This window comes from Equus caballus, chromosome 16 (genome assembly GCF_041296265.1).
Source record: "Equus caballus isolate H_3958 breed thoroughbred chromosome 16, TB-T2T, whole genome shotgun sequence".
Classification (NCBI taxonomy): Eukaryota; Metazoa; Chordata; class Mammalia; order Perissodactyla; family Equidae; genus Equus; species Equus caballus.
In genome coordinates, this window is record NC_091699.1 from 83,423,316 (window position 1) to 83,494,493 (window position 71,178).

Consider the following 71,178-nt stretch of genomic DNA (forward strand, 5'->3'; position numbering starts at 1 on the left):
TCCTAAACACACTATTGTTGTGTGTTGTAACTGGCTGATATTTTTTCAGTGTTTAATACTCAACCCAAAATTCACCTCCTCCAGGAAGCCTTCTCTGATCCCCCAGACTGGGTTAGATGTTTTTCCGTAATGCTCCTATATTCCCTTGTGAATATTTCTGTCACTTTATTTTCAATGTTCATTTATGATTATTCCCATGTCCATTTGCTCCTCTTTTGGGAAGTTCTTGGTTGAGGGCAGGAACGATTGAATTCCCAGGATCTAGCACATAATAGGTCCTTAGCAAATGTTTGTTGAATGAATTATTAAGTGACTAACTTTCCAAGATTATATTGCAAATAAGTTCTGAAACTGGAACCAAAATCTGTTACACTCTAAAATCCATGTTCTTTTCACCAATTCATTTGCACATGTTGAGTGTTTAGGGTCCTTAAAAAGCTGACATTTCAAGGGGGCAACCCTTTCATAAGGTTTTCCTTCCAATTTTTAAAATTGTTTTTAATTTGTCAATAATGCATTCACATAGTTCAGTCATCAAACAGTATAAAAAGATATACAGCACCCAAAAGAATTGAAAGCAGGGTCTTGAAGAGAGATTTGTATATCAGGTTCATTAGGAGCATTATTCACAACAGCTTAAACGTAGAAGCAATCAAGTGTCTATGGATGGGTGAATGGATAAGCAAGATGTGGTATACACGTAGAATGGAATATTGTTCAGCCTTAAGAAGGAAGGAAATTCTGCAATGTGCTACAACATGGGTGAACCTTGAGGACATTATGCTAAGTGAAATAAGCCAGTCACAGAAAGACAAATACTGCGTGATTCCACCTACATGAAGTACTCAGGATAGTCAAAATCATAAAGACAGAAAGTAATAGTGGTTGCTACTGGTTTGGGGGAGGGGAGAATTGGAGTCATTGATTAATGGTATAGAGTTTCAGTTTAACAAGATGAAAAGAATTATGGGGATGATGGTGGTGATGGTTTCACAAGGATTTGAATGTATTTAACTTCATAGAACTGTATACTTAAAAATGGTTAAGATGGTAAATTTTATGTTATGTGAATTTTGCCTCAATAAAAATTTTTTTTAAACCCAAAACCAAACTAACAAAAAGACCACAAAGAGTCTCTTTCTCATTTTTCTCCTCCGTCTTCCCAATCCCGCTCTCTCTGCTCAGGGTAACCAATCTTGTTAGTTTCTATATCTCCTTCCAGGTTTTCTTTTTGCAAGTGCACGCAAATATTCTTCTTGACCTCTACTTTTTTTAAAGGTACTACATTTTTTTTTAACTTCTGTGCTTTTTCTGAAGTGGGTGTATAGCAAAAAGAGCTAATGAGTACCCAGCTTGAAGGAACTCAGGAGATGGAGGCTTGGAAGAGGACAGCTGTTTGATGAGAGAGTGAGATAATCTTGCCGGCTCACTGCCAGTGGGGCCTGTAGGGACAGCCAAGATCCCCCAGGGCAGAGCCTACGGTCCAGGGTTCTCTCCCATGCCGATTCTCAAGCTCCCCAGAGTTACCTTACCTTGGGAACTCTCCTAGGCCACTCCCCCTGATGCAATACCTGCGTTTGGGCGGCAAGGAGGGTGCTGCACGGCCCGCCCCTTCTGAGCTGTCTGGGCCAGCTCCTCTTTCCGGAACAATTCAGGCTTCACAGCAGCTCAAACCTCATTTGTAACATCTGTGTTCTGAAGCAAGGATGGCAGAGATGGACAGAATGCTTCATTCTGGAAGGAAACAATGTTCCAGGTCAAGCTGAGTCTGCCAAACACAGACCCTGCCATGGTTCTAGACGTCTTGACAAGTTGTATCATGTGGTTTTTCTACGCCTTGATTCCATGTTTGCTCATAGGTAAGTATGAATTAGAATACAGCCAATAGTCTGGGACTTGAATATAGGTTAAGAAGGTGAAAAATACTTTCCCAAGGTTTGGGGTTGCAATTTTGCTTAGAACATCTTATTTCTGTTTTAAAAAAGGTTTCTCATCTCCTAAACCTCCATCCCCACACCCCAAAGAAAAGAAAAAGGCCCACATTCTGTTTGGAAATCTCTCTGCTAATGTCCACAGAAAATTCTAGAAAGATAAGTCCTCAAAACCATGAGTCTAAAGGTTAGCAGAGCTCCATGCCTTTTGTTATTTATTTCATTATCTAGTTTTAAAAGGTGCAATACGGTTATCTCAGTCTTTCTGTGTGCCTCAGAGATGTTAACCGTAAGGACAGGTTAAAGTAAAATAAAGATTCTAACAAAGCACACATGAATAAAAAGACAATTTGAAAACTTAATGTTGGGTACAAGGCTTATAAAAATTGGATTTCTCTCCTGGTCACTGCAGAAAAGGTAGCAGTCAGGTACTCCATAGCATTTAAAAAAATATTTGGTTTGGGGCATTTTCCCTGCCAATAAGATTACATAATTTTCTCTGCTCTACTCCTGGCTGCTTGTACCTACATGCTTTATTATTCCAAAATCACAGCTCCTTAGCCTTTGATGTTTCTTTATGTCAAATAACATTTAAGAGAAATTTCTAATTTTAATACTCCAAGGTACTAGACATTTTGCAATGTTGGTGGGAGACTTGAGTACTTCTGTCTTTTTTTTAACAATGAGAACTCATTATTCTAATTGGTTTAAATCAGGCAACGAATCAATGCTAAGCGATTTGCAATGTTTAGAACTGGCCTAAACGTCAAATTTATGGTGTCCCTGCCTAGCTCAAAACCCTTCACATGGGGCCAGCCCGGTGGTGCAGTGGTTAAGTTCGCACGTTCCGCTTCGGCAGACTGGGGTTCGCCGGTGCGGACATGGCACCGCTTGGCCAGCCATGCTGTGGTAGGCGTCCCACATATAAAGTAGAGGAAGATGGGCACGGATGTTAGCTCAGGGCTGGCCTTCCTCAGCAAAAAGAGGAGGATTGGCAGCGGTTGGCTCAGGGCTAATCTTCCTCAAAAAAAACCTTCACAGCTCCCGACTGGTCAGCACTTGATGTTCAGATCTGCTGTTTGTTTCATGACCCAGTGTACTCAGGCCCCCATCCTATTTCTTACTACTCCTTGAAAACAAATATGGACCATGGGTGGCTTCTGTCTTCACAGTTGGCATATGACACCCTCATTTCCTCCTCCTGCTTTTACTGTTGTGATTTCCCACCAGAAGCACCATCTCCGGTTCCTTTCTCCATCCAAAGCCCATCCTCCCATCATCATTCCAGATGGGTCCCTCCCCCTACAAACCCTTCCCAGACTTCTCTCTCCTTTGACCCATGACCCCATGTACTCTGCTTTCGTGGGTTACTTCTATTCCCTGCACCGGCCTGCGGCAGGGGTGCCTCGGCATCTTTCCTAGTTTCCCCACAGCCCTCAGCATAGGCTAAGCATGTTAGTTGATTGCTTAGTTAGTTGACTGATTGATTAGTTGGTCTGACAAACAAGTTGCCAGGGAATCACTCTTCCACTAAGCCAAAGGGAGAAGACGAGGAGGCTAAATGAGAAGCAGAAAGACCAGCATTTGTTTTTCCTGTTTTTTTTTTTTTTTATTGAGGTATAATCAACATATACCTTATGTTAGTTTCAGGTGTACAACATAATGATTCAGTATTTGTATATATTGCAAAATGGTCACCATAATAAGCTCAGTTAACATCTATTACCATACATAGTTACAAAATTTTTTTTCTTGTGATGAGGACTTTCAAGATCTACTCTCTTAGCAACTTCCAAATATGCCATACAGTATTATTAACTACAGCCACCTGCTGTACCTTACATCCCCACGACTTATTTAGTGTATATTAGTTTGTACCTTTTGACCCCCTTAGCCCATTTTTTAATTTGACATTTTCTTCAACGAGGCAGTTCAGTCTCTTAAGTCTTTTCCTGAAAACTCCTGTTTCAAACAGACCTGGAGGTGAGTGTGCTCTTCTGACACCTATAAACTTGCACAGAAGAAAAGAAATCCCGTGGTGGAAACCACAAGGATGTCAGAGCCCGGAAGACTTGCATGTGAATTTTGACTCTATCACTTGCTAGTCCAGTAACATTATCACAGAACTTCGGTTTCCTTATCTGTAAAATGGTCAAATAGCCACCTTGAGGTTAGAGGGGTTAAATGAGATGAGTCAAACAAAACCACTCTAAAGATGTCACTGTGTTCCTCCCCCATGTTAGTTATTATTATCTGTTGGTTATGCAAACAGATGGTGTCAGCAGATAATTGCTTTAGCTGAGGTTGGCTTTATGCAATTTTGGCCATTTCCTCTGAATTATGTAGGTGCCTGCAATGAATTCTGAAAATTCTAAGTGAACTTCTACCAGTTACTCTAGACCCTGGGCAGATGGGTAGAGGTCTTGCTCTCTTTTATTGAATTCATTTTATAGAATTCATTTGCCTTGCCCTGCCCCCTCCAAAGAATAGTGTGTGATTCAGGAATCTGATCCCCACTGCCGATAATAATAACAACGACAGTCACAGCTGCCGTTTCTGAGCACACGCTGTGCTCTAGATTAGCGAAAATGCTCTCTTCGTTTCTCATGTCAATCCTGCCAGGGTGGATTATCCCCACTTTGCACCCTAGGAAACAGAGACTCAGGGAGGCTCAGTTACTTGCCCAAGTACACACATCTAGTGAGTGGGAGAATTGGGGCTGGACTCGAGTTTGGCTGGCTCCAGAGCCTGTGCTTTTTCTACTTCTCCGCAGAAGAAGCTGCAGAGACGTCGAAGCATGCTAGAAAAAGGGAGGAGGGACAAAGCAGAGGAAATAAAGGAGATGGTGCTACCTTTTTTGATGCATTTACCATGAGGGCTCTTGGAGGTAAAGGTGGCAGAAGAGGACCCAAATGAGGGGAGTTGACAGCAGATCCAATGGGGGACAAAAAAGTACAGAAGGGTAAAAACTGGTGAAATTCAGGGGCCCATCCGGTGGCACAGCGGTTAAGAGCGCATGTTTCTCAGCGGCCCAGGGTTTGCTGGTTCGGATCCAGGGTATGGACATGGCACCGCTTGGCAAGCCATGCTGTGGTAGGCATCCCACATGTAAAGTGGAGGAAGATGGGCATGGATGTTAGCTCAGTCTTCCTCAGCAAAAAGAGGAGGATTGGCAGTAGTTAGCTCAGGGCTAATCTTCCTCAAAAACAAGCAAACAAACAAAAAGAACTGGTGAAATTTAAATAAAGACTGAAACTTAATGATATTGTGCCAATGTTAATATCTTAATTTTCCCAATTGCACGATGGCTATGCACACATGGGAGGCTGAGTGAGGGTATATGGGAGCTTCTGTACTCATTTTGCAGCTCTTTTGTAAGCTTGAAACTGTTTCCAAATAAAACTTAAAGAAAACCCAACCACCCACCTCCACAGTGATTCTAATGGGCAGCCGAGGTTGAGACCCACCATCACTACCTCTCGATCAGTGTTCCTCCAACCTTAATGTGGGTATGAATTACCTGGGGATCTTGTTAAAAATGCAGATTCTGGTTCGATAGGGTGTGAGGTGGAGCCTGGAGTCTGTATTTCTAATAAGCTTTCGGGAAATGTGATGCTGCTGATCCAAAGACCGGACTTTAAGATCATGAGGTAGTTTATCACTTTTCTGAGGCAGGAATTTGGCTGCGTACCTTTTTGAAGCTGGGGTGTAGGTACTAGTTGCTTAGGCAGTGAGTGATGCCAGCAACTGCTTGGCAAACATGCCCTGGGCTCAGCCTGTCTCTTTTCTTCTTCTGGTCCTACACAAGGTCATACTCTTGAAGTAATCTACTGCATTTGAGGGAGAAATTTTAGGGCATAGTGTTGGGTTCATAGTGCCAATATTCCCTGCAGTGTGAGCCCCATGTGGTGGGCAGAAGAAGGGTCCCTTAAAGACGTACACACTTTAATTCCTGGAACCTTCCATGGAAAATACTTTACCATTACCTTCCATGGAAAAAGGGATTTTAGAGATGTGATTAATGTTGTGAGACTTTGAGATTGGGAGGTTATCCTGGATTATCAGGGTGGGCCCAATCTAATCACATGACTCCTTAAAAACTGAGAACCTTCCTTGGTGCAGCGAGAGATGGGAGAAGGGAAGAGGCAGAAGAAATTTGAAGCAAGAGAGGATCTCAACCAGCCATTGTAGTCTTTGAAGATGGAAGAAGGGGGCCATGAACACAGAAGGGAGGTGGCCACTAGAAGCTGGGAATAACAAGGAAATAGATTCTTCTCTAGAGCCTCTAGAAGGAATGCAGTCCTGCCAACACCTTGATTTTAGCCCAGTGAGACCTGTGTCAGACTTCTGACGTACAGAACTGTAAAATAATAAATCTGTGTGGTTTTAAGATGTTAAGTTTCTGGCGATTTGTTACCACAGAAATATAACAGTAATAGGCCACGAGAGAGAGAGAGAGAGATCAGTGTTGGGAATGCAGCTCTATGCAAAAAATGTTGTTTAGCTAGTTTTGCCCATGCTGAGCACTAGAATCTTAATAGTCAGATCAGGGTCACCCGGCTTAAGTCTCTATTGGAAACACTACCAAAGAGGCTCATCCAGTGGGCCTTCCTGAGGTACCTGAGTCAGACTGCTAGAATGAGAATAACGCAATTTTCTATAGTAAGAAAACATAAATGTTCACAAGGAACCAGAAGATTCTACAGAGGGTTCCAGTATCTCTAGCTGTGGTGAGAAGGCTCATCCCAGGTGGCTGAGGAAAGAATTCTTCCATATTTCTCACCCTCCTCACAATTTGTCTTTCCTGTCCACACTTCAGGCTTACTCTCCTCTTCCCCTGTGACTTTATTCTTTGTTTTTCATTTGCACATGTACATCAAGTAGAGTCCTTATTAATTGGTTTCTTCGGAGACTTGACTTCAGTACACATTGCTCCTGGTGGACTGATGACACTTCTCGTTAATGAGAAGGCCGTATGGGTAACTAAGTTTTCTTTTTCTCCCTTTAATTGTGTTTTCAAGACCACAGTCAGCCTTCTTTAACAATTGGAGGGGATTTTTAAACCCTTTGCACGTGGAAAGAGTTACTTTCAGCTTGGAATCTGAGCTGAAAATATATTTCCCAGCTTGTAGAGTCATTTCCTATTTAGTGTCCTGTCACTAAATGTACACACAGTGTAGTGTCAAATGATCCTTCCTCATGCAGTGCCATGACACTTTCTATGCAGCCCCGTTAAACGTCCCCTGACATCCACAGTTCATGGACATTACCATTTTTCCATCTCACACCCATCGTGTGTGCCACACAAACATGGACAAAGCAAAGATGAAATTTGGAATATACTATACAAATGGCATAAGCACTGAAGATTTTGCCTTTAGGGCTCAGAAAGAAGCAGCAGTTTTCATTTTAATACAGAAATGAGACTGAGTACTTTGCCCATAATGGAGTTAGATCTGAACTTCACAGGTAGGAGGACAGGGTCACACAAGTGCCAATTATCGCATTAACATAATAGAGCCACCTAAATGTTGGGACATGCCTCGCTGTCTTCCTGCCTGGGCACCCCCTCAAGAAGAAAGACATACCTGGAATTCAGCCTCAGAGTGTGTTGCTTAAAGCCTTGAGTGCCCTAATCATCAGGTCTCCCTCCTAAAACGGGTCTCCTTCGCTGGCTTAATTGGCTGGACCTCATCGTGGAACTTTACATTTTTCCCAGGTGCATTTCATCCTGTTTGAGTTACCCCATCATGAGCTTTTAAATTGTATCCTGTCATTCAGATAAGTAGAATTAAGGCTATTTTTTTTAGGTGTGACGACATTATGGTTGTATTTTTTTAACTCAAATTTTATTGAGGTAATTCTAGATTCACATATTGTAAGAAATAATACAGAGAGCCCAGTGTCCCTAATGGTATTTTGCAAAACTATAGTATAATATCACGGCCAGGATATTGACATCGTTGGTACAATCCACCCTTCTTATTCAGATTTTCCCAGTTTTACCGGTACTCATTTGTGTGTGTGTGTGTGTGTGTGTGTGTGTGTGCGTGCAACTGTGTGTATAGGTTTGTGCATTTACCACCACAGTGAAGATGCTGAACAATTCCAACATCACAACAATACCTCCTCTTGCCTTTTTATAACTACGCTCTCCTCCCTTCTACCTGCCCTTCCCCCCGTTCCTAACACCTGGCAACCACTAATCTGTTCTCCATTTCTAAAATTTTGTCATTTCAAAATGTTATATAAGTAGAATCATACAGTATGTAACTTCTTGAGATTGGCTTTTTTCATGCAGCATAATTCCCTGGAGATTCGTGCACGTTGTTGTGTGTATCAATACTTTGTTCCTTTTTACTGCTGAACAGTATTCCATGGATGGATGTACCACAGTTTGTTTGATCGTTTGCCTGTCCCTTTAGGACATCTGGGCTGATTCTAGTTAGTCTATGGACATTTGTGTGCAGATCTTGTGTGATATAAGTTTTCATTTCTTTAGGATAAATGCCCAGGAATGCAATTGCTGGGTTGTGTGGTAATTACAAGTTTAGTTTTACAAGAAACTGCCAAACTATTTTCCAGAGTGGCTGTACCATTTTACCTTCCCATCAGCAATGTATGAGTGATCCACTTTCTCTGCATCCTCACCAGGATTTCGTTTTGTCACTTTTAAAAATTTTAGCCATTCTGATAGCTGTGGTGCTACCTCACTGTGGTTTTAATTTGCATTTCCCTAACAGCTAATGATGTCAAACACCTTTTCAGGTGCTTATTTGCCATCTGTGTGTGCTCTTCAGTGAAATGGCTCTTCATGTCTTTTGCTCATTTTCTAATTGAATTGCTTGCTTTTCTACTGTTGAATTTTCAAAGTTCTTTATATATCTTAGATCTGAGTTCTTTGTGAGATACGTAATTTGCAAATATTTTCTCCCATTCTGTAGCTCATCTTCTCATCATCTTAACAAGAGTCTTTTGTACAGCAAAAAAGATTTTAATTTTGAGATATCTAGTAATACATTTTTTCTTTTATGGATCTTGCTTTTGGTGTCAAGTCTAAGAACTCTCTGCCTAACCCTGAAGATCTTCTCTCATGTTTTTCTCTAAAAGTTTTCGAGTTTTACATGTTACATTAAGTCTATGATCCATTTTGAGTTAAGTTTTGGATAAGATGTGAGGTTTATGTTGAGGTTCATTTTTTTTTTTGCCTGCAGATGTCCGATTGCTCTAGTATTATTTGTTAAAAAGGCTGTACTTCCTCCATTTAATAGCTTTTGTGCCTTTGCCAAAAATCACTTGAGCATATTTGTGTGGGTCTATTTCTGGACTCTCTATTCTGTTCTATCGAGCTATGTGTCTATTCCTTTGCCAACACCACACATTCTTAATTACTGTGAGTCTTGAAATTGGGTAGATTGATTCCTCCCCTGTATTCTTTTTCAAAATTGTCTTAGTTACTCTAGTTCCTTTACCTTTTCTTATGCATTTTAGAAAAAGCTTGTCTATATCTGTAAAAAACCTGCTGGGCTTTTGATAAAGATTGTGTTCAACCTGTATATCAATTTGGGAAGAATTACCATTTTAACTATGTTGAATTGTCCAATCCATGCACAGTATGTCTCTCCATTTATTTAGATTTTATTTGTAAAGCTTTCACCAGCATTGTGGAGTTTTTCCCACAGAAATCCTACATAACGTTTTACTAGATTTATGCCTAAGTATTTAACTTTTGGGGAGTGATTTGAAATAGTATTTTTAATTTTGGTGTATAAGTGTTCATTGCTAGTATATAGAAGTACAATTAACTTTTTGTGTGTGTGTGAGGACGATTGGCCCTGAGCTAACACCTGTTACCAATCTTCCTCTTTTTGATTGAGGAAGATTGTTGCTGAACTAACATCTGTGCCAATCTTCCTCTATTTTTGTATGTGGGACACTGCCACAGCACAACTTGAGGGACAGTGTGTAGGTCTGCGCCCAGGATCTGAACCTGCAAACCCCAGGCCGCTGAAGCAGAGCACGCGAACTTAACCACTATGCCACTTGGCTGGCCCATACAATTAATTTTTATGTTTATTTTGTACCCTATGGACTTGCTGAACTCCCTTATTAGTTTTAGAAAGTTTCTTTTTATAGATTCTGTGGGATTTTCTACATAGCCTATCATGTCACCTGCAAACGGGGGAGTTTTACTTTTTCCTTTCCAATCTGTAAAGCCTTTTACTTCTTTTGTTTTCCTTATTGCAGTTGCTAGCCTTCCAGTACCATGTTGAATAAAAGCTGTAAGAGCAGACATCCTTGCCTCGTTCCCGATTTTAGGGGGAAAGCATTCAGTCTTTCACCATTAAGTAAGATGTTAGCTGTAAGTTTTTTGTAGACGGTCTTTATCAAATTGAGAAAACTCTCTGCTGTTCTTAACTTGAAGAGAATTTTTCTTTCTTTCTTTCTTTCTTTTTTTTTTTTTTTATCACAAATAGGTGTTGGATGTTTTTTCTGTGTCAATTGATAATGATTGTACAAATTTTCTTCTTTAACTTGTTGACATAGTGGATTACATTAACTGTTTTTCAAATGTTGAACCAACCTTGCATACCTGGAATAAATCCCACTTGGTCATGAGGTATAATCCTTTTAATCCATTATTGAATTTGGATAGCTAATTATGTTGTTGAAGATTTTTGCATCTAAGTGTGTGAGACATTGGTCTGTAGGTTTTTTGTTTTTGATTTTTAAAATATATACCATCTTTGTCTGATTTTGGTATCAGGGTAATACTGGCCTCATAAAACAAGTTGAAAGGTATTCTTTACTCTTGTATTTTTCGGAAAAGAGTGCATAAATTGGTGTTAATTTTTCTTTAATATTTGGTAGCATTCTTTAGTGACACCATCTGAGCCTGGAGATTTCATTTTTGAGAGTTTTAAAATCATGAATTATACCTTTATATTTAACATAGGCTTATATTCCCCACATATCTGACTAGAGAAAGGTTTTGTATACTTTACCAGAGGAAGGATGTCAGAGAGGACCATGCCCCGCCCTCCTGTGCACTGCAGCTGGCCCTTTCCTTTTCATCCCTTGGGTAACTGCAAGGTTAAGGGTGGGGTGGGCAGGAAGCTTCCTGCCCTCCCCACCCCAGCTGTTTCCTCACAGGGCAGGCAGGGGATGCTGAGCATGAGGTGAAGGTGCATTGCCAGAGTTCTACATTAGAGAAGAAGAAGTAAGGGCACCAGGAGGGGTGTCCCCATCAACTCCCCATCCTCTCGTGGTCACAGGGCTTGATAACGAACAGCAGGTGCCAATCTGGAGACGGCAAAGAGATGAAAAGTCCAGGGCAAGGGCCCCAGCCCCCTATATGCTGTGCTGTGGATAAGATGTTATCACGGCCACTGTAACAGCAAAGGGAGGCAGGTGTTGGGTATTCGAAGAGGAGCATGTGAAAGTGGGGGGAGAAGGACCATAGCAGAAGATCCAGACTGCACCTTGGGTTATATGCAAGGATGAGCCCGGGGCTGCCCAAAGTCCTTATGAGTGCAGGTTCAGCTTCACAGGCTTCCTTGAATCTGTGTGCAAACCATAGACCCACTGTGTGCACACTCTGGGCACATCGCACACACCTGTGTGAGCAGACGCTTGTGTCCCAGGTGGCTCAGGGACCTGCAGTCTGCCTGGGGTGGAGTCTCTGAGCTGGCTTGGTGCCCTTCTGGATTGGACTCTTTCCACAGCAGACCTGAGCCTGCACTTCCCAGCTGGCAGCTGATGCCCCATTTGGCCTTGTTAGGTGACGTGAAAGGATGTGCTTTGGTACCAAGGATGGCAGTAGCAGGAGAGGGAGGTGATGAGAAGCTGGCAGGAGCCTTCATGGGTTTGCCATGTAGGGGTGAGAAGCTCAGATTATGCAACTTGCTTAAGGTCACATAGTCAGTTAGTGGCAGAGATAAGCCTGCCTCTAGGTGGATCTGACATAAGAGTTGTAAATATAATGTGCTTCAGTTTTCTCATTTGTACAATGGAGAAACTAATGATCCTTACCTCCCAGTATGGTCATGAGAATTAAATGAGATAATGGTGTAACAATCTAGCACATGGCCCAGACAGAACACGGTCAGGGCTCAATAATATTAGCTATTATTATTATTACTATTAATATGCCATTTTATCACCAAAGGCAGAATTATAATGATGATAACAAAAGTTTAGCATTAACACAAGTATGATGAAATTAGAGTTGTTTCTGGTTCATAAACGTGTGGGGTCTTTCGTTAGAAACTAATTTGAAGCGGTGGCATTCCCCCTGTGTGAGCCAACCTGTCAGCCTGTCTATCTACCTCGATCCCAGATGGAGTGGCCGTTCTGCCTGCCCCTCAGAACCTCTCTGTGCAATCAACCAACATGAAGCATCTCTTGACGTGGAGCCCAGTGGTCGTGCCTGGAGAAATAATAGACTATTCTGTCGAGTACCAGGGGTGAGTCTTTTTCTTAGTTTTTCTCCCTTAGATGGCAGTTGATTCCTGGAGGCACAGCCCTCATTTCAGAGCTCGAGGAGGCTTTGCGAGCCCAGGGATGGATTATTTCCCATGGTCTGCCTCCTTTGTCTGTATGGGCATTGGGAGGGTTGAAGAAGCAAGGGAATTGTCCTGTGGATTTGACAGTAAACTCTCTGGGAACACAAATTTGTGTAAATACATTTTGGTGGAGCTTCTTTTCAACAGTGACTCAATTGTCCGATGCTGAAGAAAATCTTAAGAAATCAGTTTGACTCTGACTTGAGGTGGATAAGTCATTGGAGACTCACATCCTTTGGGGATGGGGGAGACCTTAGTTTTCCCGACTAAGAGCTTGCCCCTGGGAGCCAAAACAAATTGTGACCCTAAAGGTCAGCTGGCCCCAGGGCCAAACAGGCTCCACTCTTCTCCATGTGTCCAGACTCTCTGAGCTGTTGGGGAGTGACAGGACACAGAAAATGCTCAATGTATTGTATGCAATTAATACAAATTGAGCACCTCCATGTGTAGACATTCTTCTAGGCTCAGGAGTACAGTTGACAAGGTTTCTGGATATAAGGAGTTTACATTTAGAGGAGGAACAGATAATGAAAAGGTAAAGAAATACACTAGGTCTTCACTGTCCAATGTGGTAGCCACTAGACACCTTTAGCTATTTAAAATTAAATTAATTAAGTTAAATTAAAATATCTGTTTCCCAGTCATGTTAGTCAAATTTCAAGTTCTTAGCCACATGTGGCTAGTGACTACCATATTGAAGGCCACTTACATAGAACATTGCCATCATCACGGAAAGTTCTATTGGGCAGCACTGCTCTAGGCAATTTCAGGTAGTAATCAGTGCTGGGAGGAAGCTAAAAGGATGACGCAATGGAGAATTGACTCCACTCCTCCTTTTTATGAGTTGGTCAGGGGAAGTCTGTCTGAGGATGGGATAATTAAGCTGATATCTGAAGGACAGGAGGAGCCAGCCAACGTGAACAGCAGGGGCAGAGCATTTGAGACACAGTGAGCAGCTAGTCAAAGGTCCTAAGGTAAAAAGAGTTCAGCATGTTGGAGGAATGGCGAGGGGGCCAGCATGGAGGGAACATCGTGATTAGGGGCAGAGTGAGAGAGGCCAGAGAGTCCTGTTGGCCGTAGGGAAGAGTTTGGATTCCATTCTAAGTGCTTTGGAAGCTGTTAAGGAGAGAAATGTCATGATCTGCTCGGTGATGAAAGGTTTGAAGAATGACAGGAATGGAAGCTGGAAGCTTAGTCAGGAGACCACAGCAAGGCAAGTGATGACAGTGGCTGAGATTGGGGTGGTGACTGTGAATGGAGAGACCAGGATAGATTGGGGTTTATGGCTAGGTTTCCCTTGTCTAGTGATAAAAAGAGTAAGAAGAATGGCTGGTTGGTGAGGGGGGAGAGTGGAGGAACTGGAGTGTGGACCAAATGTTTATTTTCCTGACCCATAAAAAGTAGGTGAATGAGATAGTTACTTGCAACCATCACTGAGCCTGGGTGGAAGGGGCTGTTGTGACGCTGTGCCCTCCTCTCCTTGGCCAGAGAGTATGAGAGCCTATACATGAGCCACATCTGGATCCCCAGCAGCTGGTGCTCACCCACTGAAAATCCTGAGTGTGACATCACTGATGACATCACTGCCACTGTGCTGTACAACCTTCGTGTCAGGGCCACTCTGGGCTCACAGACTTCAGCCTGGAGCACCCTGAAACACCCCTTTAATCGAAACTCAAGTAAGGCACTTCTCTCTTTACTCTCCCACCCTCACCAGCCTCCCCTGGTGAGTGAATATGATTCACTGAGACTTTCAGGATTCTTTTTAGCATCAAATTAATCTCGCAAAGCTAGAGTACTGTGAATACAAACAACTCTTTTAAAAAATTGCCAACTGCTTCCCACATGCCCTCTCTCTTGTTTTGAAGGAGACTGGAAGTCATTCCTAGTGGCCTCTGTCAGAGTCTGCTAGTGGGGGGGAACCTGGGAGGAAAGCTGCTCCCAGTGGGGAGATGGGGTGAGGACTGCTGTTTTCTGCCCCGATAGTGCCTCCATAACTCTTATACTGCCTCCCCTCTGGTGCCTCATCAACCCCATATTTGTTGCCTGTGTGAGCACTTTCTTTGTGCAATAGCCTCTATATGTTTCTCAGAGCCACCAGAAACAGTCATGTGGAAATAAATAACGTCTCTGTAGCAAAAGTACTTGGAAAATGATTGAGAAAAAACCAAGGGAAGAATCCAGATAGGTGGCCAGATATGGCAGAGCACAAGCAATGGCCAGGGTGTAAAAGGGTGTGTGTGTCTGGGGAACTGCAAGAGCAAGGGCTGGATGGCCAGGGGGTGAGGAAGCAGCTGGTCACATGGGGAAGGGCTGTGACATGAAGCTTGATGAAATCAGTAGAGGGGGGTCATGGAGGAAGAGAGAGTCTAGGCCAGGTCTTACAGAATGATCACTGGCTGCCTTGTGGAAAGTAAAGTGGAGTAGGACAAGCCTGCAGGGCAGGGGAAGAGGGAGGAGGGGGTTGTAAAAGTCCAGCTGAGCCAAGTGGGTCCTGATCCCAGGAGTGGGGGAGGGGATGGGAAAGAGAGGATAAATTCCAGAGACATGGCTGAATTAAAAAGGACAGAGCTTGGGGATCAGTTATTGGGAGATGGAGTGGGGAGAGACAATGATGGTGTCCTGCTTCCAGTTGGGGTTGGTGAGAAAGTCATCCAAGGTAGGGAACCCGAGAGGGGCAACTGGTCTTGAGGAATAGGACACACTCCTGGCATTAGGATCTTTAAGACTGAGATTCCTACAAGACATCATGGCACAGATGTCTGATTGACAGTTGGAAATCAGGTCCTGGGCCTCAGACAGGTCAAGGTCTGACACACAACACAAAATTAATAGCTAAAGGCTTGGGAGCAGATGAGATTGTCCAGGGACAAGATATGAGGATGAAGAGAACCCAGAACAAGATCCTGGGAAACCTCTGGGTTTAAAAAGTGGATGGAGGGGCCAGCCCTGTGGCCAAGTGGTTAAGTTCGTGCGCTCTGCTTTGGTGGCCCAGGGTTTTGCTGGTTCAAATCCTGGGTGCGGACATGGCACTGCTCATCAGGCCACACTGAGGGGGCATCCCACATACCACAACTAGAAGGACCCACAACTGAAAATACACAACTAGGTACCGGGGGCTTTGGGGAGAAAAAGGAAAAATAAAATCTTAAAAAAAAAAAACAGTGGATGGAGGGACTGGCCCCATGGCCTAGTGGTTGTTTGGCACGCTCCGCTTAGGCAGCCCAGGTTCAGTTCCCTGGCATGGACCTACACCACTCATCAGTGGCCATGCTGTGGTGGCAACCCACATACAAAATAGAGGAAGATTGGTGCAGATGTTAGCTCAGGGCAAATCTTCTTCAAGCAAAAAGAGGAAGATTGGCGACAGATGTTAGCTCAGGGTGAATTTTCCTCAGCAAAAAAAAAAAAAGAAAAAACAAAGCAGATGGAGGGAAGGGCCCCAGTACATGGCTGGGCAGGTGGAGGAACAGTGGGGATGGTGTTCAGGCTACTGGATGGAGAACTGACTGAGGTGGGAAGAAGCAAGGCAGCTCCTCCTCGGAGACAGGCGTGGGCGATAATGTGACCAGTATGCAGACGCAGGAAAGGCCTTTGGTGACTTCTGTTTTCTTGCTGTGGCAGAAGATCCTCGGCTGTGAGTGAGGACAAAGGAGGTTTTGGGGCGGCAGCTACAACAACAGGATGAGTCCAAGGTTACTGAGGAGTGTATGAGATTGATAGAAATCAGGAAGATTTAGGAGGTGGGAGAGCCCAAGCCGGAAGGGGCTGAGGAAGGTGAAGATAGATTTGAAGGGGAAGTTGGCCCTCTAGGGTCAGACAGATGTGGTTCAAATCCCAGCTTGGCCGCCTGAGAGCTGGGTCCCTGCCTCCTCATCTGTAAAAAGGGCAACAGTTTGCCTCACTGGGGAGTTGAGGGACTATAGGAGATGAAATGTGTAAATGCTCAGTGCAGTGCTGTCCTGTCACAGCACTCAGCTACTGGTGAGTATTCTCATTGTTGTTGCCCAAGGATGCCCAGAGTTGACAGCCAGTGAGCAGAGGAGGGAAGAGGTGGGGGCAGGAATGGGACCATCGGAACGGGATACCAATAAGAATTTTGGTGCAGAATGTGGGCTCCTCTGCCCAGGCCTCTTTCCCCAGGCACTGGAAGGATATGATGGAGGCACTGAGATCCCAGTACCAGGCCCTGGGGAAGGCTAAGGGGTGCTGGAGGGTGGCGCAGTTCTGCCCCTGCTGCAGTGCCCAGGCAGCCCCAGCACCACTTTCCTCTGGGTCCTGGGAGCACAGAGCTCCAGCCAAGACCACTGCTGGGAGGCAGCAGCTGTTGTTGGAAAGGAAGGCACAGGTCCGATGGAGATAAGAAAACTATGCCTACAAAACTATGTGGGCAGCAGTGTGCAGTGACAACTTGTGCTTGGGAAGGCCAATACAAACAGGGAAAGATCTTGCTGCAGGAGGAGCTGAGGAACAGGGGTCTCTGTATCTGCACAGAAGGCAGGAGATGCGGTCCTGCATGACCCCTGTGCAGGTGGAGGTAGCTACGGAGCTAGGATGGAATCGTGATTCCTAAGGGCGTTAATAAATCTGTTCTGCCTTTGAAAAAGGCTACCCTGGCTTCTCCCCAGGCAGGTGCAAAACTTGTTTGAAGGCTCTCCTGAGAAGGATCTCCTACTCTTAAAGGGAAGCCTTGTTGAGAGCAGAGGTTCTTAATCTCAAGGGCACATTCAAGTCACAGGGGAGCTTTAGAACCACTTCTGTCTGGGGCCCATCCCCAGAGAGTCTGATTTAAACGGTGTCTGTGCATCCTGTTCATTGGGAGCATTAAGAAACAGCATCTGCTCACTTAAATGAGCCAAGGTGAGGAGCAACTTCTGCCAAAAAAGTAAAGAGGGGCACACATTATAAAATTTCAAAACAGAAAGAGATCATATTTACCTGAGTATTTAGTCACCTTTCTTGAGTATATGTGCCTCCTGAAGAAGGAGCAGAGGACTTATAGTTAATGAGAGGAGCGAAAAAAGGGAATTGTGGTAAGTCCTTGTCATTTGTTTCATTTGCTCATCATTCAAAAAGCATTTACTGAGCACCTGCTGAGTACAAGAGACTATTGGTGTACATGCTTCTGCATGCTGTGAAGCTACAACCAACCCCCCACCTCCCCAGCCTTGCCCAATGAGCCTGACATGTTTCCACTGAGGAGTTGGTCACAAACTCCCAGGACAGAAATCAGTCCTGTCTGGGCCTGGCTTTGATTCTCCCCTTGTCTTGCCAACAGCCATCCTCACCCCACCTGGGCTGGAGGTCAGCAACGATGGCTTCCACCTGGTTATTAAGCTGGAAGACCTTGGGCCGCAGTTTGAGTTCCTTGTGGCCTACTGGAGGAGGGAGCCTGGTGCCAAGGTGAGACTTCCGGCCTTGGCCTTTGAGTCAGGCTTCAGGAAATGAGCCCGAGGGGTGGGTGAGGGAAGTGGGCCCTGCAGTGCTCACCGTCTGGGGGCGGCCTGGGTGAAGGGTGAGAAAGGAGAGAGGGCAGTAGGCTGACAATCCTCCTCTTCAAAGAATGGCCTTGGTCCAACCCAGGCCTTGGCTGGGAGCCTTCTCAGGCCAGATTTGCTGAAGTATGGGGGCTGCCTCCTTCCCTAAACTCTAACATGGTTGGATCCCAATACTTTTTCAATGCATTTCTTCTCCTTCATCAGCCTGTCTTCTCAGCCATTCTCCCTGGCATGTTTAGGGGCAGCAAACCAGGGTGCTCAAGATCAACTGGATGATTTCAAAAGTGTATGAAGCTGGCACAAGCCTCTTGAGGGTGTTTCTGGGCAGGGTGCAGAAGTTGGGGTGGAGAGCCAGGAGGTGACTTACAAATAAACTAATCTAATTATGAGCCAATGGGCCACCCAGAATGCCTCGATGGGGTGCCGCCCCTCCCTGTGAGGTTGCCCTAGGCTGGGATGGGCGGGAGGCCAGCTCTCCCAGAGGGAATGGCCAAACAAGCAGCAGCAGCAGAAGGGGTGGAGCTTGAGCAGGAACTAGGGGCAGTTAGACCCATGGAGGCCCAGTCCAAGGTGATATGGTGGCAAGGCCCACCCCAGTCAGCACAAGGAAAAATAGGCTTTATCCTAAGGATTAATATGGTACAAGAAGGGGATCTCACAGAATCTATGGACAGAGCTGGATCAGAGCCAGGCTGCAGCACAGCCTCACTCACCCAGGGACCCTCGCCTGTGAGCCTTGCTTCCTTCTGGTGGGTCCTGTCCCCAGCTTACTCCAGGCCTTGATCCCTCGTTGCTCCTTTCTACCCATGCCTATGGCTGTGACTCCCCAGTCCCTCTAGGCCTCTCAGGCCTAACTCCCCCTCACATGTTTTCTCCCCTTTGTCCCTGCTTCTAGCTCCAGGTACTCAGTGTCCCAAGACCAAATTCCTAGGAGAGTTGTTCTGGTTGGTCCTGCTCATTTTATCAGGCTAAGCTTAGGGGTCACTGCAGGCTGCTGGCCGGCCTCTGGTGGGCCTTTCAGACAAAGGATATCCTTGACCTCAGAGCAGTATTAGGGAAACAGGGACATGCCCTACCACCTACTCATCAGGGGCTGTGGGTTGGGTAGCTTCCCCTGGAAGGTGGGGCAGGCAATAATAATAGTTTCCAGTATTTACTCCTGCTGGGTCAAGGCTCAATGGTAGGACAAGGCATTGCCAGCCATGCAGATGGAGTGATGTGAGGGACAGATCAGGCGATGGGCAGGGGGGAGCATATAGCTCGCTCAGATTCTTTGGGAGCAAGCCCACTCCCCACGTTTGGTAATTGGTGGGGCCGGTGCTGAAAGAGGAGCCTGTACCCTGAGTCATCTGGGCTTGGCCCAGACAAGCCTCCACAGGTTCAGATGTGGAGCATGGGCCTCAGCAGGTGGGTGGGGGTGGAGGAGTGTACAGATGGATGCACAGACGGGTGGACGGATGGATGCTTGGGGAAGCACAGCCCACCTGCTCCATTGCTCCTGTGCACTGATCCCCCCTGGGAGCAGTGGCCATGCCAAGGCCCTGGCTCAGTCAGATTTCTGACCTTCAGGTCTCTGCCCAAATGTGACCTTATCAGAGAGGCCTTCCCTAACCATGCTGGTTAGTGCCTCCCCATCACTCTGCCTCCTTGCCCTGCCTCCTCTTTCTTCACAGCCCTTACCACCACCTGCCATGTATCATGTACATATCTGTCTCCCCATGTGAGCTCCATGAGAGCAGGCACTGTCTGTTTTGTTCAATGCTATGTCTCAGTGCCTACAACAGAACCTGGCACATAGTAGGTGCTTAATAAATAAAAATAAATGAATGAGTGAGAGGGAACATTTTACATGCATCCCGGAAAGGAAATATCTTCAGCTTTCCTTCCCTGGCTCTTCTTGCCCTTTCCTGTCCTGTGTCCCTTGGGATGTAACTGTTTTCTGGTCTCCTCAAGGAGCACATCAAAATGGTGAGGAACGGGGGTGTTCCAGTGCTCCTGGAAACTGCAGAGCCAGGAGCTGCCTACTGTGTGAAGGCCCAGACATTCGTGAAGGCCATCGGGAGGCACAGCGCCTTCAGCCAGGCAGAGTGTGTAAAGCTGCAGGGTAAGGATGGCCTGTGTTCCCTGGAGCCCCGCACAGATGACAGCCCTTTCTGATGGATGCTCAGCTGCCTGTCGGGTTCCTTTGGTTCTGAGTCTCCTGTTGGTTTCACTGACCTGCCCCCCAGGCTGGGTGGGTGCCTGTGGAAGGTGTGCTTCACTCTAACTCCTCTGGAGGTGAGAGTCCACCCTGGGCCGGGGCGGGGCTCACTTGAGCAGCTGTCTGGAACACTTTCCCCCTGAAAGCTCCCTAGGCCTGAGACCAGGGGCTGCAAGGCTCCTTTACCAGATGGCAACTGCCTGAGAATCACAGGGGGGTTGCCAGAGAGGCAGCCAGGGGATGCGAGTCATTCCTTGTGAGCAGGCACCCCACTGTACGTCGCAGCTGCTTTCAGCTGGAAGGGACCTCATGAAAGTCTGTAGAATCCTCTTGTTTGACTTAATTTTTTCCCTTGAATTTTTTTTGTGGTCTAAAAACCTACAATGTTTAAAAACCCTTTGAAAAGAAACAGTATAAAACCCACACATCCCATGATTCTGCCACTCAAACACCACTAGGGACATTTCTGTGTATAACTTTTTAGTCTTTAAAGAAATTATTATTTTAAATATTTAGTGCTTTCCCCTGGTTCAAAAATATGATAAAATACACATGAAACTTTCTAATTCTCTTTCCAATCCTTATAATTTCCATTCCTCCTCCATAGGTATTAGCTTCTTGTATATTCTTCTAAAGACTTTTAAATGCACATACAAATAAATGAGAATATATTTATATATATTTCCCTTCTTTTTAAAACAAATGGTACCATACTGTAGACACTGTTCTGGGTCCTGCCTTTTTCACTTTATATGTCTTGTAGATTTTTCCATATCTATAAAGAACTTCTTCATCCTTCTTTATGGCTACATAGCATTCCATTGTGTCTTTATACAAGTAATTTAACTTGTCCCCTATTGATGGGCATGTAGTTTTCCCCCAATATTTCACTATTAGAGCCAATGCTTTAATTAATTACTGTGTACACAGATCATTTTGCTGGCGTGTGTATATCTGAAGGATAAATTCCTGGAGGTTGACTTGCTTGGTCAGAGGCATACACATTTGAATTTTGACTGCTGTTCCCCAATTGCCCTCCAAAGGAGTGTTATCCTTCCATCACTGCCCACAGGGAGACACATGTTGTAAGCGGAGTGCACATACACTGTGTACCTGCTTTTTCACAAATATCATATCCATAATATTTTCTATGTAGATTCTCTGATTACCATTTTATACTACTTTTTAAAACAACGTAAATCCAGCTTATTAAAGAATTCATACAACACAGAAGTATATAAAATAAGAGGTACATGTTCTCCATTGTCCCCACACCACTCAAGAGGTTCAGGATGTTTGGCATTGAATCTTCCAGCCGGGGTGTGGTACCAGTACTCACAGGCACAAATGGGACTATATTGTGCTCGCTATTCTGTCGCTTGCCTGTCTCCACTTACTAGTATATTGTGAACACCTTTTCATGTCGGTACGTATGGATCTACCTCATTTTTAAAGAAGCTGCATAATAAGCTAATACATAGATGTGCCAAAATATATGGAACCATCCCCCTAGGAAAAGGTATATTCTGTGCTTTCCAGGCTCTTACCACTACAAACCATGCTGTAGTGAACAAGCTTGTAGGTATCCTAATTCTCATTTTAATGTCTAAATTCCTAACTGATCACGCTGATGTCCCATGATATATTAAATCATCTCCTACTTGGTGATATTTAGATCATTTCCCTGTTTTAGATCATTTCCATTTGCTTTTGAAGATGGTGCTCATTGATTGATTGATTCATTCATTCAAGGAATACCTATTGAGCATTAACTAGGTGCCAAGTGTGGCCACATCACTGGGACACACTCAGGGAAGTCCTGCTGTCATGGAACTTACCCTCTAGTTGGGGAGATAGGCTACAAACAAGTAAACGAAGGAGATAATTCCCTTGGTGGCATGTGCTATGAAGAACATATTCCAAAGCATGCCTGGAGGTGGTGGGGGTGCAGAGAGGTAGATTGGTTACAAGGCTGTTGCTCTAGTCCAGATGTTGCTATGAACTGCTTTATGCATGTAATTGTTTCCTTCCTTGGAATTATTTTTTGGAATCCAATCATAGGAGTGGATGAAAGGATATGAACCTTTGTTTATCTCTTGATGTGTACTTCCAAAAGATTCTCCAAAAGCACTGAAAGAAACATATGAAAGAAACATAAGGAAAAGCACATATGTGGCTGGGGGCCACATATGTGAGACCAGCAGCTTCTCTGCAGTCTCATTGGCTGTGCCTCCCTGAACTTTGCGGTGAGTGGCCCAGCCCAGAGGGGCTGATGAGTTGTTCGAGGTTACATAGAACAGAGAGAGGGGAAGATAACTCATCCCCCTTCCACATCTCCAGACGCTCAGACCTGGCACTTTCTGATACATTTACTTAGTAGAATGCTGGTGGGCTTTGGAGCCAGCCATATCTGAGTGACCTGGCGGTATGTCACTCAACCACAGTAGGGGCTTAGATATATCATAGTTATTTTGTGATGGCTTTCTGAACTCAGGATTTTCCCCCATAATATGAATCGAGGCCAAGAGCAAATTGTGAAACACACTTTGTTTTCAGTTACCGCCCAGCTCCCTTCTGTGCTGTTCTCTTTCAGCACCTCCCCCTCATCCTGCCTGGGGCCTGGCACTCTGCCCCCCTGGCAGCGGTGCCAAGGTATGTGAGAACACAGCTAGTGGCTTAATAGGTGATGCTCCTCCCTTCCCTTCCTGAGAAAAAGATCCTAATCTTCCCCAGGGCTTTCTGGAAACCAAGCCTTCATCTGGATTCTAGAAAAATGGTTTTAATGGTGGTAATTTTAATCCTAGGACATACATCAAATCTCAGGATGTTGGCATCTGCCATCTTGGCCAATGTGCAGAGCCAACTCCAGGAAAGTGAGGGAGGCCCAGGATTGGAGACTTCATCTTCACTGCGGTCTCCTAAGCCTGTCCTTATCTTTTCATTTCCAGGAGAAGCCCTCTCCCTGGCGCTGGCCCTGTTTGCATTTGTTGGCTTTGTGCTGATCCTTGTGGTTGTGCCGTTCTCCATCTGGAAGATGGGCCGGCTGCTCCAGTACTCCTGTTGCCCCGTGGTGGTGATCCCTGACACCTTGGTAGTTATGTTCTTTTTTCCTTTCAGCACAACACTGACCAAATGCAGTTTGGGCCTTGGTTGGGCATGGGCACATATTTTGTGGGTCTATGAGCATTTGCACAAAGAGGGGATCAGAAGGGCTGGGAGAGACCTCCCTTCGCCAGGGAGTGGTGACCTTCCTCAGCCTCCCATCAGACCAGTGTTGCTTGCCTCCAGGACCTGGCACAGCCAAGAGAGCAGGTGTGCACAGCCCAGGAAGCTGGGCATCTCAGGAGTCATGCACAGTCTTAGCCTTCCCCACGGGCCTTCTGAGCATTCTTGGCCCCTTCTCATAGGTATAACAGCAGCTACATCCAGTAACATGTTCCAACACAACATATTCACCTCATATGCCAAGAGCCTCCTTGGTTCTCAGGTGAAGTGCAGGTTTGTGCATGTGGGAGGCACAGACTGTACTTTGCCTTTGCCCAGGGGCAGGGAGGCATTCTGGACCTGCCCAGTGACTACTTAAGATTAGGGGTCTGCAGTTGCTGTCTCAGCTCCTCACAAGCCCAGTCTCCCGAGGACACTAGACCACAGATCTGAGTCTCTAGAGTAGGGATAGGCCCTGTGTGCCCATGTCAGGGTGGAGGAAAATCAAAAGCAGGCCTCCAGCAGCTATCGCATGTCCATCTGGCTACCACCTATGTGCTCCCACCCTACCCTAGACCTCAACACAAAGCAGCGCAAACAAAACAAAACAACCACAAACAAAAACAAACCCATCGCCGTCACCTCAGGGATTCCCACAGTTCTCTCCTGGGAGGAGGCGTTAGCAGTCCCCTTCTCAGAAGCAACGAGAACCTGCAACCTATCCATTCCTGTCATTCCTTAACAGCCTGGAGTCACTCTGGAAGGAGTCAGTCTTGTGACGTCTTCATGGCCCTGAGACACGGGCCACACTCTCCCTACACAGGAGGAATACTCCTCCCTGGAACCCGGGCATCAGGACACCCCTCCACCCTGCTATCCAGTCAGCTCTCCTCTTCCAGTACTTCCAGGTGGTCATAACTTGAGCTGACACTGGGACAGAGTTAGGCACCAGGCATCGTTCTAAGGCTTTACATATATGGACCCATTTCATTTCCCTTCTTCATAATGCTTACCCATGTACTTTCATCAAGTCCCCCCTCCAGCCCACCCTGAATGACCACATGGTTACCACCAAACATAGAGGCGATGTGGTGTCTCAAACATGGGGGACAGAATGGCCTCATTCTCCTTCAGCAAGAATTTGAGGGGCTCAAATTTCCCTGAAGCATAAAAGGAGGTGTATTCTGCAGTTGTTGGGGTAGCATATTATAAATATCAGTTGGGTCAAAATGTTTGATAATATTGTTCAGACTTTTTTGTATAGTTCTATTAGTTATTGAGAGTGAGACAAAATCTCCAACTATGAGCGTGGATCTGTCTGTTTCTTCTTTGATGTCAATTTTTCTTTCCTGTGTTTTGACGCCCTGTTTTAGGCGCACATATACTTATGACTGGTATGTCTTCCTGAGTAATTGAGTCTTTTATCGTCATGAAATGTCCCTTTTTATCCCTGGCAATATTCCTTACCCTGATATCAATATAGCCCTTTTTTGTTTACTGTTTGTATGGTGTAGCTTCTTTGCATATTTTTATTTTAAACTTACCTGAGTCCTCATATTTAAAGTGTGTCTCTTGTAGCAACATATAGTTGGTCTTTTTTTTTGTTTTTGTTTTGGTATAAATCCACTCCAACCATTTTTACCATTTAATTGGAATGTTTAGTCCATTAACACTTATCTCTTGTCCTCCCACTTTCTAACTTCTGTGTTTGCGCCCCTTTCTGCTTTCTGGTTCTTCAAGCCAGTAAGACTGTCACTGTTCGTGGCATCAAGAGAGACCTGCCCTCAGACAAGAACTGTAAAAACTGGGAAGCTCACCCAGTGACATTCTCTTTGGCCAGGTGTCAACTTTTGGTTGCTCTCCAGTGACTCAAGGAAATGGGTTTCACATTTTGGTCAGTTTTTGAAGTTGTCACCTGCAGGAGGATTGGTCTGACTGGTGCCCCTCTGCTATAAGTAGAAGTGGAACTCTGCAATCAAAGAGGTGTGCCTGAGCCAAGCCAAAATGATGACAATGGTGGGGGAGCATTCCCGGTTTGGGCAGGTCACTGGCTCTTCTCTTCTACACATGGTGATGATCTCAGCCTTCCTCAGCTGGACTCCATCAAGTTGTCATCCTTTGTGGTTTTCCTCTCAACTGTCACCCATGCTTACCCTCTACACACAGGCCATTTCATTCCTAACACCCTCCCCGTTTTTCCCTCTTCTGGTCCTGCATTCAGCAGCCCAGCAGAGTTTCCTCTCCACCTCAGGATCAGGGGCCCTAGGATCCTTCTAAGACCCAGTGTCTTGTGAGTGAGCAACAGAGTAAAGAGCCAGGAAGGGGGCCAGCCCTGTGGCTGAATGGTTAAGTTTGTGTGCTCCGCTTCAGTGGCTGGGGTTTCACTGGTTCAGATCCTGGGTGCGGACCTGGCACCACTCATCAGGCCATGCTGAGGTGGGGTCCCACATAGCTCAACTAGAAGAACCTACAACTAGAACATACAGCTATGCACTGGGGGGCTTTGGGAAGAGAAAGGAAAAAAAAAGATCGGCAACAGATGTTAGCTCAGGGCAAATCTTAAAAAAATAAATAAATAAAGGGCCAAGAAAAGACCACGTAAAGGGTCAATTCCTTGTAGCATTTCAGGTGCACAAGAAGAGCCCTCAAATGGCACGAACTCCTGGGAATCCTAATGCATTATGGGCCACACCCTAAAAATACCTTTGCAGAAAACCAAACAACTTAGATGAGACCAGAGACAAGCAGATTCTATGAGAGTGTGACCAGTTTCATCCATGGATGGTAGATGCCACTACCTGTGACTACCTTTTGCTTCTCTCTTCTCCTTTACCATCCTTCCCACATTGTTCCAGGATCAGCTCCTGCATTCACTCCTTTCCATAATGCTTTTAATTTTTATTCTGTTCCTCCCTAGATTTTTAGGGTGGCCCATTTCTCTGAGTATATGCATTTCTCACAGGGCTGTGTGAGAAATAGATCACTAGTGTCCATTAAATCCCAAACCAATTCTGGAGCTGTACATCACAACCGCCGTCTCCCCCTCTCAGCCTTGACTCCAGCACAGCCTCGCTGAACTTCAATATTCGTGTAGTTATAGATAATCCTCCAAACTATTAAAAAGCAACTTCCAGCCATCCTTGCAAAATCCAATTAAACCATGAAAAATTACCAAGTGGAAATCCTTGACAACTCTTCAAAAAGCCCTATTGAGTTTGTAAGTGTTTAATTTATATATTTGGATTAAACATTTCATGTCTACATCTATAATTTTACAGTTGGTGATGGTTGCACTCTGCAATATAACACTAAGAAAGCCTTTTCATTCAAGTTTATATCACCAAGTAACAGTCTAAAGCAGAAATATACATGCAAAGAAAATTATATTAAGACTGCTCAGTGTATAGACCCTCCTTTAAAATATAATTTCTTTTCCTTGTCTTTCATCCATAATTGCTTCATGGGGATGGAGGCTTAGGTGCTAACAGTCTTTCTTTCCTTTCTGTGACTCACTGTATTCTTTCTCTTCTTGCTGTCATGTTCCACTGTGGGTAGCAAGCATGACGATGACCCTACGTTAGTCATTCTTCAATGGACCATCCCAAGTATGACTTTGGTGCTTCATAGAAAGTAGAGTTTGTGAGCTCAGATGCTGCTGGGGCCCTGATAGGTACAAACGAAAAAAAAAAAGAAGAGAAAAAAGAATGTGCAGTGCAATGAACGTAATTCCACGGGTAGAGATGATGGGCTACTTCTCAGCTCCAGCAGTTACTGCCAAGAGGGAACGTGAGCCAGCGCAACCAGATCTCCAAGTTTTAAATGAGAAACCAGAAATCCATACTTTTACGAGAAATCTCCTGATTTTTAAATGTTGAAAACTAACTCAAATAAAAAAAATGTCAGCTGAGCCTTGCTTGAAAGTTTGTTCTAACCCATGGGACAACAGTTTTGCCCCTTCTGAAGTTCTGAGATTATGCTGTTTTACTCTAATGTTCTAGAACGACGCCATCCAATACAGCAGCCACTAGCCATATGTGGCTATTGGGCACTTGAAATGTGGCTAGTCGAAACTGAGAGGTGCTGTAAATATAAAATACACAATGGATTCTGAAGACTCAGTACAATAAGAGAATATAAAATATTTAAATGTTTTTATATTGATTATCTGTTGAAATATTTATTTTTTGATAAAATATATTATTAAAATTAATTTCACCTGTTTCTTTTAAAAATGTGCTACTAGAGAATTTTAAATTGCATATGTAGCTCACATTATATTTCCCTTAGACAGGGATCCCCTAGAATCTAAAAGATAGTCAGGTATCACGACTGCAGATTTAGGTAGCCAGGGTCCTGAGAACCTGAAGGGACCAGCAGCAGTGGATCGGTGGCGGGCTCCACACTGACACCCACACTCCGTGAGCCCTGCTTGCCCTTTGTTCTTTCCCAGTATTTGCCGTGGACCCTGAGAGTAAACCCCTGCCACGCCTCTTTACAAACAAGGAGCAAGGGGAACTGACTCAATGAAGCTGATGTGTCCTGGGCACTGAGGTGGAGGAACCATTGTGCCTGTTGATGTCTGCGCCCATGTCCCACCCTTTGGAGTAATGACAGGAAGGGCTGTGGGAGATGAATTGCCAAAGAACCTAGTGAATTCGGTGGAGGTGATCTGGCTAGTGACGGTTGGGAGAGTCCCTCTGAAAAGCTGATGTCTGCATTTTTACAGCCAGTTATGATCAGGTATTGGGGTTGCTGGTAGGAACATGAAATATGAGTGGGAAGGAACTCTCATTTATGGAGTGCCATCTCTGGACTGGGCACCTGCCAGGTGCTGTCTGTGGAGCACCTCAGACCAGGTCCTTATTTTCAGAGCTCTCTGGTGGAAGAAGCTCGGATGCTTTTGACTAGACAGTCTGGGCTTTTGTGGGGTAGGGGACCAGAGAGAGGAGTGCCGAGGAAGCAGGGCCCAAGAGATCTGCTGGTCAGCGCACTGGGAGATGATCTCACTAAATCTTGGAAACCCCGATCTAGGGGTTAGAATTGCCTTTGGGCTTTTTTGCTGTTCAAAAGTTAGTTAATCAGATAGTTGGGATTTTTGTGATGTTCTGTTCAATTACTACTGCATCTAATGAATATTTATGAAAATTATTTTTCAGAAAATAACCAATTCACCCCAGAAGTTAATCAGCTGCCGAAGGGAAGAGGTGGAGGCCTGTGCCACAGCCATGCTGTCTCCTGAGGAGCTTTTCAGGGCCTGGAGCTAGCAGGCCGGGAAGGGCCCCGGGAAGCTGAGAAACCTGGTCTGCGTGACACAGAGCCGTGAGGGGAAAGGCCGTGTGTCTGTTTTCCTCCCTGGACAAGGGACAAGAGACGTAAGAATACCCCGTTGTGTCCAGGTCTAGAACTCTCAGAGGCAGACAGCACTGAGTGGGGGTCAGGAGATGTGACGTCTAGAACTGGATCTATGTGCCATTCACTAGCTGAATGACCCTGGGGAAAGTGACTTAGTTTCTCTCGTCCTCAGTTTTCTCATCTGAGAAAATGGGGAGATTAATCATACAGCTGTTAAACCACATATACATATATATCTCCATACATATCTCTCTAGCACCTGCAGAGCTGTAGGGAAATTAGTGATGGCGTGATTGGTCCAGCTTTCTGAAGAGTGTGTGACAGGAATGATCAATGACTCTATACACTGATTGGCTTGGAGAACCCACTTTCCCAGCGGAAACCTTGAGGAGGAGGGAAGGATGGTTACAGTGCTGTTGATTTCACTTCAAGCCAAATGCCTGCGCAGAGGCGAATGGCTCAGCCAGCTCCACAAGACTGGCCTGGAGGGAGGCCGCAGCCCCACTGAAACAGCCCCCTCAGGAATTCACACAGGGCCCACCTCTAGAAGCCTCTCCTGCCCCCCTCCCCCACCAGGTGAGGAAGAGAGTCAGGAAAAGAGTCATTCAGAGATGGGACGGAGGGAGACAGTTTCTTGAGGGGTCAAGGGATTGATGGGCAAGGCCTGTGCTTCCCTCCTTATGCCCCAACCCCTCCAAGCTCTGGAGCCTCTGGGCTCGGTTGTCTCCACCCCCACTTCCTGGGCCCCTTCCAGCCAGCCCAGAGGTGGGGACAATCTAACTGCTTCAGTCAGGTGTTTCCCATGCAAGATAGAGGTCCACAACCCTCTCTCCACCTGGTGGGGGCTCAAGTAGACAGAAGGTGGGCTCTTTCCAGGAGGATGTTTGCTGAAGAGCTTTTCCTTTGTGCACTTCTATATTGTTTGACTCTTTCATGAAGAGTATGTGTTATACAGAATTTTATATCTGCCTCAAATAAAGACTATATTACTACACTGGTCCTCACCCTCTCTCTTCTCTCTTCCCTGAGCCTTCACCGGGGGCCACCATCCCTCTGTCATCTGTCCAGGCCCAGAACCCAGAAATGACCCCTGACTTTCTTCTGCTTGAGTCCCTCTCACAATTAGTCCCAGTGCCCATCCATTCTTGCTGGCATATATAAATACACAGAAATTTCTCTCGATTATTCTGTTGTCTTCCCATGTCCCCCACACGCATTTATTGAGGCCCAATCATGCAGGAGACATTGTGCTAGCCCCTGACAGTAGAGGGGCTGCCTCCGCCATAGCGGGTTATTCCCTCTCTCCTGGGGCACTTATATCCTGACTCCCCAAGCCTCCTCCCCTCCCCTCGGATTTACCCCCATCACCTGGCCCTTTACACCGGGACTCTCTAATGAGTGAAAAGAGGCAACAACAGGACAACAGGAAGACTGAGCATCTGTTGCAGTCCTTGCTATTGTTCAACCCAGGAGGGTACCCCCGACCTTAGAATCGAGCCCAGCTTTCTTAGTCCTGCATTCAGGGGACAACTGCCAGGGTCCAATGAATAAAAATGCTTGCTCCATGAGGCTTACATTCCGAAGAGGGAAAAAGGGAAACAGTAATAATAAAGTAATACAAAATAAAATAATAATAGTAACTATTTTATTAAGTGAATTGACTAGTATACTGGGAGTTTCTAAGTCCTGTGGACAATGAAAAGGCAGAGCAGAAAATGGGGGTGGGGCAGGTTGCAGCCTCCTCTGCAGGCACGTGAATGCAAGCACCGGAACCACAGGCTGCCAGGAAGCCGCAGCACAGCCACACAGGCTGGGGATCACGAGCGGCTCTAGGACAGAGCAATCTGGCAACAAGTCCTTAGGAGTATGCAGCCTAAAACAAAAACTTTAGTCAGTATTTGTACTGTTTGTATTGACAGTGTATATATATTTTTTGAGCTATTCTCTTGAGTTGTCAGAGGAAGTGAATAATTACGTTTATTTTGATAGAGATCTAGATTTCAGGCTTAGTGAAAGGGAAAGCCAATCATAGACTCAAAAATTTGAGTAGGAGCAGTGTACTGTTAGAACTGAATTGAACCCAACATGAAGTCATACCTTTATAAAACATTTAATTAAAAACATATTTCCTTTTTGACTTTTTTCCATCAAAACGGTCCAGTAGTAATGCTACTCCATAAAGCACCCTAATGCCCAGATTTTGGTTTCTAATGCTATTTTTCTCTCAGAAGGAGCCAGGATTTTTGGAGCAATGTCTGATTCCACATTCTGTCTGGGCTGGAAGGGCATGAAGCGATCAATCCCAGAACACCCACACCTTGCTGGGCTAGAAACAAAGCTTTAAATAATCGGGTCATTCAAAATTACACCAGCATCACTCTAAAAGGGCTCCCACCCGCCAAAGTTGGGACAATGTGAGGATCAAAAGGAGAATACTGGCTGATATCAATTGACACAATAAATTTGAAATGTCAGGAGTCCATAAGGATACACAAAAAGAGCAAAAGCTAATACAACGCATTCTCAAAGAGGAATAGAATGCATTTCTACTGAGTCTTGTTATTTAATCGTGTTGGGCTTATTGACTGCGTCAATGAAGAATACTAGGAAATGTGAACCAGGAAAGGTAAATACACCAGTCCGAAGGCATTCTCCCCCCAACCTGAGCGCCTGCAACCGCCTCCTGCCCGGGCGCTGCGCTTCCAGTCTCTCCGCACTTACCTGTCTCCGGTCCCGCGGGGATTCCGCCGCCCGTTCCTTTCTTTTTCTCTTCGGAGGTTTCTTAGATTCCGTCTGTCTGGCCACTGTGTTACTCCTTCCCATCTCTTTAAAACAAAGAAACGTTTTTGTCTTATTTTGGGTGTGCTCTATTTGATAGGGAAACTTTCTGTGCGTGCAAACCTCTCCGTTTCTCTTGAATCCGGCCTGACTCGAATTTCAGGGAATTTTCGCAGCTTCTGGAGCCCACCAGGAGGGGGACCTCATGACGTCCACGGGTGTCTGGCGCCACCTTGTGTTGAGTGCTGGAAAAATTCCTTCTTCCGTTCCCACTCCCAGCAAACACCCTGGGCTTCCTAGAGACGGAAAAAGCTCGGACAAGTTTGCCGGAACGAGAACTCAATTACGAAACTTCCACGGGGTCGGCCCCTAGCAAACCTCCGCTGTCACTGGTGGCTTTAGGGTTAGTGGCCACCATTTTCCCGCTTGTGCTCTGTCTCCAGCATTTCCTTAGGGGTTTCGCTGCCCACCCAGCTATCCCTTCCCACGGGGTCCTTGGCCTCTGCCTCACTCTCCTGTCTATCCTCTTCCCTCTGTGCTGCCCTTCCCTACCTCTTAAAATAAGAATTTTCAGGTAGTTTTTCCTCTGTGTCTTATTTCTTGCCTATCCCTGGGCTAGACTGACTTTCTGGGGGTGCTCCTCAGGACACGGTTCATGAGGGGGAATCAGTTAAACCATTGCGGCGCCTAGGCTGTGAAATCTGGAACTGGCACACTGGAGATGACCCAAGTTACAGTTTTCTCTTGCTGGCTCCTGGGACCCTCGGCTCCTCAAGCATCTAACAAAAAACCCTGGAAAAACCCATCCTTGCCAGAGGTGGGAGCACGCACAGGAGGGAGCAGCAGGCTCACACGCGGAAGAGACAGGCCTTCCTGCTTCCCCCAGTCAGAGGCTGCAAGCCCTGGAGAGGCTGTAAAACCCCCTCGGAGGAAAAACCGAGCAGCCTTCTCGAACGCCTGCAAAAACCCCAAGAGCAAAAGCACAAACGCTCCTACCGTGGAGGAGGTGCAGTCCCTGTTTCCTCTATCGGACCCCACTGGGGAAATTTTTAAAAACTACCTAAAAAACTTGGCTGCTGGAAAAACTCAGTGCCTGGACAAACCTCAGTAACTTCTGCATTTTGTTCTTGTACGTAAACCACTCATCCACGAAGTGGCCACACGCCTCCAGATTTCCGGGAGGTGTCGCAGGCCGTCTACCGCATCGCCTCAGCACGAGATTAAGCCTGCAAACCACACCTTGGTTTCTAGCCTTAGGAGATCAGACCCCAGAACTCAGGCCCCCTGATGTCATCCCACCTGCATTAACCTGGTGGAGGGCTCTCCCAGGTGAGGCCAGTTTCACTGAAGTTAACCCTCCACGGTCTCACCTGCACTTTTGAGTGCGGCAGTTGGAAATTGATCAAAATGCAACAGCCCTCAGATTAAGCCTGGATCATGAGGGCCGATGGGGTGGAAGAATTACTGTATTTTAAACGAAAGGTTTTAAGTTAGCAGACGGCAGCAAGTAGATGCTGAAATTTAAATACATGTAATGTAAGCTGCTCAGTTTTAGTTTATGAGATTTCTTTTTCAGATAAAAGAATTTGTTTCCTTCCTTCTTTCTTCCCCTCCTCCTCCTCATTCTTCTTTCTTCCTTCTCTCTCTCTTTCTTCCCTTTTAAACAAAGTTTTAAACTCTGAAGAAGTTTGGGTTGGCAGAGACAAGCCTCAAGTTGAAGACTGGTAAGAAGCTTGGGTCTGAGATGTGGTTCTAAACATGTTGCCTAAAAGCGAAAAGCTCCGGTTCTGGAGTCGTGTGTGGTGTTGGTGGTGGCAGGGTGTGCACAGGCGGTGGGGCCCACTCTTCTCTTTGGCTAATGACTCATTTTAAAAATCATTTCCCCCCTAAACCATTTATTTCAAAATTAGAGTTTTTGAATTAAATGCCATTTAAAACTTTAAAAAGGCATTAAGAATATTGATAATTGAAACCAGGTAATGTGGATCAATTTACCTTAAATTCAAGGAATGTGATTTTATGATTTGCTTGAAGATGTAAATGGAGCTTCTACAGAATGCAATGTCAGGAATTTGGGGCATGGCCTATTTGATTTGGGGGAAGAATTTGGATTTCTCTATTAACACTGAATAGCTGTATCCTAAATTCGAGGCAGTGTGCTATGGCTATAAACACTGATGTGTTTTATGAATGGGTTCTATTGGAACTCGCATAATGTGGAAATTTTATGAATTTGTAAAAAAGTTTCCACTTGAACTTTCTGAGAATGGTTTAAAGGTAAAATAATCTAATTCATTTTTTTGATCATGAAAAAATTTATTGTGATATAATTTGATATATCTGATTATGTATTTTTAATTTAAACTTCATTGAAGTATATATGGTTGTATTTTACAACATTCTTATTTGGCTTTGGGAAATTTGAATTTTGTGTAGAATTAAGGTAATTGTTAATTGTGTTTTCCAAAGACTTCTAAGAATTTGGACTTCTACACTCTGTTGATGTGTAATTAAAATAAGCAACATATATATGAAGCAAAGTCTGAATTTTGACCCATAAGTCAAAAGAAATTTCAGGGGGCAGGCCCCGTGGCTGAGTGGTTAAATTTGCGTGCTCAGCTGTGGCGGCCCAGGATTTCACCGGTTCGGATCCTGGGCGCAGACATGGCATTGCTCATGAGGCCACGCTGAGGCGGCGTCCCACATACCACAACCAGAGGCACTCACAGCTAGAACATACAACTATGTACTGGGGGGCTTTGGGGAGAGGAAGAAGAAGAAGAAGAAAAAAAGAAGGTTGGCAACAGATGTTAGCTCAGGTGCCAATCTAAAAAAGAAAAGAGAGATTTCAGACAAAATCTGAAGATGCTGCATTTCCAGATACTCTTCTTGGATAATCGTAAAGAATTTGATCCTCCTGTGAGAAAATTAAAAGCTCTGATGACTTCTGGGCTTTAAGATACTGCTAATTGAGACCACCGTTTTGACTCTTGACTGCAAACCTTTGCGGAGCAATACCTAACATGATATACAAGGTTGGTAAGGGGATGCTGGACATCAGAAGAGCTTACAGCTTATTAAATGAGCAAGACAAATTGAAAAGCTTGGAAGATTAGAACGAGACTTTAAAAGAAAAAAAACCCTGAACATGTGAAAGTAATATAGATTGATAGGTTAGACAACAGGAGGCAGAACTGGTTCATTGAGCTAGAAGTCATGTGTGCCAATCTTGGTATTATATCTGTGGACCAAGCCATTGTGGATGGCCCAGATGATGGCAAAATGCAACCGCCGTGCAGAATTTTGGCCACTGCACCGTGGAGGTTTCTCCATCACCTCCCTCTCTCTCCTAAGGTCTGCCAGTCTCCACCTCCTGAGTCAAGCTTTGGTTTGTGAGCTGCTCTAACACTAGGACCTTCAAATTGAAAATGAGGACAATTCTACACCAGATAAGGACTTACACAGCTAAATAGAGTGAGAGATTATAAGTGACTCCAGAGCAAAGAGATTTTTTGCAAATCTTTAGTGGAAAGCAGTCTAAAAACAATGAGTGTTAGAAAAATCGAACTTCATTAGATAATTGGATAATTTGCATTAATGTAAAGCTATTTTAGAGCTATTTTCTCTTCAGACAAAGAAAACAAGTAATTATATTTATTTTGTTAGGAATCTAGATTTTTTTAGCATAAGAGAAAAGGAAGTACAATTGTTGAATCAAGAATTTGAGTAGGAACCCTATATTGTTAGAACTGGACTGGAAAAATAAATGTGAAGTCATGCTTTTAAAAGAAAAAATAGCAAATTAAAAATACATACGCTTTGTCTTTCTGTGCAGTGAAGTGGCCAGGGAGCCGTGTCACCCTACAATGGACCTCGGCTCCCACAATGTGGTCTCTAACACTCTTTCCCCATGGGAAGCACCTTGGGACAAAACGCAGATTCCATAATTTGAGCTGAAAGTTCAAGGTGAACCTGAACGACTGAACAACAAGGTCAGTAAGCAGGGAATTTTATATAAATTAGTAGGTTCAAAAGGCCATGGAAGCCAGTCTGAAAGGGGCTCCTGCTGGCAACTTGAGCATCAGAAATAAAGTATCGGCTGAGATGAGTTGGCTTACAGTAAACGTGACAAGTCATGAGTCCAAAATGGTACACAAGAGGAGAAGTCTACATCAGGTAGTCTGGGAGAAGGTGAAAAAAACGTGTGTTTTGGTGAGCTGTTAATTGAATCATGTTGGTACTACTGTCTTGTCTGTTGTATAGATGAAGAAGAAAGTAGTAAACGCGAATACATCAGTCAGGAGGAATTTTTAAGACTCAAGAGGAACATACGTGGAATGACCCTGTGAGTGGTAACCTTGAGTCAGACAAGGCCACATAAAACACCAAAATTCCACTGGAGTGTCTTTGATTATACTTTTTTTTTAAAACTCCTATTTTTTTTTTAAAGATTTTTTTTTTATTTTTTCCTTTTTCTCCCCAAAGCCCCCCGGTACATAGTTGTATATTCTTCGTTGTGTGTCCTTTTTTTTTTAGTTGTGGCATGTGGGACGCTGCCTCAGCGTGGCTTGATGAGCAGTGTCATGTCTGCGCCCAGGATTCGAACCAACGAAACACTGGGCCGCCTGCAGCGGAGCGCGCGAACTTAACCGCTCGGCCACGGGGCCAGCCCCTGATTATACTCTTGTATTAAGAGGACCCATAAAATCGATGCTGTGGAGCTGAGGTGTGGTGGGTCCTGGCTTCCAGAACTTCCCGAGTCTGGCTTGTGTTTGTCTCTTCCAGCCAGCTCGTGGTACCCTCTGGGGACAAGCCAGGAAATATGAATTGTGTAATTTTGGTAATTTTCTGCAACAGCTAAATAAATGCTCTGATATTTGCATTTAAAATTGGTATTGCACAGAGCCAGCCCTGATGGCCTAGTGTGTAAAGTTCGGTGCTCACCGCGTCAGCAACCTGGGTTCACTTCCTGGCCACGGAACCACACCGCCCCTGTCAGTAGCTATGCTGTGGTGGTGGCTGACATAGGAGAACTGGAACGACCTACAACTAGGATATACAGCTATGTGGTGGGCTTTGGGGAGGGAAAAAAAAAGAGGAAGATTGGTAACAGATGTTAGCTCAGGGTGACTCTTCTCCTGCAAAACAAAACAAAACAAATGTTATTGCACAATACAAAGATGATCAGTAAAATTTGTACTAATATAAACATTTTATCTTTCTTTACTTAGAACACCATTAAACAAGTAAATAAAACACAATGCAAATAAAGCAAATAAAAAACACCATGACAAGCCTAGAAAGAGGTCACAGAAGAAAGGAAAAGCTTTCTATGTACCTTTAATGACACTTTTTCTGCTTCATGCACAAAGGTCCCCACAAACTATGTAGTTGACCCTGCTCGTTGTCAGTCTGCATAGTCGCACAGCCAGTGAAGGAGATGGGGGAGTTAAGAATTTACTCCTGAGTCCAGGGTCCAAGGAACCAGGAGAATGACAGACGGGGAAGGTGGAGTGGCCTGTGCATGGGGCAAGGATGACGAGGTTGCTTGGGGATGTGTTGGGTTTGGGGTGCTGGATGTCCAGAAGGCAGTGGGAGCAGCAGTCCTAGCACACAGGGCCCATCCAGGAGTGGCTGACTGCGTGGAGGGAGGAAGAGAGGGTGAGCAGAGAACTGAGGTCCATCAGAGTTTGTTCTCTCTACATCCTTAGAGTTTCATAGAACTTGAGGGAGCTGAACTGCAAGGAGAGGGGGGATTGTCAGCATCCTGTGCTGTGTAGGGAGGAGGCCGCTGGGTTTGGCAGGAGGGCTGTGCCAGTATTGGGGCAGAGGGTCCCACTGCAGGGAGCTCTGGGGGCTGGATTATGAGGAGTGGAAGGGGGCAGCCTACTCCTTCCGAAAGCCTGGGTGCAGGAGAAGGAATCAAGGAGAGAGTCAAGAGCACTGGAGTAGTGGACGCCAGCATGCCAGAGTTGCTTGGGGAATGTTATAAAGGACAGATGCCTGGGCCTCAGGATCTCCTGGGGTGGATTTTGCAATCTGCCGTTCAAAAAACAAAAAATGAAATAAAACAAAATAAAAAAAAGGAAAATAAAACTCCGGCTTATTCAGGAGGTGGCTAGGGTTCAGAAACACTGAGCTGGAGGCTGCTCCTGTTTAGAGAAGCGTTTTTGGTTCTCGTGTAGTTGGTTCCTTGCTGTATGACCTTGGACATGTCATTGCCCCGTCTCTCACACTCGGTTTCTGCCCCAACAAACAGAAGAGCTTGGGCCAGAGGGTCCTTGAGGGTCCTCCTGCTCTGACTCTCTGCAGGGTTGGGGGATTTCTTTGCCCTTCCATGCTACAGCCTTCCTCCCCTCCCCACCACCTAGTCTGTGGCCCAGATGAAGCCCAGGCTCTTCTTGTCCGCCCAGAAGAGTGGATACCTCTTTGTAGGAGCCAATGTTGCGTGGACAAGCTCAGCATCCTGGAGAGCTCCATTGCTGGAGGCAGTGAAGCAGATGGACCAAGAGCACTGCTTCTAGCTTGGGACTCCGTGTATTAGAGTTATGACTCTGTCCCTTAATAGCTGTGTGACCTTGGGCAAATTACTTAACCTCTCTGAGCTTTAATTCCTCATATGGAAAATGGAACTAATAACAGTACTTTTCATGTCAGGATGGGTAGCGGATTAAATGAGATAGTGTATGTAAAGTGCAGTGGCTGGTACATGGTCAATACTCAGTGATTCCAGTTGGCTGGACTTCTTGCTGATTGGCCAGTCACTCTGCTGTCAGAGAGGATGACATGTGGGTGCTGAGGCTCATGGGGTGTGGCTCTATGGGCTGCTTCTGTGCTAAGCAAATGCGGTCCCTGAGGCATCCCCGTTGCCTCTCTGGGTCTGGACACCCCTGCTGCCCCAGTGGGCAGTGCTCAAGCCCCTCTTCTTGTCCCTCTTCCCCTAATTGGTGATGGAGCTTCAAGTCTTGGGCTGATCAGCCAAGGTCCGGCTGGGCTGATGGTGCAGCCCCAGGAGAGCACAGGAGTCCAGGAGCAGCACGTTGGAGCACTTCTGAGCCTGATGGAGTAGCAGGCTGACCTAGGTGACATCAGTGTCCGTACCTTTGATTTTACCTCAAAGTCCTGAGTCCCTTCTCAGAGGGAGGGTTTGGGGACACCTGACACTGTGGCTTTCCAGGCCATTGAACTGTCTGCCTTACATCAGCTCCCATGGAGAGCGTCCACTCTTCCGGGCAGGGCAGGACAGGAGCGAGAGGGATTTCTGCTGACGCCCCTAATAAGCAAATTCTTCCCATCACTGAGGGAAAGTGTTGCCACTTTGGAAACGGGCTTGTCTGCCCTGTTGGAAGACTGAAGACTGAGCTGACTGCGCTGGGGCGTACATCTCACTTGTCTAGATCGATAGTGTCTGAGACACGACTGGAGGGCATCTGATCAAGATGGTGGAATGAGCACACATCAAAGCCTCTCTGAAACCTCCTCCAAACACAGAGGAATGATAGATGGAACACCGCCCCCCACCACACACACACACAATCTTTGTGGACCAATAATGAAGAAGAACCCTATAGACTAAGCTGAAGTGTAACCCAACGGTAGAAGGAACTGGGTACATGTAGGTTGGGCTTTGAAGCTCATGTGGAATGAGATGGATGAGCATACCCCATGCTTGGCAGGAAGGTGGACCCATGCTCACTGCGTGAAGCTGGGGATGGGGGCTGGTTGTCTTGTATCTTTGGTGAGTGGGGGCTGAAAACACTCCAGAAATGTGCTGCCTGCCCATGGTGCAGGAGGCAAAAGGGGCGTCTTTGTTAAAAATGGGAACTGGGCGGATCCTGCACAGGGTGCAGCACCAGGAGTTTTGTTGGCTGAGAGCAAACACCTGAAACTCTGTCACGCAAGACCTGGTCCAAGGTGTGCAGACCAGGAAGGACGGGGCTAAGGCAGCCGCGAAAGCACCTACCAGGGAAGGGCTGGTTGGTGGAAAACACTTCCGTGCAGAATGAGCTGTCAAAGAAAGATGACAGAGGACTCAACGAAATTCATCATGAGGCATAGTTCATAGACTCCACAAACAGAATTCATAACAGAAGAGATGGACACAATGGAAAATTTGAAAATCTGCCGACACTCGGGATGTCGCCTACCCTCCCTTAAAATGAACCTAGTGAGGAAGTGTTTTTTCCTGCCAACTGATGGCTTTTTTGGTCACTCCTGTGTAATAGAAAGCTCTCCTGTCACTTTACCTCAGAGTTTTAATTCATATTTAAAACGGTCTGTTCCCAGATAGTAACAAAAACTTTAAACTCTCATGAGAGACAAAGCTTCTGTTGTCTTTCCCAGGTGGGCTTCCTTACTTCAAGGAAGGGTGTGTCAGCTTCTACGGGGCAGGACGGACAGGAGGGGGAGGGGTTTCTGCTGACTCATGGGATGACTCACGGGATGACTCCGCATGGGAGGACTCCGCTGACTCAGTCTCTCTTTTTACCTCCCCTTCCTTCACCTGCTGCCACTGAGGACCCATCTGAGTTTGGAGTTTAAGCAGGAAAGAGGGGAAAGGGTCTAACTTGATTGGAACAGTTGAAATGGTTGAACAGTTGAAAGCTGGTTTCGGGCTCCCTGGGACTGGCTGAGGTTTAAAGCTGATTTTTTTCTCCTCTGGGCACTTTTTTGAGTTCTTTGTAAGCTTTCCTGCTGAAACCCTCAGACTGTGACTCCCATGATGTAGGCAATGAATTTTATTTTTCCAGCTTGTGATGGTTACTTTTATGTGTCAACTTGACTGGGCCAAAGGGGCGCCCAGATATTTGGATAAACATTCTTCTGGGTGTGTCTGTGAGGGTGTTTCTGGAGGAGATTAGCATTGGAACCCGTAGACTGAGTAAAGCAGACTGCCCTGCCCAATGTGTGGGGGCCTCATCCAATCCGCTGAAGGCCTGTCCTCAGGCTGGGATGTCAGTCTCTCCTGCCTCCAGTCTGGGCTTCGACTGGAACTTGTGCCATTGCTCTCCTGGGTCTCCAGTTTGCCATCTGCAGATCTTGAGACTTTGTCTCCATAATCATGTGAACCAATTCCTTATAATTTCTGTCTCTTGACATATGCGTATATAATTGGTTCTATTTCTCTGCAGAACCCAGACAGTACACAGCTGCAACTTCCCTCCTTAGCCTCTTAGGGTTCCCCAGATACTGCCGTCTACTTTTCATTCACCAGCCCTTTGACCTTCTCAAAGTGAGCCAAGCACCCGCCCTCTTTGTTCCTCAACATCAGGGAACACATGTCAGACTCTCTGCAGGGGACCCTACGGTTGGGGTTTAGAGATAAACTGCCCCCATTCCACGCTCTCGCTGGGGCGGTGAAACTCAGAGCATTCCAACCACTCTCCCCAAGGAATCCACTTCACAAAGCCTTTGAAATGTCCAACGACTCAACTCTTTTTATAGCCTCTCAATGGGTAACAGGTGCAATATTTCGAGATTACTTTTTTTTTAAAGATTGGCACCTGAGCTAACAACTGTTGCCAATCTTCTTTTTTTTTTTTTTTCTGCTTTATCTCCTCAAACCCCCCTGTACATACTTGTATATCTTAGTTGCAGGTCCTTCTAGTTGTGGCATGTGGGATGCCACCTCAACGTGGCCTGACGAGCGGTGCCATGTCTGTGCCCAGGACCTGAACCCTGGGCCGCCACAGCGGAGCGTGTGAACTTAACCACTGGGCCACAGAGCCAGCCCCATGGATATTACTTTTAAGTTTAACATCATGTTGCATATTTAAGAGGTGAGGAGGGAACAGCATCTTGGCAATGAGACCAGGAGATTATGAAACATGAACAGGTAGTTCTGAAAAATATTGCTATTGGAAATAAAAAGACTAGAATAAGTAGGATAAACAACAGACTAGAATACTTGATAATGGATGAATGAATCAAAAGATAGAAAGAAATACATATAATATAGTGCCGAAAGGTGAAGAAATGAAAAATATGAACAAGAAGTTGAGAGTCATGGATGATAGATTGAGAAATTCCAACACACATCCAAGAGGAGCTGCTGAATGAGAAGACTAGTGAGGACACAGGAGAGGAAGTGGCGGAAAAATTTCCATAACTGAAATAGAATTCCTGTTCAGAAAAGTGCACTGACTGTGGCGAGGGTAAAGTGATAAAAGCTCAAACAGTCCCTCTGAACGTGGCCACGGTCCACTGGGAACAGAAAAAGGGGATCCAGCACCAGTGAAGCTGTGAGCCAGTGTCACACTGATCGCATTCCTGTCACAGGAAACCCCTGGGTCTAGAGTGTCTCCTGCCTTGCTCGGCCCAGGGGAGGAGAGGCCACACGTGACTGGAGTCTCCACGACTTTCTATGACTTCCTTCTTTCTCCATAAACTGATGGGACAGACCTTTTTTCCCATTAAAACAAAAAAGGCTTTCTGCTGCTTCTGGTCCCCATGTAGCTTGTGATGAGCTCGAGGCAGTAGTTATTTTGGGCTCAGTCACATGGTGCAGCACACAGTAGGAGCATACTCCAGGAGATTTTTCTCAGTGTTGAAACTTGGCTCTGCGGTTGGGGCCCGGCTGAGTCCGGTCTTCTGGAGGAGGAATGGTGGGGACAGGGTTGGCAAGTGTGGGAACAGCAGTGCCTTGTCTCCTGTGACGCGTTCTAATTGCTGTTCTGTTGCGTAGCTTTCACAGGCAATGTTTTCAGAGAATGTAAAGAAGAGGAAGGGAAGTAATTTAAGATCTGACTAGTCTCTCGACTTTTAATCTTCAGACTACTTAAATTTATCTCCAAAAGGAATACATGCTCCTTGTAAAAAGTTCGAGCAATATGGCAGGACATAAAACAAAAAGCTCCTCCCTTCTTTCCTTTTCTCCTTCACCCTGGGCGTGAGCTCTGTTAATATTTGGCAAGTCTCCTTCTAGATCCTTCTCTCTCTCTGAGATGGGACAATATGTGCAGTATCACCAGTTACAGTCCTCCCATCCCACATTCCCTTTCCTCTGGGTCCCTCCTCCCCTCCTGATTTTGGAAGGTAGATGGGAGATACTCATTGCTTTAAGGAAGCTGCCACAGTGGAATCAGAGATGAAATATGCCAAGTTGTTGGGTTAAAGGCTAAAAAGTTCTCATCTCAGATATAAAATAGAAAAGATTGAGCAGAGGATGTATTGGCAGTTTTTGTCCCTCTTCCCAACCGCAGGCTAGATCAAGCTGAGGAGGAGGAAGAGAGAGGATGGGAATAAGTAATGGAAAAACAGACAGGGTCTCCCAAAGGGAGGCCCCCTGCACCCTCCCTGGGGTTGGATATAACAGGAGAGTGTTACAGACTCTCTAGGTAATGTTTGTGGAGTCAGGAGCAGAGGGGTCAGTGATAGACTTCCACTGGGAGATTTGGGGGGCAGACACTTCCCCCTTAAAATGTGATGCCAGGTAGACCCCTACCCCAAGGGCCAAGGTAAGAAAAGACAACTTCAGAATTGACTAAGTTGAAATACAGAACGTGTGAATTTATCTAGGATTGACCGTGATTACATTTTCTGCCACCAGGAGGAATGAAGACGCCAAATAAAGGTAAAAACGAATTATGTGACACTAACAAAAGTCATATCATGTACGCCTGAGTTATGCATATATATAAACTTATTAGGTTGTTTCCATTTCTCTCCTGTTCCAAATACTGCTGCAGTGACTGTCTTTGCACACTGTGTGAGTATATGCAGGCGGGATGTCCCTGGAAACTTGGATTCGCTAAACCTTCTGAGTCTATTCCTCCATTTCCGTTTCTCCACATCCTGGCTTTATCCTCAGATGGGATGAAAGAGTTATGGCTTCAATTTCTCCCTCTTCTTGCCAAACAAGACATTTAAACATGAGGTGTGGGTTTGTCTATCACCAAAGAGATGATGAAAAGTGAATATTTGTTTCCCACTCTGTCCTCTTCCTGGATATTCGTAAATATCTGGATCAGTGCCATTGTTTCGCTTTGCGGAGAGTGCCTTCCGGAGGAACTCGCCGGAGCCACCTGTAGTTCCCAGAGATGCCACTAGATGTCAATGTAGGTCTTGGTTGGCACCAACTCGCGGCCGCTGTTAGGTCGGTGGGGTCCCCGTGGAGCCCCGGCGTCCTCTCCCGCAAAATAACAAATGTCCGTCGTGCAGGGCACTTTCTTCGGGAAAGACTCCAGGGAGCTCAGGAGTTTGCATACGAAGCCTAGGGAGCGACGGGCTTCTGATAATGATATTCAACGTCTAACAGAGTCGCTCACAGGCAGAGCTGGGGTCCCTCCCAGCTTTGATATATGACATTATTATGGAGAGGTAATGCAGGCCGGGAGATGCTGCACGGTAGGCTGTGCATGTGGATTCCTGTGTGAATTGTGCAGCCCGGCGCAGCAGAGATGGTCGCTTCACAGCGCGGAGGAGACGGTGCGGGGGAGAGGGGTGCAGTGCGGACCCCAGGGACCCGGGACTGCCATGGAGGGCCAGGCACTCCCCGCAGTGTGTTCTCAGCAGCAGCGGATTGGGCCTCTTGCCCTGGGTGAAAGGAGAGGCCAGACCCGGAGGAGCATTTCTCCCCAGGCTCTTGGTGGAAGGCAGAGCGCACCCCTGCAGTCAGCGCCTTGGGGAGGGAGCAGAAGGGGCTGCCAAGTGGTTGCTACTCTCGACTCCAGAATCTTGACCGAATCAGAGTTAAACTTATGTAGAGGAGCTCTTCAATCCAGGACTTTATGAAGCTGGCAAGAATAAACGGAAGAGTGGGCTGGCACTCTGGAAGGAGGTCTCAGTACTCCTCAGGGGTTGACCTCTAAGGACAATGGGGGCGGGGCTGGTACGGGGTTCCCTCAGGGCTTCCCTAGGGAGAACCCCGGGGTTGCCAGTAAAATAGTTTTTCTTCTCTTCTTCCAGCTTGTGCCAAGCCTCTTCCGCAGACTATTCTATTTAGACTGGAATTTTTTCTTTTGTTTTAAACTTCTTATGTTGGAGCCCCGTCACCAGCTTGAAGTGAAAATTCTATCCTCTTGCTTTAGTGTTTCTGTCTGCTCTGGCGAGTCCTCACAGTTCTTACTAAGGGGGATGAGAATCACTAAAGCCTTCCTATCCCATCCCGTGCTGTTCCGGGCACCAGGGATGGTTTACCCCTGGCCACCAAAGGACGGTCACTGCCTTGGGGCATCCCTGCCGACGTCAGGTCCCAGGTAGGTGGATGTGTGACCTCTGCAGAGTGAATTCGCACCCTGGCATCAGAGTTGTTTACTCAGTTTTTGCTCACCTCAGCGGTTACCCTCCGAGCCCAGCGCAGTCCCCAGCACAGTACCTGCCAGCTCTGATCCCCTCTCACAAGCCCTTTGGTCAGAACCTGAGTCTCCACCCCAGATTACGCTTCCCTTCCCACAGCCATGTCTCCCCTGACAGCTTTTGTAGTCTCGAGCCTGGATCTTAGACCCTTTATTCCCAGAAGATCCTGACTCCTACTGGAGACTGTCCACCTTACTTCTGAGCTCTGCAGATCTGGGGGTCAGAGGCTGGAGCATGCTTCACGGCACCACACGATCTTGTTATACCCCTCCCAGCCATCAGCAATAACGTATTATATACCTTACATCCCCACGGGGCCTCAGCATCCTCTCCTCAAATAAATATATTTGTATTATATATATATATTTGGGTCCTCAATGACTCCGGGGTGACTTGCTATCTCTACCCAAGGGATAAGAGGCAGCCAGTGTAATTCAATTTTGGACTCACTTTGGATCCAGTTACTTTTATTGTTGACAGAAAATTCTTCATCTTTGTTTCTGCAGATGCTCAAAGTGAATCTGTAAATACTAACTCTTTATTCACTGATTTCTAATGATGGGCACGTAGACAATTCCTCTCTTTTTTTGGATGAGTGAATGCAGGTTCTTGCTCCAGGACTCTACGGAGTGACTGGTGGCCAGCTTGATGGGACAGGTGGATGGAGGGCTGTGTGTGCTGTGCTCACTCTCTTTCTCCTCTCCCTCTCTTGAAGTCTCTCATTCCTTGGCCTCTCCTCTCTAAACCTGAGCCTGCAGCCTGTTTCTGTGGTCTGGCTGTTGGATTTCCTGCCCTGCTCAGTGTTCTTTGCTGCCACAATCTTCAATGGGAGGGGCATTTTAAACTATGTTGAGTAGAAGAGTCTTCTTCTTGGGTCTGGGATGAAACAGAAATCCTGGAACTTTCTGTGTGACACTATCAATACCCCCAGGCTCTAGCACAAAAGGGTAAGGAAAGGGGCGTGTGTCGGGGGAGGGGAGTGCTAGGATTCCTGATTTAACCATTTTATGCTCAGTGTCACGTAGAAGGCAACATAAATGTAGTTCACTGACTGGCAGACAGTCATTTGGGGCAGGGGATCAGCAAACAGATGAGATGAGGGAACCCTGGGAATACATAAGTTATAGGCTGGAGAGAATTCTGGCCATCTGGGTCCAGCTCCAGAAAATATCTAAGACTCTTTCTTAGTGTTTAGTCCTGTCCAGGACTCGTAAACTGACCTCTGTTTGATGGGTCTGATTCTAGAAGTGGAATGATGGCCATTAGGGTAGAAACATGGTGAAGCCAGGAGAGGGGTGCACAGAGATAGTGAAAGAGAGCCAAGAGGATCTGGGCGGAGCACAGGAGGGTGGCCTGTCCCTGTGTCCTACCTCAGCCTTTGCGCATGTTGTTTGAATTTGGAGCTGTCAGTGTGCTCCCTCCTGGGGCCGTTGATAAGCAAAACTCTTGGCCAGCCTTGACGGAGGATTCACATTCCTTTTGGAGGCCCGACTCTCCAGTCTCCATCCATGTGCTCAGACCCATCTTCCTGGGGTTTCTATGCCTCACAGAGAATTCCTTCCTCTCAGTACCAACTCTAGTCTGAGATCTGGGCTTTTCTCACAGATGGGGACACAGAGGCCCAGAGACATGGATGCTTTCAATCCACCAGCTTCTTCAGCCCCGTGGGCTCCTGGGCCTGGCCCTGGCTGCCCTGGGTGGTTTCATCTCTGGTCATCATTCAGGTTTCTGCCGTCTTGGGTCCAGGAAAATGGGGAAGTATATTACTGTCTTGGCACTGCCTGAACACCCCCAAACAGCTTCCCACAGCTCTGAACGTCCTGGGCAGGTGAGGGGCTTCAAAGGAGGGACAGGAGTTCCCCCGACAATGCAGCTGGGGCTCACTCTGCTGCATAGTTGGCTTTGATTGGAACAAATGTCAGGTTAAGCTGCCTCAGTTTCCCTAGACTGATCAGTTCCTGAATATTGAAGAAGAAATGGTTCAGATTCACGGTGGGCCCCCACTTCTCCTCCTCCATTCTCTCAGCTAAAAGGGTTCGTTATGAAATCTCCTTTTTTGGTTGGGGGGGAAATACTCCATGCAGTTTAAAATAGAAACGATAGGGCAGAATCTCAACAGGCAGCATTTAACAAGCTCATTCAGCACAGGCTTAATGCCCTGCGAGTACTGCGGAATCACACTGAACTATGGGCAAGTCTATTCTGAAAAACCCACAAATTTGACTAATGCGTGTTTGATGTTCCAGTTTTATTCATCGGGGATAATATGTGGTATGGGTTGAATCTGTAGCAAAATTTTTTTCTTTTTTAAAAAATAACAAATGACATCCTGTGGTCTCTTTTCCTTTTTTATTTTTTCTTACCGCAAGTACAATGCACACCGATAAAAAAGATGTACGTCGCATGTATCCGTGATAATAGCCATGGCAAAGGCAGTCTGAGGCATATTAACAACAGACTTATCTATGGAGCAGCACCTTATGTATGATGCATTTTCCTCTAGAGCCAAGCAGCAAAGAAGCCACCTACACAAGCAGATAAGTGGCCCCGGGGCCCACGCGCAGCCCAGTGCTGGGCCGGTGGCAGGGGAGGTTTCTCACCTACATAATTGACACAACAAGGGTAAGATTTCCATTTAGCACAACAGAAGCTAATATGTAAATTGGCACTTGATGCTCCGCAGTCTGGCTGTACTAATGTCACCTATGGAACCCAAGATAATTTCAGTGACATCTTCCTTTTCTCTGGGGGAGCAATGTGCTTTCTGCCAGTGTCCATCTGACAAGCCTGGGAAAACATTTACATGGCAAGTGGAGGCAGCATATTGAAGGTGTGAGTTTACCCATTCAAGCAGTCTTTTATAAACCACCCCCTACCCCAACAAAAAAAGATACAGGGCTAAATAATGATAGAAAACTCGGTCGAAGCTGGCGTGATAACTTTGAGTCTTTCCTTCCTGGTGGCCAGGGGCTCATTAGACTGTGGTGAACAAATGGATCATCCAAGAATGCTGGTGGCTTGCATCTGTGCAACTCTGAGCCCTCGGGGTGTGGCATGGTTGGTGGCGTGACACCGTTCATCTCTAGCCGCCCCATCTCATCACAGCCGCCTCCTCTTCAGCCTCCTGTCCTGCGTCACACTCAGCAGACTGGCAGCATTGTGACTGTGGATTGGCTGTTCATTCTTCCGTGCATGCCATCGCCCAATGAGTGTTGATGACCCCCTTTCCTTGCTGCTGTCTGTCTCCCCCGCCCTCTTCAGTTCTCCACTCCCCAGCCTTCCCGGGCTTCTCTGCCTGCTCGGCTTTTCTGTCCTTGTTCTCTCTGGCAGCCCAGCATTGCTCACTTCTCAGAGCCTCCATGAAACCATCCTGCCAAGCCTCCAACCCAACCATCTCCACCGCTTGCCATCTTGCTCCTTCTCCAGGCCTCGAGGCCTGCTCAGGAAAGTCATGGAGGTTGAGGCAACATCTAACCTCAGCTAGACATGCCATAAATCATGTTGAACTTCTCTTCCTCTTGGGGCTCCTCTGTGGCGTTTCCACAGAGGTGCCTTCAAGCCTGGACACCTCAAGGCTTCGTCTCTTTCTGCCTCCCCAGGACTCAGGGCGTTCTTCCCCTCCATCTTTCACATTTCGATGACTCTGGCATCGTAATCCTCCTTTGGCCTGATTCCCTCTCAGACTGCATTGCTCTCCTCATGTTCCATTGCTGGGCTTTTCTAAGGAGTGGTCAACACTTCTGCCTCCTTTTCTTTACCACCTGCACACCTCTAATCACTTGAGATTTAATTTCCACTTTTTCTATTTTGTGAAAATGGTTTTTTTTCCTTTCTTTTTTTTCAGGGGAAGATTAGCTCTAACCTAACATCTGTTGCTAATCTTCCTCCATTTTCTTCCTTTTTTCTCCCCCAAAGCCCCAGTACATAGTTGTGTATAGTTGTAAGTCCCTCTGTGTGAGCTGCCACTACGGCATGGCTATGGACAGATGAGTGGTGTGGTTCCGTGCCCGGGAACCAAACCCAGGCTGCTGAAGCAGAGCATGGCAAACTTTAACCACTAGGCCATCAGGCCTGGCTCTGAAAATGCTTTTTTTGTGGGTTTTTTTTGGTGAGGAAGATTGGCCCTGAGTTAACATCTGTTGCCAATCTTCCTGTTTTTGTGGGAGGAAGATTCTTCCTAAGCTAACATCCATGCCAATTTTTCCTCTATTTTGTATGTGGGATGCTGCCACACCATGGCTTGAGGAGCAGTGTGTAGGTCCATGCCTCGGATTTGAACCTGTGAACCCCAGACCACTGAAGCGGAGTATGTGAACTTAACCACTAAGCCATTGGGCTGCCCCTGAAAATGATGTCTTTGAAGGACACAGATGAGGCTGTAGCTAGACTCTGTGGCTTTTCCTCAGACTGGTGGCAGGGTTTGTCCTGTGTGACCATCATATCCTTCTTGTGATAGACAGAATAATGACCCTTCAAAGATATTCATGTCTTAGTCCCTGGAACCTGTGAATATGTTACCTTACATGGGAAAGACCACTTTGCAGATGAGATTAAGTTAAGGATCTTGAGATGGGGAGATTATCCTGGATAATCTGGATGAGCCCAATGTAATCACAAAGATCCTTATAAGGAAAAGAGGAAGACAGGAGAGTCCAATTCAGGGAAGGAGCTGGGATGACAGACGCATAGGTCAGAGTGATGCTGGGCCATAGCCAAGGAATGCTGGCAGCCTCTAGAAGCTAGAAAAGGCAAGGAATGGATTTTCCTGTAGAGCCTTCAAAACGAACACAGCTCTGTCAACACCTTAATTTTAGCCCTATAAGACCCATTTCAGACTTCTGACTTCTCCGACTGTGAGAGAATGAGTTGGCATTGCTTTAAGCCACTAAGTTTGTGGTAATTTGTTAAAGCAGCAACAGGAAACTAATGCACTTCTTAAAACCCTCTTTTCCCTAGATCGTCTCATCTAAAGTGATGGAAACTTCCGCTTCTTCTGCTGGTCCTTTTCAATCTGTTTCCTCCAAACTGGGAGAGCTTTAAGCCTCAACCCTCTTCTCTTGCCATGCATTTAGCATTTTCACCATGAATATTTGTAGAATTAGTCTGTCTCTTTAATAATACCACTATATTTGGCACATTCTAGGATACCTGCCTCACCCACACTCCCATCTACGAGAATCTCCCTCCACAAAGAGCCCCAGCTTTGTAGATAGCAGGCCACCTGACTGCGCTCCAGTCATAGCTGATCAGTGCGGGGATGTGTCGCTCATCTAAGGGGAGCTCGTTGATAAGCCGGCCTGGTACAGAAAAGGTAAATTGGGGGGCTGGCTCCGTGGCCGAGGGGTTAAGTTCACGCGCTCCACTGTGGCGGCCCAGGGTTCAGATCCTGGGCGCGGACATGGCACCACTCGTCAGGCCACGTTGAGGCAGCGGCCCACATCCCACAACTAGAGGGACCTGCAACTAAGATATACAACTATGTATGGGGGGTTTGGGAAGACAAAGCAGAAAAAAAAAAAAGGTGCATTGGGCTGGTCAGATGCTCATTCTGGGGAATCTGTCTAACTGATACAAGTTTCAGTTCATGGTAGGCCCTGGAGTGGAAAGACTGGGGTCGAGCTGTGTCTGGGATGGCAATAGAGGCCTAGATGAAGTGTGGGAAGAAGGGAAACTCAGAGGTGGCTGATTGGAGGGTGGGAAGGGAGTGGAGATAGAGAAGCTGAGGAGCAACCAGGGGGAGGAGATGAGAGCACCTGTGTCTTGGAGTGGCCTTGGTTTCACTTTTCCCTAGGTCTAGGAGTTTTCTGCATTTCTTTGAGACACTTTGTGTCTTCACAAAACTCCTTTTTTACTTGAACTAGTTTGAGTAGATTTCTGTTTCTTGCAACCAAAGCTGCCTAACTCGAATGATCTGTATTTGTCCAATTGCTTAAGCCTGTCCAATTGCAGAAAGCTGGGGGTCAGCTTTGACTCTTCTTGCCTTCTCTGTTGTCCTGGAGCCTGGATACACAAGAATGGATACCCTGGGACAGACCCTGAGGAATACCAATATTTAAGGAAAGGAGGAATCTTCAAAGGAGGGTGAGACGGAGCAGTCAGAAGTAGGAGGAAAACTAGGAATGCATCCTAGTGAAGGGAAGAAGGGAGTGGTTAGAAGCATTAAACGTCATCAGATCCAAAACCAAGTTGCTCTTGTTTTGATGTCAGGAGCAGTTCTGGGTGATGAGAAAGTAAATATCTTTTTGGAAATCCAGTGATTCAAAACTGGGAGCTTGAGGAGGAGCATCTGAGTGAGGAAACACGTAGTGATCCTCCAGTGGAAGCCAAAGAGACTTGTTTATTAGTCCAGCCACAAAATACATACGGGGACAAAAAATGAGTGATGAGGGATTTCAGCTAGACCTGACCTTGAGCTCCTCAAGGTCAAGGCATGTGCCTTAGTCACAAACCTAATTGCAGTAGCTAGCTTACCTCCTGATGTTCATTCATTCTTTCCACAAATCTTTGTCGCACATTTAGGGGCCAGGTACATGGTAAGCATTCAGTTGGATGAATTAAGCAATTTTTACATCATGTTCTGGAAAATTGCGCATCTAAAAAAACTCCAGATTTGCCTGGCTGACAATTTTAGCTCACAGAATGTATATGGGAAGAAGAGACAGTTTGTTTAGAAATAAAGATGTTTTCCACTGGCCAATGAAGGAATCCAGATTTTGAGCAAGTATTGAATTGTGTGATAATGAAAATATTTCATGAAAAAAATTTGTTGTTGCATGGATCCGTCCAGCTAAAATAGTTAATACAGAGATATCCATCACTAAACATTTTAAGGATAAGGGCCTCCCTGATATTGGGTTGGATGTGTCCCTGAATGAAGGGGGTGTCCTGAATTTTCCAGGGCACCACTCTGAAGTCACAGTGATCCACATGGATTCCTTTGTCCCACCAAATGAAATTCAACATGGGCCCTGGACCTTTGACAGTGGAAAATAAACTCCCTCCCTCTGTGACTCATTTTGGAAAAAAGAGGAGAAGAATTATATAGTCCAATGTGCTCTTTTGGAGATTCTGGAAGCAGCAGGACAGAAACCTTTTGAGTAGCATGCTTAGGTTGGGTTGAAAACACACTGGAGTGTCTCTGTGTCCATAGGAAGCTCTCCAGGTTGGCCGCAGCCTGGCTTTGTGAGAGCTGATTAGGATGCAAAGCAGTAACACAGGCTTGCTTGAGAAGCTTGTCCACCCCTGTCCCCTCAACTCTGCCTAGGCCCGTTCCTAAGTGTGAAAGTTCTGATTGTTATCTTGGTTACAGAATCCCATTCCTTGTCTGTTTTCTTTTGCCCTTATCCTCACATTTCTTTGAATGTCCTTTCATGGGATGCCTTGATCTGCTCCCAGAGAAATGCAATTATCAGAAATCAACCTCTCACCCATTTCTGCCCTAAGCAGCTTTTGCCCACTGGTGAATTTCACATTGTACTGAGAAAGTCAGCAACTAATACTAATAACAATAAAATATGTTTGTATTTTTTAGATGACTTTTTCCACTGGGGACTCCCTGGTGAGAGCCAGGCGCTGAGCAGAGTGAGTGTGTATATGAGCTGGAAATAGAGAGCGAGAAAGAGACCTGGCTGGTTGAAGCCTTTCCTTGACAGCTAATTTCCATTTTTTGGTATCAAGGGGTCTGTGCCAGTAATTGGCATGCAGATTGTGTCTGATGGGCCTGTTATACAGAATAAAGGAATCTGCTAGTTAGAATAAGCCAACCCCAGGCTGATGGATGGGGCATAAGGAGGTCATTGCAAAAGAGAAATTGTGTGTGTGTGTCCCTGTGTGTGTGCGTGTTTCACTAGAATTCCTACCCCCCTCCCTTTTCCCTCTTTATCCAGCAAACTCTAATCTTTCATATTGCGTTGAGACAAATGTTGCTCCATTTCTCTGCCTCTCTCTGTTTTTCCCTTGAAGGGATATTTGATGGAACCCACTCCAGGTTTTAATAAAGTGTGGGGGCAAAGGAGAAATTAAAGCAGTGTCATGGTTTGTTAGCAACTCAGGATCTTCCAGGATGGGCCCAGGCTACAAATTATACTCTGGAATTAATTGGCAGGAGGTAGTCCTCCTGTCCATCATTCGTAATCCAAAGGCGTGGTGGAAGCAGCTATGGGATATCAACAGGAAAATGTGCGCTGTTCTCCATTTCCTCTTTGCTTTGTCTAGGTCATTGGTCCGAATTGGTGGCTGTTTTCCTGACTCCCACCCCATGCCTTGATTCGATAGGAGTTGTGCTATTTGCTGTTACCTCTTGGGTTAGCTAGGTGACTCTAGGCTTCCTCCCAAGCAGGGTGCTTCCAGTTAAGGTACCCGTGAGGGGTCCCAGGGGTCCACAGCTAGGCTTCTCATAGCCCGGGGAAGCTGAAAGAGAATTTAGCTTCCTTTTCCAAAGTTCTATTAAAACCTAAAACACTACAGAGTTAACTCTTATCAATACAATATATGTATGCTAGATAGACTACTGTGTTTAGGATAAGATTTAAAGAAACACGCAAACGAAGAAGAACCAACTAGCTTCTGCTTTCTTCTCCCTGGTTCCTCCTCCCAGACTGGAACAGATGATATTCACTTTTGCTTGCCTAGTCTTGGATGTGCCAGAACACTGGTCTCAACAGCATTTAGACAGCTTGGGAAGTTCCACACTCTCAGGCAGCGGTTAGCTTTCCCTATGAGCCCTATTCCCTGCCTCTTTGTATCAGGGAGAAGATGACTCTGTGCTCCGTAGGCCTGGGTCTTTCTGTCCTGGTACAAAAAGAAGCAGTCCTGTATGCTGACCTCAGAAAGCTTTAGGATGGACCTTTCCCAATTAAGAAGGAGTAATTTTCTCCTGTCTAGCTCCCTTCTGTCTGAATACAAAACTTGAGTTTACCGCATTTGTTGGATGAATTTTTAAACTCCTATTTCCAGTATTTGTGGTCCTTCTTACAGTTTTCTGGCCTTGTGTCTGATAGAACTTTTCACAATAAAGCGTGTGAGGCTTTTAAAAAGACTTTTCTTTAAAAACTTATTCAAGCAGAATATTATAATAGTTTTAAAAAGAAATAGATGAGTCCCTTAGAGAATATTCTTCACTTTCCTATTTTTCATTAGATAAATTCAGTTGCGTCACTGAGCAGCCATCAGCAAGGGTTCTGAAACCCTCCCTTTGTCTTCTGAGCTGATCCAGAAGAGTCCCATGGGGTTCTCTCTTCCGGACATGTCTTCCCCCAAGGCTGCCTCAACGGGTGACTGCAGAAGAAACATCTCAGAGGGTCAAAGCCATCTTTGGCTCAGCCCTACCCTTTTGCTTGGCTCTGCAAGCAAATATTTTTTATCACACTAACACCTACAGATGGGGCCAGTGTCTCCCATTTCTTTTTTCTCCTCCAGCAGCATGTAGAAAAGTGCTCTGTCCACAAGTGGTACTGGAGAGAAAGGGGAATGACGAGGGAGGTAGAGTAAGAACAATGATTGGAAGCTAAGGAGCAGGAGGGAGATGGAGGTGAAAATGAGAGAAAGGAATGGAGAAAGGGTGGGCAGGGAGGGGAGGTTGTTGAATGACCACCTGCCAAGACCCATTCTCACGTCAGAGGCTGTCTGCCTCTCCAGGACCTGCCAGGGAGTTCCCTCTGTTCCAAGACATTGCTGCTGCGCCACCTACAGGCCTGGAGGTCAAACAGGAGGCAGTGAATGTCTCCACCACTAGTTCTTTTAACTCTGCACAGCCCCTGCTTAATGCCCTCTGCTGGTGAGAAGAGACCGCTCTCCCTTCTGCCAAGTATCCCAGAGGGTCCTTTGTTGGCTGCTGAGGTAGGCAGCACTCTCTGTTTCTCTCCCTGAGACACAGCAAGTATCTGGGAGTTTTTGCTTTGCAACTGGAAGAGCATAGAGGATTTTTCGGTGTCAGAAGAGGGTGAAAAAAAAGAGGAGGCGATTGGGTGGGTGGTATGGTGTGTGCTCAAGGTTCAACTCAGTGGACTGGGTGTGAGGCCCTCTGGGCTGGGGCTGGGGGACCGTGGAGGACACAGGCATTCCTACCAGTGCCCAGGTTTCTCCAGGTTGTCCAGGCCCAGGGGTGGGGTGGGGTGTTCTAGGAATTGATGGGAGCACTTGGTGAGACTCCTGCTGGCAGAGCTGCTTTGGGACCCAGGCGATGTGGTGAGGCTCAGAGCTGGGGATGAGACCACTTCCCCACTTCTGCATGGGGCCCATTACCATGAGGGTGCCTGAGAATGATGGCTTAAGGAACACCTGTCTGAAGGCCCATGGCATGGATGGAAGAGTTTCCCCATGGGCTGGCAGAAGTGAGGCTCCTGCAGTGGCTTTGTGGGCAGGGATACAGACAAATGAGATATGGGGTCCAGAGGAGGGGAGAGCTGATGCTTGGTGGCAACTGCATAGACCAGCTTATGAGTACATGCAGGCTATGCTTTGAGGACCCCCAGAAATAACTGGCTGTACTTTAGGTCTGCCTGGGGCTCTGGAGTCCTGCTGTTTTGTACGGGGGGGATTATTAAGCCATCAGAGGTCAAAGTTGACTTTCTGAGTTCTAAGTTTCTAATTTGGGCCACCCTCCCAAATTATAGCGAGAGGAGAAGAAGAGAAGGCTGCAGATCTGGGGAGTAGCCATAGTGTGGGTCGAAAGTGTGGGTCCCCTTCTAAGGAGGCGTCTCTGGCAGGGCTGCTGCCGGCGCTGCCTCTCTCTGCTCCTCCAGAGGATGGGCTCCCCCTGGCTTATACCCAGCCTTGCCTCAGGACAGGGGGCCTGCTTCTTGAAAATCCCTTACCCTTGTGTTCTTGGAACATGAAAAACCTTAAACAAAGCTTTTCAGGGTCCAAGTGGGCCTCATTTTATGCTCTGTTGATATTTGTTTGTGTTCCTAGTCATTCTCTTGCCTGCCATGAAGTTTGGCAACTCTAGACAGGGCCAAAGCTAGCCAATGGGAATTAGAGAAACCTTTGTGCAAACTTTATGTAAGTTATCAAAACGTGCCTCAGAGGCGCATAGAGCCGAGAGTGAAGCACAGGCTGAATCTGAGCCCCACTCACCCCCTTGTCCAGACCCCTGTACAGCACAAACTAGAAGGGGTGCTGGCCTCTTCCACCTTCTACTTTCTCACTTGTCAGGATCATCATGTGATCACGTCTCATTCCCAATATCATTTTCTTATTGCCTACTTAGAGTTTTGTTAACTTCTACCAAAAATTATCTTTGTGTTCTGAGTATGTGCTTTTAAAGCATTGCCGCTAAGGATAGGAGTTTGTTACTGTGTTAGCCAAGTGGCCAGACAGGTTTTAACTGAGAAAACAAAATCATTTTGGTTATTGCAACAGAAGTCATTTAATGCAGGAAGTTTTTCAAACAGGTAATAGAGTAATAGAGTTGCTGAGAAGACAAACAGTGGATGGGTGAAACAACCCAGAGATTCGCAACAGCAGGAAGCCGCTCCCACCCTAGGTTGGAGAGACAAGGAGGAGAGGTGGAGTTACTAGGGACAGCCATCTTGCAGCTGTGGGGCTGCAAGCATGAAGGGCAGAAGACAATAAGACAAAGGTGGGATCCCGGAGAGATAGAGACTCTTGGTTCATCAATGGCATCATTAGGCTGCCAAACCAACTCAAGGATTACGTATCTTCCATTTTCCTGTTAGCAAATAATAAATGCCTGCATTTGTTTGAATCTGTCAGTTAGATTTTCTGTTACTTGTGGCTGAATACATCTGATGCAATATTTATCCAAATCCTAAGTAACTCATTTACATTAATAACTGCGTTAGATTACGTAACTGCATTTATGTTCACCCACCCTTTGAAGCAATAGCTGGCTGGCTGAGGCCACAGTGACTTCCATGGGGTGCAGATGCCTTCCCTGGCTCACAGGGGCAAATTGGAGGTTCTGGTTAGTCATCAGAAGCGGAGCTGGGATGAAGCACACTGGAATTCAGTTCCAGGCTCTTCCACTTGTCACCGCCATTGTGTGGCTCATTCAGCAAGCCCAGCTCCGTGTTCCTGCTGGGGGTCCTGGAGGAAGTAATTTCCATTTCCTTTTGACTGGTAGTGGACACAGGGCTTCCTTATTGGCCCACACAGTGTAAACACACAATTATAGTATTTATCCTGGAAGCTTCCCTGAGCCTGAAACTCTACAATGCACTAAAAAAATCCTCTCCTTTCTCTTGGGTTCTGTGATCTCAGGGCTGGGAGTTAATGAAAAAAGAGATTCCTTGAGGCAAGGCCCCATTTTCTGTCTCTTTACTGAGGATTTTCAGCCTGGACTTGGTTTTGCTTGTTTATCATGAGCAGCAGTGGGAAAGCGTACCTTGTAGATGCGATGGTATGAGCATTTGTTATAGGAGCTGCTTAACAGTCGGTTTGTTTTGCCACCTGGCACGCTCAGTTTTGCGGCACACAAACTAGGCTCAAATATTCATAAACTGGTGGACACTGCTCTCATGGCAACCAGATAGTAAACACTTTTGGATGGATTTTGTCTTTTCTTTCACCTTTCACGTGTTATAAAGCTTTTTATATTTTGTCTTACAAGCATTTTGCAACCGCTTTTACATCTTATTATCGCAGGGCACTAAAGGTCTGAAGTTGATATAATTAATTACCATCGTCCTCTTCCTCCTCAGCAATATAGCAAAATGTATAGAGGGCTTCCTACATGCCGGGCACTGATCTATGCACTTCACAAAAACGAACTAAAGTTAATCCTCATAACAACCCTGTAAGAGAAGTATTAGGGGTTGGATTGTGTCCCCAGTCCTACTGCCAGTACCTCAGAATGTGACCTTATTTGGAGAAAGGATCTTTGCAGAAGTAATCAGGTTAAAGTGAGGTCATTAGGGTGACCCTAATCCAGTGTGACTGGTTTCCTGATAAAAGGGGAAAATTTGGACACACACATTTGCATACAGGGAAGATGATGCAAAGATCATAGGGAGAAGACAACTATCTACAAGCCAAGGAGAGAGGCCTCAGAGGAACCAACCCTGCCAACACGGTGACTTCAGACTTCCACCCTCCAGAACTGTGATACAATAAATTTCTATTGTTGAAGCGCCCAGTTCGTGGGATGTTGTTCTGGTAGCCCCAGCGAACTAATCCAGTAAGTATACTATTGTTACTTAATGACGATGTCATTATCGTCGTTTTCAGATGAGGGAGCTGAGGCACAGAGAAGATGAGCAGCTTGCCCAAGTTAACAAAACTAAGTGGAAGATCATATGCTAAGCCCTTTGGGTGGGAGTGGCTCTAGCTTCCCAGGCACCCAAAGGTGCTGAAAGTCATCAAATGGAGTGGGTGTCTGCAGTCCTGGGGCCCCAGGTTGCATTTACCACTGGATTTCCCTCTTCCCCACATCTTTCACTGAAGTGTCAGTAGGCTTTGTGTGGAGGTGGACCTGATGTTTGCCTAACTGAGAAATGGGGCTCGGCCTATGCACGTGTCAGGGTGGCCCAGGACCCAGCTGTTGGCTGGCCTGAAAGAGGATGTGGGCTCTCCTGGCTGTGGAGATGTGGAGATGTTCAGAGGCTTCAGGTTACTTCTGCCTTTAACCCCAGGTAGGAGGGCTAGACACAAGTGTGTGCATGCGTATACACTCACTTACCACTTCTTGCATGCACAATATGAGTACACACACTTTCCTCACCTACGCCCACATTTGCAAACAGAAACACACACACACGCATCTGGACACATGTACAAATACAGGCAAACACACTTGTCTTCCAGAATATGCATATACTCATTTTCAAGCGACACACCTGTACACTTACATACTTACACACCAACATGCCTGTTTTCTCATCCCCTTCCACGTGAATGTGCATGTGTGCGTGCATACACACACACCTGAGAACACACACATAGTTAAGTGGGCTCAGACCAGTGGCCCTGTGTCCCATCAGAGTGTGTGATGAGCTAGGGTTGTACCTGAGGTCAGGGTGCCCAGAAGCAGACCCTGGGATGAGAGAGAGTGTGTGAGTGATTTATTAAGGAAGTGCTGCGGGGGGACACCTGTAAGGGGGTAGGACAAGCAGGAGAGGGAAGAGGAAGAAGCCAGACAAGAATGTGATTTTAGGTGAACTTGCAGCCTCAGCCTGATCCTTTCGGGTGCTCTGGGAGCACAAATTGCCCCTCATCTATCTCTCCTCAAGGCAAGGAGGCTGGCTTTCATACTCCTGCACCATCACGCATTGGCTGCGGGAAGCCCAGGAGCATAAACGCCCAGGCACTTCTGTCTATCACTGTGCCTCGGTGAAATCTCCAGCAGCCCAGGGGTCATCCTCTGGAGACTGCAGAGTGACAGCCCTTAGAAATAAAGCGCTTGGAGAAGGAATCTGGGGACTGGCACCCAGCGCTGGCAAAGGATCCGAGGGGCTCTGGGTAGGGTACAGTGTGTGTGTGTGTATGTGGGTGTGTGTGAGTGTGTGTGTGAGGAGAGTGCTGGGGGCTCTGGGTGTGGGGAGATTTCTTTCAAGGAACTTCTTTCAAGAAGGATGATGCAGGCATGTGGGGAGGAGCAGAGCCTGTGGGTGTTGGTCCTGGGCCAAGAAGGCCAACAGAGCAGGGCTGGAACAGGTGGCTCTGTGAGGGTGGCCCATTGGGCAGAGACTGTTTGCCCTCCAGGGGTCTTCATGCTTCTTTGGCCAAGATGTGAGGAAGACCAAGGTCAGCTTTGGCACCAGCTGCAACTCTGCCCCTGGGAGAGAGGCTGATCCCAGGGAAGATCTCCTCTGTCATCTGTGGGACAGCAGTTAAGCTGAGGTTCCAGGCACACTGCGTATCCTACAGCATAGTCCCAGGCCCTCCCCATACTTAGTAGCTTCTGGATGGCTGCTGCAAAGAACCGGTTCTGCTGGTGTAGCCAGTGGGGGGCGAGGAGGTGGGTGGGATTGTCTCTATTGTTCATTAGCCCCTTTGGCAGACTGGAGGTCATTTTGTAGGTACAGGGTGGCAAAGCCCTCCAACCCAGGGCAAGGGCAGGGAGAGGAGACTAGCATTTTGTTAGCACCCCTCTCGCAGGTATTCCTTTCCCTGTTTTGAAAGTGAGGAAACTAGTCAGGAGAGGTAAAATGAGTTGTCCAAGGTCACTCAGGGATACAGTGATAGAATTGGGGTTCAAACTCACACCTGTGCTCCTAATGGCTGGATTGTTTCAGGGCCTGGGGGCTGCTGGGATAGAGGCAGCAATGGCAGCAGAGGCAGAGCGCCCTGTGCAGGGTCCCAACTGGCCAGACCAGGGAGTACCCGCCAAGCCCAGCTGAGGTCCTCTTTCCTCACTGTGAGGAGATGTCAGGCCCAGAGTGTCTCCTAGCATGGGCTGGTCTGACAATCTACTGGGAATAAACCCTGGAGAGAGATAAAAAGGAAATATCTCTCATGAACAAGCAATCATTTTCAGGGACTGGACAGTTTAAATTCACATTTTAAAATAATTTATTTGCAAGGGCACAGTCGTGGTAAAATATAAACCAAATTTTCATTAGTGAATAGAATATTTAATATCTAAGCCCTGACTGGTTCCGGGCTGTCTGCAGAAAAAGGGGTAAAAAATTGCTTTCTCTCTGTCTGCATGACTAAAAAGGTCACCACGGAGGCCCTTCCAGAAGAAAAGGAAGACCAGCCCAAGGACAAATTCTGGTTTAAACTCTAGGATGCAAAATCTACTTGGTTACCAAAATAACAGTTCCCCAGCTTCAAAGATTAAACCTTACCTGTAGCAATGGGGAGAAGCTGTTGGCAGGTTTAAAATATTAATTTTCTCTGCTACAAGTTGTTTACTTGACAGTTGGTGCCCTGCTTTCAAGTGAGATTGCTTGTGGCCCTTAGTAAATATTTGGCAATTTGGTTAAAAACCAACTTCTAAACCTGTGTTTGGCCTTAACATGGCAGTATTTGAAAGCTGATTCCTCAAATAATGGGAGGTTAAGGATAAAGACTTCACCACCTGGTGGCTCTTGCCCTGAGTACTGGAATTGATGATAAGGAATAGCCATGCTCCAAGCTTCTGGACTTTGTTGAGAGTCAGGATGTGAATTTGGAAATTTACATATTTAAAAGAAAATATCATACTAAATTTCCATGCATTTTAAAAGTTCTTCTGATTAAACTTTTGTTTTGAGATATTTGTAGATTCACATGCAGTTGCAGGAAATAATACAGAAAGACATGCACTAAAATTTGTGTGTGTGAGTGCATGCGTTTTCTTCATCTCATGATGCTTATGAACACTCTTCTACTTGGTCCTTCTGGTTAGTAAGGAATCATGCAGGGCAGTGGCGCATATGGTACTGTAGCATCCTGAGCTCTGTGTTGTTCTGTACCAACCCACCACACACAGAGCTAAATGGCTGTGTGTTCTTATCCTCAGTTAATGTTATAAGGGAAGAATTTGGCCACGTATGAAAGAAGTCCAGGCGGTAATGAAATTTACCTCAGGTTTGCACCCTACAAATGACCATGAAACAAGCCATAAAACAATCAAAAGAGGATGAAATAACATATTTATTTCTACAATAGAGGAGAAATATATTTGTGATATTTAAAGCAATAGAAGATATCATCAGAAACAAAGTGAATCAAATCAATTATAAAAGAATTTTAACTTTTGGTAGCAAAAGAAAATACTAAGTGAAAAAATTAGAAAATTATTTTAATTATTATGAATAAGGCTTAAGTTCCAAAATAGATACAGAATTATGCAAATTTATGGTTAAGACTTGGACTCTGCTTGACAATTTATCAGAAGATATGAAGATGTTTACATATGAAGAATGACGGTAACATCTTTCATTAGCATTGCCTTTACAATTTGATGTTGCCATATCGTCATGGTGAATAGAGTTGCTCTCTCAAAATGCTTTTGTTTTTGTTTTTTTACAAATAGTAAACTAACGTGAAAAAATGTTCAGCTGAATAATAATTAAGGAAATACAGATTCAAATAGCTATGGCGTGCCAACATTACATTAAAAATCATTTTTATTTATTTATTTATGTTGAGGTATAGCTGACATACAATATTGTATTAGTTTTAGGTGTACAGCACGTGATTCAACATTTATTTACATCACAAAATGATCACCCTGATAAGACTAATTACCACCTGTCATCATACAAAGTTATTACAAATTGTTGACTATATTCTCTGTGCTGTACCTTACATCCCCATGGCTTATCTATGACTAGAAATTTGCACCTCTTATCCTGTTCACCTACGACACCCATCCCCCGACCCCCTCCCCTCTGACAGCCACCAATTTGTTCTCTGTATCTATGAGTCTGTTTCTGTTTTGTTTTGTTTGTTCATTTGTTTTGTTTTTTTTTAGATTGCACATATAAATGAAATCATGTAGTATTCTTTTTTGTCTGGATTATTTCATTTAGTGTAATCCCCTCTAGATCCATCCAGCTTGTCACAAAGGGGAGGATTTCATTCATTTTTGTGGCTGAGTAATATTCCATTGTGTATATACACCACATCTTCTTTATCCATTCATCTACCAATGGACACTTAGGCTTTTTCCATGTCTTGGCTATTGTAAATGCTGCAGTGAACATAGGGGTGCATATATCTTTTTGAATTAAGATTTTCATTTTCTTCAGATGAATACACAGAAATGGTATTGCTGAGTCCTACAGCAGTTCTATTTTAAATTTTTGCGGAAACTCCATACTGTTTTCCATAGTGGTTTCACTAATTTACATTCTCACCAACAGTGCGTGAAGCTTCCCTTTTCTCTACATTCTTGCCGACACTTATTTGTTGTCTTTTTGATAGTAGCCACTCTGACAGGTGTGAGGTGGTTTGATTTGCGTTTCCCTGATGATTAGTGATGTTGAGCACTTTTGCACGTGTCTGTTGCCTACCTGTATGTCTTTTCTGGAAAAATGTCTATTCCGATCTTCTATTTTTTAATCAAAAATTTTTTTGATATTGAGTTGTATGAGTTCTTTATATCTTTTGGATATTAACCCTTTATCAGCTGTATCATTTGCAAATATCTTCTCCCATTCAGTAGGTTGCCTTTTTATTTTGTTGGTGGTTACTTTAGTTGTGCAAAAGCTTTTTCGTTTGATGTAGTCCCACTTATTTATTTTCGCTTTTGTTCCCCTTGCCTGAGGAGGCATATCCAAAAATATACTGCGAAGACCCATGTCAGAGAGTTTACTATGTTTTCTTCTAGGAGTATTATGGTTTCAGGTCTTACATTTAGTCTTTAATCCATTTTGAGTTGATTTTTGTACATGATGTCAGCAAGTGGTCCAGATTCATTCTTTTGCATGTAGCTGTCTGGTTTCCCCACAGCGTTTCTTGAAGAAAACGCTCCCCATTGTATATTCTTGCCCTCTTTGTTGTAGATTAATTCACCATATAAGTGTGGGTTTATTTGTGAGCTCTCTATTCTGTTCCATTGATCTGTGTGTTTGTTTTTGTGCCAGTACCATACTGTTTTGATTACGATAGCTTTGTAATATAGTTTGAAATGGGGGAGTATGGTACTTCCAGCTTTGTTATTCTTTATCAAGATTGCTTTGTGGAGTGCCAACATTAAATTAATAAAAATAAAAAAGATGATAAAACCTATTACATTAGATTCTGCATAGAAACTCCACACACATTGCTGGCCACTCTGTAATTTGTTCCTATTTTTCTGAAATGCATGCTGGCGAGTTGTAGTAAGACATACAAAAGCATTTATACCTTTGCCTTGGTAATCCAGCTTTTGGGAATATACTCTAAGGTAATAATTCAGATAAAAAAAAGCCATTTATACAAAGATATTTATAGCAGCATGTTCATAACAGAGAAAGATGAAGAGTGACCAAAATGCACAGTGAGTGGGAATGGTTAAGAGAATGGTGGTGTATCAGAATTCTCTGTGACCACTAATGCTGAAAAGCCTCTGAACTGGGTTCATATGTGAAAATGTGCGTACATCACAATGCTAAGTGCAAGCAAAGCAGACTGCAGACCAGAATACAACTCTTACAATGCTCTGACAACATCATGTAAATGGTGTCTGTGCTCTGATAAGTCTGGAAAAAATGTAGGTAGATGTCAATAGCTGGGGGTTTAAATTCATGGGATATTTTTCCTATAAAACTATTTATTTGAACATTTGTCAAAAATCTACTATTTAACAGAACAGTGAAATGGTAGTTAAAACTTCATTATAGTGTAATCCATGTAGTAAATTCTTTTCTAACACGTAGGGTGTTTCTAGCTTCCCTTGGAGAGTTGACCTCCCTGTTTCTGTACTGTTGCTATTACTGTGGTTGGATTATCACCTGTGGTAGGGCCTGCTGCCTGCCTGGGAAGCCGTTATAAGGATGCTGCAAATATCTGTGGATGGCCTGGAAGAGGGGGAGTGCCCCTTCCCTCCCTGTTCCACATATGGTCTTCTTACTTTTCCTTGAAGTTAATACGTCCTTTGAACCTTGAGGAAGATTTAAGTAATGCTCCATCCGAGGGTTCCAAGAATGGACCTGAAACAATATAGAGTGAGCACAGGCTTGGATGGGTGAGGATTTGTCCTCACCTGGTGCACAGTTCCAGGTTTCAGACTACTTTTGAATCTAGGCTCAGAGTTATGGAAGGATAAAACGTGGAAACTCATTATTTTTTTGTGGTTTTTGAGTTCTGGTTTTCTTCCCTAATCTACCTCTCCCTGTTTACTGTTCAGTCTTCAACTAGCTGCTCCAAGCGTTCTGTCCACGATTACACAGTGGGAGAGAGATGCTGGAGTGTGCTTACTTGATCTTGACCGCAACTGGAAATGTATCCTTTTTAAAACTTGTGGAGTGTGGAAGTGATGATATTTTGGACATGATGTCTAAGAAGAGGAAAGAAAAAATATCTCTCTAAGGTTTGAGCTGTTGGTGCAGGAGACCAAAGTTGGAATTAATGGGAAAGAAGGGCAGTCTGAGATTGAAACTATGGACTTTTAGAAAAAAGATTTTGCTATGTTAAATTTCCCAAGAGTCACTGGTAACAAACACAGGTAAGTAACATTTTCCTCCTAGGTCTGCTCTAATGATTTAGTAAGCTTAAAGCTATTTGGCGCCTATAAAAATGTTTCTAGGTGCGTGAACCATGCATTCTTTTGTTGCAGCCTTTCTTTACGTGTGTCATGTTAACTAGGACCAGTTTGGTTGCAAGTGACAGGAACTTATCTTGAGTAGACTAAGCAAAAGGAGGAATTTAGTGGCTCATGGACTTCAATTAAGGTTGAACTGTTGTACTGTGAAGAGGGAGGGGGTGCAGAGGGTTGCAGCAACACTTTGAGCCATGGTCTTGGACATGCCCAGTGCTCCTCTGCAGATGGGCTTTCTCCACATGGCGAGAAACAGCTTCTGAGAGTGCCTGTGTTTTGTTCCTTTAAGTCTACACTAATCAGAAGAGTTCTGAAGAAGGGCTCTGATTGGCCCGGACTGTGTTGGATGCCTACCCCTAGCTCAGTCAACTGTGGCAGGAATGGGAAGATAGATTCATGGAGGAAAATGGCAGCAATTGAGGAAACCACACGGATGGAGTGGGGAGTGGGAGCAGTTACCTGGAAGGGAAGGTTTTGGGCAAAACCAAAATGACAGTCAGCATAAGGGGAACCTCACTCACCTAGCCTAATGTTATAGCCTTTTAATCCCATAATGCTACTGTTAAGTTCTATTTTTCTTCTCCAGAATCCAAATTTACGTGTTTCCCCTGGCCTTCCTTTTTCTCAATCCTCTTACATTTTTTCTTTTTTTAAATCATGTTTTGGACATGTACTGTAATTTTTTTCCTTCTCTTCTCAAGTTTCTTCCAGCTGGTTGCCTCTTCCTCAATCTCAAAATGTTTATATACCACACACACTCTCTCAGGAAGCTACTGGAGGATGTAACCCAACAATCCAGTTAAACCAAGCCAAAAAGATGTGTGCCTCACGTTGGGCTCCCATGAAGACTTGGAGATGTGGATTCTTGTGCAAGTGGTTTCTTAAGGAGACCTGTAAGGGAGTGAAGGAAGCAGCACAAGGAAATAGAGGAAGCCAAGTAAAGTGTGGTTCCAGGCCAAGTTCCAGGGGAAGTGACTTCAGTCTGATCCTGCAGGAGAATTCTGGAGGCGTGTAAGTTAGAGTTGTCCCAACCTGAAACAAAGGATCTGGCTTTCATACACCCACACTAGTCCATCAATAGTTAAGAGCGGTCCTGGGGGGTAGGAGGTAGGGGATGAAAATTCTGTGGCACTTGGGTCTCTGGCTTTAGGCAAAGCACCTCCAGTAGCCCAAGGACAGTCCTCCCAAGAAGAGCCGCAGGTGCTGCTGTTGGAAGCAAAAGCACGCTGAAACCAGGAAGTGTGTGTGTGTGTGTGTGTACACAAAAAACAGTGAACCCAACACAGGAGAGAAACAAAGGAATCCCCAGGATGACGGTAAAGGAAAATCCCTAGATGACAGTCATGCAAACAGTTTAGATTGCTGGAGTGGATGAGAAGACTGGGAGAGAAATATTCAAGAACATAAAAATGATAAAATGCCTAATGAGTTTGAACATATTGAGAAGAAATTTACATATAAGAGGAAGAGTTCACAGCTGAATTAATGATAAGAATACAGAAAACTTAGCAAATGAAAGACCAAGACAATCATAAACTCCAGGGAAAACAAAATGTATTAGAAAGTAAAGTAATCATATTTCATAAGCCTCATGACTCAGTTGTGAATAGCATTACACGATCATAATAATGTAAACACTGAATGTATTGAATTTAACTAAAATGATAAATCAATTCCATTGGGAGAATGAGGGTAGGAAGTAGATGTGTGTGGTGAGGTTGGAGAGAGTGGCAAAATAGTCTCACCTTCCATCCTGGGAAGCCAGTGGATAGCACAACGGAAAAATCAGGAAGTAGTAATATCGGCATGTTACTTACAGATAGGGAGGAAAAAATCCAAAACAATCTTCTAAAAGTTGAAAGTGGTTTCTTCTGGGTGGTGAGAAATGGGGGTGGGATGGGGCAGTGTGCGCAGCTGCTATTTTTCATACAAGTCTTATAAAGCAGTTTGACTCGAAACTGTGTGCATGTGAAACTTTTATTAAAATAAAAGAGTAAGTTAAAAAAGGAGGAAAGCCCTATAGGCAGAGATGACAGAGATGTGGGAAAGTAGGAGAAGTAGGAGTCTTGACTCAGGTATATTTCAGATATACTAGTTTACGTGTCCCCCACTCCCAAGCAGGGCCCCAGTGGATAACAGGGCCAGCAGGGGGCCTTTGATCTTCAGACTGGAGAGAAAAAGAATCTTAGAACCTTGAAAACTTAAACTCATAGAACCATAAAAGTTTAGAATCTTATATTCATAGAATCTCATTTTAATTCATCCTCTAAAACTCAACTCAGGTGCCACGTCCTCCAGGAAGCCTTTATTGACCTCTCTCCCACAACCCCAGTGCTCATCAGCCTGTAGAATCAGGTTGTTTACTTGTCCTCGTCTCCACTGATGGCAGAACATGCACCCTTAGTCATTTCCAGGTTGAACACAATTGTTCAGGGTTCTCGCCCCAGCTTTCACCCTTTCCTTGGGCTGGCATCAAGTCCAGGGAGTTGGAAATGCCTCCACTTCGTGAAGAGTTCCTGGTCTCTGGTCATGGCAAGAGTCCATGCTGGCAGCATCTGGGACATGTAACTCTACCCCTCTGATTTGGTTTTTGGCATCCTGAACTACCAACACTTGCTGAGATATCTGTGTCATTTGTCTGTGTCTTCTTTGTCCTGGCCACAAAGGCCCTTCCTTATCTGTCGTCCCTCTTCAGCCATGTCCTTGAGCCCCTTGGATGAACTCCTATGCCTCTCCACGGCTGTGGAAGCCTCAGGGGAGGCTGTGCCAGGCCCTATTTGCTCAGACATGCCCTCCACTGTTTTCTTCCACTGTGTCTGTATCATACTGGGGCTGTGAAACTCTCAAGATCCTCACATACCCTGCTGGGACTTACCTTGGAGTGACATACATCCCTTCCCCCACAGATCCCTGAACTAATCTGTATTCGTTTTCTGTTACTGCACAACAATGTTACCACAAACTTAGAGGCATAAAACAAGACACGTGTGTTATCTCATGGTTTCTTTGGGTCTGGAGCCTGACCACAGCTTAGCTGGGTCCTTTGCCAGGCTGCGATCACGGTGCCGCGAGGACTGAGTTCTCATCTGAGGCTCACCTTGGGAAAGATCTGCTCCAGGCTCACAGGGTTGTCGGCAGCATTCAGTTTCCTGTAGGCATGCAGACCGAGGGCCTCAGTTTCTTGCTGGCTGTTGGGTGGAGGGTGCTCTCAGTTCCTTGTCACGTGGTCCTCTCCATAGGGAAGCTCACAGCAGGGCAGCTGGCTTTTCACAGTCAGCATGAGAGAGTATTTTCTTGCAAGATGAGCACTAAAATTGTATGTAATGATCAGGTACACATGATCATGTATGTCCTGTCCCCTTAGCCATATTCTGTTGGTTGGAAGCAAGTCACAGGTCCCACACACACTTAGGGGAGGGGATTATGCAAGAGCACGTGTAGCAGGAGGTGGAGTTCATGGAGGACCACCTCGGAGTCTGTCCACTGTGGGGTCTAGCTCCTGGCCCTGGAACACCCACCTGGGGGTGCAGGGCCCCCACGTCTGCATTAATCTCTGACTCTCCCTCCCCTCTGTCTCTTTCTGGCCTGTGGAATCTTGGGCAAGGGAACTGGCTTGCTCTTCTTCAGACACGTCTTCTTAATTCTACTGTTTACAGAATGTTGCCTTTGTGTACTCAGAAGCCAGGATTTTGAGATCTTAAGTTATTTTCTCCGTCAGAGTTTCAAAATTCTATTTTAAACTCAAAAGATCGAAACTCAGTTTTTCATTCTTTGTTTTTTATGTCCTCCCTTTCCAGTGCAGTATGCCCAGACTGCCCTAACTACTGCCCGAAAAGTGTGGAAAGGTCCTGGGTAAAAGCAAACCACAGGGCATAACATCGCTGTGCCTGCTGCAATGCGTGGGCTCTGCCACAATGAGTGTGGATGCGCCGCCAGGGGCCTGGGTGCCAGTCCTGGCTCTGCCACTTACTAGCTTTGTAACTTTGGGCAAGTCACTGATTTTCTATGAGCCTCAGTTTCCTCCCCTATAGAATAGGGACAATGATACCTATTCTTAGAATGCTATGAGGATCAATTGGAACAGAGTTGGTAAAAATTCCTTTGTAAATTATAAGGTACCGTATATGTGTGCATTACTGTTGTAATTGCACAAGCATGTAAGAGGCCCCTCTCACTGACTGGAGACAACTGTCGATTTGGACAAGGTTTCTTGGTAGTTCTAGAGAGAGGGCCAAAACCTTTGATGGAGGTTCAATGTGTCATAGCAGATGCTGACTGCAGGCTTGTCACTGTGTCTTGGGCAGGGCGCCATTTGACTTGAGATTTTACCAAATCAGTGGCACAATAACCAGATGGTAACATTATGTGTGTGGAAGCTTCTGGTAACTTATGGAGATGGGGTGAATGCACAGTCAGACTCCTAAACCCAGGCCTATCCACCTCTGGAAGAGTGATTCCAAAATGCCCTTTGGACAGCGTTTATTCATTCCCTGCACAACATTCTTTCCATCACAGTGGCAGTGCAGCCTGTCGTGTAATGCCATCCCGTGTGCTCCCAGGCTCCGTGCAGGGCAGAGTTATGTTATGCATAGACTTGCAGAAGTGTTTTCTTCTCTTTTGACTTGTTCAAACAATATTAATTTTAATAAGTATTTATGGAGGCTAGCTGTCATTGGGTGGTATGGACGACACAAACAGGATATAAAATTCCTTTAACTTTCTCCCGAAAATCTCATCTTCTGCTGTCTAGTCGCTCATCTTTTCCTAGAGAAAGAAATTGATACATCACCTTACAGACCCAGTTGAAAGCCTATAAAATGAGGGAAGCAGCACATTACATGGGTACGAAATTAGGGCCCTCCTGATGGTGGAAAGAGCTTCTTGACAGGACTGTCTCGTGCTGGCCAAAGATGTTTTGAATTTGTCCTTCTGTAGTTGATCTAGAGATCTTTATCTCCTCGTTGAAGCCTTTCCACATCATCTCTCTTTAAAGCTAGCTGAATTGCACATGAAGCATCTGAGCAGACTGCATTATTTATCTGCCATTCTTAGCAGAGTGGCTGTGGGTGTACCTCCGGCTTCACCTTGACGTGGGAAAAAGAGAGCGTGATTCAGTGGTCCTAAATGTTGGTGTTTTGGACAAAGTAAGAACCCAGAGGGTGGTTGGCAAAGGGAAAGCATTAGTCCCTAGGGGCTGGAGCCAGAGCCCAGCTTGGCCTGCTCAGCAGAAAAGACATACGAGGACAAGGATGCCAGTGTCTGGGAGGCTTCACCTGCCTGGGAGATGCTGGTGAGCAGGGTTAAGCACTGCTCCAGGCTGGGAGCATTTGCTCCCTGCGTTATTCACATTTTCCTGCTTGAGGCCCACAGGTGTTAATTCTGGACGAAGTAGGCAAAGGCAGACAGGGGTTGCTAACATTTTTGAGTTCTTAGTATGTGTCAAGCCCAGTGTTAGGGACTTCATAGATAGAGCCTCATTTGATCACAATAAGAAATGTATGAACCAAGTGCAGTGGCCATGACTTTTACAGTCACAATAGCCTCTCAGACTCTGATGGGAAGAAATGAAACTTTTCAAATTTCTCTAACAATGAACCCAGTTTGTAAATCCCTATTCCTGCTGCTAGAAGAAAATGTGATCTAGCAAGGTTTCAAGACTTTTCAAGCCAACATATTAATTTTTTTGTCACTTCTGGTTTAAAACCTAACCATTTCAAGGTCTGTGGTTCCCCCGCTCCGATCTCACGCATTCTGTTCACGGGAGCCTTCAGGACCTGGGGGCATTGGGTTGGTGAGCGTCTGGCCTGTGGTGGCCTCACTGATGAGGCATCTGCTACAGATGCTCCTCCTCGTCTCTTTTCCCATCTCAGTTTGTGCTTAGTCTGGGAGCAGGGGTGTCTTCCTCTGTTGACGTGGCCCCACTCTGCCCTTGCCTTGCTGCTGACACCCTGAGCTCAGCTGCAGAGAGCTCCTCTGATCTGCCTGGGCCATCCTCCCCACCTTAGTTATGAAGTCCACTTGTCTTACGCTACAGTTACTTCCAGGCTGGCTCACGAGTGCTCATTCTCAACGACCTTCTGTTTTCCATCCATGCCCATGGAAACCCTGGGTCACCTATAGCCAGGCCCATAATCTCTCACTGTCATTTCTGCAAGGCTGCTGGCTGACTGTCTGAGAGCTAGGATGGGCAGGGTACAGCTGCCTCCACTCTCAGACCCTCTCT

The 71,178-nt window shown here is 45.7% G+C and overlaps 1 protein-coding gene and 1 long non-coding RNA gene across 4 annotated transcripts; one reads left to right on the forward strand and one right to left on the reverse strand.

The window, feature by feature from the left end:
* The first annotated feature begins 1,573 nt into the window (after positions 1-1,573).
* On the forward strand, positions 1,574-29,744 carry IL20RB (interleukin 20 receptor subunit beta). 3 transcript variants are annotated; one of them, XM_014731885.3, is made up of 7 exons: positions 1,574-1,859; positions 12,271-12,397; positions 13,985-14,175; positions 17,775-17,899; positions 19,948-20,098; positions 23,143-23,285; positions 28,555-29,744. In XM_014731885.3, the coding sequence occupies exons 1-7, from the start codon at positions 1,748-1,750 to the stop codon at positions 28,660-28,662; spliced, it is 957 nt and encodes a 318-aa protein (XP_014587371.1). In that variant the 5' UTR covers positions 1,574-1,747; the 3' UTR covers positions 28,663-29,744. The 3 variants fall into 3 exon arrangements, with proteins under 3 accessions (XP_014587371.1, XP_014587372.1, XP_014587373.1); XM_014731886.3 differs by lacking the exon at positions 28,555-29,744 and adding an exon at positions 24,144-25,978 and having other exon boundaries at positions 1,576-1,859; XM_014731887.3 differs by lacking the exon at positions 23,143-23,285 and having other exon boundaries at positions 1,601-1,859.
* A 629-nt stretch (positions 29,745-30,373) lies between these two features.
* Positions 30,374-32,636, reverse strand: LOC106781798 (uncharacterized). Its single transcript, XR_011427038.1, has 4 exons — positions 32,525-32,636; positions 31,652-31,824; positions 31,472-31,575; positions 30,374-30,623 (listed from the first exon to the last, which is right to left on the reverse strand). It is a non-coding gene; the product is annotated as an uncharacterized lncRNA (long non-coding RNA).
* Between the last annotated feature and the right edge of the window lie 38,542 nt (positions 32,637-71,178).

Coding starts and splice junctions, on each gene's coding strand:
- IL20RB (XM_014731885.3), top strand. CDS start 1,748: ATGTTCCAGGTCAAGCTGAGTCTGCCAAACACAGACCCTGCCATGGTT. Junction 12,398..13,984: donor TATTCTGTCGAGTACCAGGG/GTGAGTCTTTTT, acceptor CTCCTTGGCCAG/AGAGTATGAGAGCCTATACA. Junction 20,099..23,142: donor AGAGTGTGTAAAGCTGCAGG/GTAAGGATGGCC, acceptor TTTCATTTCCAG/GAGAAGCCCTCTCCCTGGCG.